The sequence below is a fragment of the Jaculus jaculus genome, chromosome Y, assembly GCF_020740685.1.
Source record: "Jaculus jaculus isolate mJacJac1 chromosome Y, mJacJac1.mat.Y.cur, whole genome shotgun sequence".
In the NCBI taxonomy this organism is placed as follows: domain Eukaryota; kingdom Metazoa; phylum Chordata; class Mammalia; order Rodentia; family Dipodidae; genus Jaculus; species Jaculus jaculus.
The window spans coordinates 1,258,937-1,331,025 of NC_059126.1; the positions used below are offsets into that span (position 1 = coordinate 1,258,937).

Consider the following 72,089-nt stretch of genomic DNA (forward strand, 5'->3'; position numbering starts at 1 on the left):
CATTTCAAGGCAGCTCTTAGGTCACAGTTTCAAATCCTTACACATTCCACTTGAAAATAAGCTCCAAAAGTCAAAAGGCACATAGTCAGGTGTCTAGCAGCAATCCCACTCCTTGGTAGCACTTCAGTGTTGCAGTCATATTCACAATGCTGATAGAAATGATACAACCCAGAACACGTCCTGAGGAAAAAGAGGTTTATTTTGTCTTTCAAGGTCTAGGGTCAGCTCCATGATGGCAGGGGAAATGACAGCATTAGCAGACCCTGCATTTCCACATATTGACCTGATAAAGTTGGAGGACATGATCAGGAGGTGTCTTTATTTTTATATGTTCTGTTAATGGATGACCTTGAGAAACTATTATGACTAGCAATAAAGTTGGTATTAATAAAAAGACAGAACAAATAACATTGCCACTTTAAAAAATTTTTAGCATACAAAATAATAAGTTTCCTTGTGGTATTTTATTTTTTTCGGGGTAGGGTCTTGCTCTAGCCCATGGTGACCTGGAAATCACTATGGAGTCTCAGGGTGGCCTCGAACTCACAGCGATCCTCCCACCTCTGCCTCCCAAGTGCTGGGATTAAAGGTGTGCACTACCACATCCTGCCCTTGTGGTATTCCTTACATAAAATTTTTAAGTGATCTTGTTCCCTTCCTACACTCATTGCATGTTTGTCCCCAGAACTTCTCTTTACATTTTCCAGTTACAAATGTTCCACTCCCCTTTCCATATCTTGCTTTAAAACTCTTTCTACCCTATTATCTTTGTAGCATCAAGACCTATACCCATATTCCCATACTCACATCCAGCCTAGCAGACATGAAGTCATATCAAGCCTACTTTTCAAGGTAGTGTTTAAAAATAGACATTAAGAGATTTGAAAAAAAGAATAAATATAATGACAGTATGTACAGGTGAAATAATAGCACTGAGTGACTCTCTGTTATTATTATAATCTAGAACTTTTGAGGCTTTATAAATTTTACATTCAGTTTCACGCCTTTCTCAAATTTGCAGACAGTATTCCTACTTATGCAATGTCTACATTTTCTGTCGTCGTTATTTCCGGCTTCTTTTTCTTGTAGGTTTTTTTTTTTGTTGTTTTTGTTTTTGTTTTTGTTGTTGCTTTTTCAAGGTAGGGTCTTCCTGTAGCCCATGCTGACCTGGAATTCACTATGTATTCTCAGTGTGGTCTTGAACTCACAGCAATCCTCAAACCACTTTCTCCCAAGTGCTGGGATTAAAGGAATGTACCTCCATGCCCAGTTCGGTTGTTTCAATTTTCTTTGCTGCTATTGATGAACTGAGTGTGTGTTTTAGGACCATGTTGGATGAACCTACTGCAAATTTATCTTTTTGCAACATTTCATACTCTTATGTTCTCAGTGGTCTGCATTCTCTGTGATGTTTTTCACATTCACATATTATCTTGGCTATTTTATAGTTTCATTATATCTTAATGCTGAGAAGAATTTAAATGTGCATATGTACCATATCCTCATTACTCACTCATCAGTAGATGGGCACATGGGCTTATTCCAGATCCAACTTAGTGTTGAAAGAGCAAGGACAAACACAGCTGAGCACGTATCTCAGTAGAACTGTATACAGGTTTTAGAGTGTCTGCATAGTAATAGTAAAAGTGGCTCTAATGGTGCCAATTTACTGAATTTTCTGCAATAAATTGACTTTCTCTGGTATATGCTGTTGGTCTCTTGGTCAAAGATTAGATGGCTCTAGTTACCACAACTTATATGTACTAGAACTTATATCTGGCACTTTTATGTAATTCTGTTTATCTGTGTGTCTTGATTTGTGCCTCTACAAGGGTGTTTTCTAGTATATCTTATGTTGGAGTCAGGTGTGATGAGCCTCCTCCCACCCCCAATATTCCTTTATAGTATGAGGACATTTGGGACTATCTAAGGCCCTTTGTTTTTCTCACTTAGCACCAAGACTGGCATATATCAGAGGTGGCAAATTTCAGTTATGTGATCACAAACAGGAATGCAACAGTGTAGGCACCCCTGCTCTGTTCCAAACATTTGTATTTTATCAAGTTGTATTTTATTTTATTTTTTACCCATGTAGTTACAAAATGGTCTTTATATTTGTTATGTATGCTTTCTGCTATGTTGAAAAATGATCTTATGTCCCCAATATGCCTGCTGTTTTAATCACAAAGGGGCATTTTGTCTTTTAAAGACATCTTTGCATCTATTGAGATGATTATGTTAATTCTTTCCCTTTATTTTGTGGTGTATTACTTTAGTCAATTTTCATAATTTGAACCATCCTTGTATTATTGGGATAAAAAGAATTTTATTCAGAATTTTTACTTATAAGTTCAATAGAGATAAAGTGTAATTTTCTTTTCTTGTTTTGTCTATTGTGTTAGTATTTGTAAAATGGTAGATCCAACAGAAAGTTTCACAAAGAAATTCATCAGTTTCAATATTCTTTGAAGTACCTTGGTAAGTAGTGGTTTAAAAATTTTTTTTTTGTTCATTTTATTTATTTATTTATTTGAGAGCAACAGACAGAGAGAGAAAGACAGATAGAGGGAGAGATGGAGAATGGGAGCGCCAGGGCCTCCAGCCACTGCAAACGAACTCCAGACGCATGCGCCCCCTTGTGCATCTGGCTAACGTGGGATCTGGGGAACCGAGCCTCGAACCGGGGTCCTTAGGCTTCACAGGCAAGCGCTTAACCGCTAAGCCATCTCTCCAGCCCAAGTAGTGGTTTTTGTTCTTCTATAAGAGTTTTGTGGAACTGGGCAGTGAATTCATTTGGACCTGGATTCTTTTGGGTTGGGACAATTAATTGTTGATTATTGCTAGATGTTGTAGGTAAATTCAGGTAATTTATCTGTTCTGGGTTAGTTTTGTTAGGTCACAGTAATCAGTAAAATTGTCCATTTTGCCCAGACTCTCCAATTCTGTGAAATGTAGATTTTTGAAGACTTGTATTGCTCTTTTATCTCTAACTTGTTGATCTCAGTGTTCCATCTTTTAACTTTCATCAGTTTTCCCAGAGATATATCACTTTAAGTAATTTTTTTTTCAAATAACAGCTCTTCATTTCATTTGCTTATTAATTGTTTTCATTTCCAACTCATTAATTTCTGTGCTGCACTTCAATTTCCCCTTTCTTCTGGCATTTTTTTTTTTTTTTTGGTTTTGATTGTTATTTTACAGATCCTTGAGATAGATCATTAGTTACTTTCTTGTTATGTCTTATTTTTGTAATGTAGACAGTTACAGATAAAAATATCCCTGTTAGGCTTGCCTTCATTGTGTGTCATAAGATTAGGTATATTGTGTTTTCATTGCCACTGAGTTCCAAGAAGTCTTAGATTTACTTGATTTTTTCAATAACCCATTTGTTGTACAATAGTATGCTGATTTATCCTTAGCAATTTTGTCTACTTTCCTTTTTTCTTTTCTTTTTCTATAGCAGAAAGCTTTATTACATTGTGGTCAGATTTTATACAGTTTGTCAGTTTTCCTCAAGTTGTATATAATTACTTTATGTCCTGGTATCGAATCTGTTTTGTAGAAGGTTCCTTGAGCTGCTTTAAAAAATGTAGCACGTGGATGGAATTGACTGTTAAAGTCTGTTAAATTCATTTGATTTGTTATGCTTAGTTTCTTTGTTTATTTTCTGTTTGGGTGGTCCATCTATTTGAAATTGTGGAATTTAAAAACTCACTATTATTTATTGTATTAAATGTAAGTTTATTTTATTTTATTAAATTTTGATATTTTTTATGAATCAACATGTTGTTATCTTTCTCTTCTCAATACCCCTTTTTGGAAGAGGCCTTGCTCATTGGAGATGAAGGTCAATCCCATGGAGATTGTGGGTCATGCATTATTGGTGTGGGAAGGCAATGTCTCTCTTCACAAGTCCCAACTTGTCCCTCTAGCAACCTGTCCACACCCTCTTCCTCAAAATTCCCTGAGCCATGCTCAGAGCATTTTAAGTCTACTTCAGTGGATGGGAAATTAGGAGCTTATGAATGTCTGATGTGGTAGGTGATGAGTTTCCTCAGTATCTATCCCCATCACCCTTGTGCTGATATCAGATTCATTGAAAAGTAGCATTCTTGCTCATTTCCCCAATACCTCAGTGGTTTCAGCTGGGGACAGTATAGAGTGCACTGGGTCATTTATCTGCTCAGATCCAGCTGCTATCAGAAAAAGAGGAGCAGATTCTCCAGTGGCAAATGAAATTAGCCCTGGTTAAAAGAGACAATCATTGTTAATGTTGAGAGAATTAAGAGGGTATAGATCCACTTGTAGTCTAAGGTTAGTGGGAGCTAGACAGTGAAAAACAGAATCATTATCTGTATAGGATTCTCACTTAGTTCCCAGTTCCAGATATGGTTTCCTTTCTACTGATGAGTCTATTAGCCAATCCAAAGAGCAGATGATTACCCACCATGGCTATGTTCCTAAGTAATTGCTCTTGTGTGAGCATGACATCAGGTTTATTGCTTCAGAGACATAGAGACTTTGAGATGCTTGGAGAGATGTTGGCCACTTTCCTCGAGTAGCTCATGTAGTGCCTTCAATCACTAGATGGGCTAATAGTCTGGGGACTGACTCTCCTCTGAATTCCAAGCAAGTTTCTCCATGGTACATGCTAACAGCAAATACTGTTCTCAGCAGTAGGGTCTTTTCATTAACCTCTAGTCGGTAATGCAGCCTGAGCGGGGGGGGGAGACCAAAAACTCCCAGCAAAGTACACATTTTTACTAAAAAGTGGGGTATATAGGAAATTGTAGCAGCAGTGGAGAAGTAGAAGAGATCCAGTGCATCCAGAGTCTGCACAGGCCGCAAAAAGCGGCCATGGCAGGTCCAGCAACTGTGGTGGTGGCGGCGCACCAGAAAGCTGCCAGACACGGCTCCAGCCACAGGAAAAGCCAGGTGTGGGAGCTTCCACTCACACCGGCACACTCTGCAGCTCAGGAAACGTGAAGGGAGAGCAGCAGTGAGCAACGGAGGAGCAGACCACGAGGTAGAAGAACACGTGGAACAGTGAGAGATGCAGAGCAGCTGAGGCTCCCTCCCCTCCCCCACTGCCTGAGCCCAGCTCCAGTGAACAGAGCAGCAGTCCCAGTACTGGCCACACCAACTTGGGCTGACAGCAGGACCCAGCAGTTCTGGCACCAGTAACAGAGGCCCCAGCAGCAGTAGACCCAGGAGCAGCAGCAGCGCAGATCCAGCAACAGCAGTTTCAGCAGCAGCAGTGGCTCCAGAAGTGGCATCTACAGCAGCAGCAGCAGCAGAGGGAGCAGCAGTGGTGAGCCCAGCAGCAGCAGTTTCAGCTGCTGACAGACCCAGCAGAGGCACCTTTAGCAGCAGCAGTTCCAGCAGCAGGGGTGCTGATCTGCAGGGCCACAGTTGCCAGGCTGTTTTCCCTGTAGGAAAGCCAGTGCCCAGCTCCAGAAATCAGAAGAGAAGCCTGAAGACCAGGCAGCAACTTGACTGAGACCAAAATCATCCAATGTAACTGGGATTGTACCAGGGAAGGGTCTCACTTGGTCTCAAGCTGACTTGGATCCCTCAACAGACCAGAAATCTTAACCTCTATGTTGTAATAATAACTACTCTGGCATACATACATGGGGCTGTTTTTGATTGAATGGGTACAGTGTTTAGTTAACTTTTAGAATCTACCTGTATTTTATTCCACTCAGCCTACTTGAATACTCCCATAGCAAGGAAACTCAACCCCTAGGAGCACTTTTGTAGATACACTGTGAGTCTTAAGTGCCACACCTAACACTTTAAGCTACTACCCTGAAAATATATAATGTCAAATCAACTGATACAGCTAAGAATACCCAGCTAGCTAGAAAATCCAAGCTTTAACTTAATCCAAGATGCAACAATATATGTACATTATAACACAAGAAACACTAAAAGGCAAGACAATATAAATTGACCTAAAAGTATTAATGCATCAGAAATGACCTCCAGTGAGAATGAGTTAGAGGAAATGCCTGAGAAAGATTTCAAAAGAATGATTGTAAATATGTTCAAAGAAGTCAGAGAACAAATCAAAGGAGTTAAAGAGGAACTTAAAAAGGAAATCAAACGAATCAAAGAAGATACAGGACACCAATTTAATGAAATAAAGAAGGCAATACAAGACATAAATAAGGAAATAGAAATAATAAAGAAAAACCAGTCAGAATTACTAGCAATGAAGAACACAGTTAATGAAATAAAAATACTCTGTAGAAAATCTCACCAGTAGAATGGATGAAGGAGAGGACAGAATATCTAAGCTAGAAGACCAGGTGGAAGATCTAATACCATCCAACAAAGAGAAAGACAAACTTATAGAGAGTATGAGTGGGAATTTCAAGATATTCTCGACACTATGAAAACATCAAATATAGGAATTCAGGGCACAGTAGAAGGAAAAGAATTCCACTCAAAAGGCATAGTAGGTGTCTTCAACAAAATCATAGAAGAAAATTTCCCCTAAATTGGGAAAGAGGTACCAATGCAGATACAGGAAGCCTTTACAACCCAAGCCAGACAAAACCTGGAAAGAACCTCTACTTGTCATATTATAATCAAACTACCAAACACAGAATCCAAGGAAAAAATACTGAAAGCTGTTAGAGAGAAAAATTAAGTTACCTACATAAGCAAGGCCATCAGGATTACAGCAGATTATTCAACACAAACTTTTAAAGCCAGAAGGGCTTGGAGTGATATATTCCAAGTTCTGAAAGATAACAACTGTCAACCAAGGTTACTTTATCCTGCATAGTTATCCATTCAAATAGACAGAGAAATAAGGACATTCCACAACAAAAGCAGGTGAAAGGAGTATTTGAAGACAAAACCAGCTCTGTAGAAAATACTTGATGGAATCCTCCATGCTGAAGAAAAGGAAAAGCACACATATTAGGTAACTAGAATAAACAAGCAACACTTAAATACTAGTTAACACAAGAGAGTACAGGTAGAACCGGAACCACACACACACAAAAAAAAATGGCAAGCATAAATACAAATACACACCTTTCAATAATATCTCTTAATATCAACAGCCTCAATGCCCCAACAAAAAGACATAGGTTTGCAGACTGGGTTATAAAGCAGGATCCTACAATTTGTTTCCAAGAAACTCACCTTTCTACAAAGGATAGACATTATCTTAGGGTGAAAGGTTGGAAGACGGTGTTTCAAGCAAATGGGCCTAGAAAACAAGCAGGGGTTGCTATCCTCATATCAGACAGGGTAGACTTTAGTCCGACGTTAGTCAAGAAAGATAAGGAAGGTCACTTTATATTGATTAAGGGCACACTTCAACAGGAGGACATTACAATCCTAAACATATATACACCTAACATGGGAGCTCCCAAATTCATCAAACAAACACTATTAGAACTAAGGTCACAGATAACACCAAAAACAGTGGTGGTGGGTGACTTTAACACCACACTCTCATAAATTGACAGGTGATCCCAGGAAAAAATAATCAGAGAGGCATGTGGACTAAATGAGGTCATAGAAGGAATTTACCTAACAGATATATACAGGACTTTTCATCCAAAGGCTGCAGAATATACATACTTTTCAGCAGCACATGGAACATTCTCTAAAATAGGCCTTATATTAGGAAAGCAAATCTTAACAAATTCAGGAAAATTGAAATAATTCCTTGCATTCTATCTGACCACAATGGAATTAAACTACAAATCAGTAGCAAGAAAGGCTATAGAGCATACACAAAATCATGGAAACTAAACAATACACTAATAAATGATGAATGGGTCAATGAAGAAATCAAGAAGGAAATCAAAATATTTATAGAGTCAAATAATAATGAGAATACAACATATCAAAATCTCTGGGACACAATGAAGACAGTTCTAAGAGGTAAATTTATAGCCTTAAGTGCCTATATTAAGAAATTAGAAAGGTCGCAAGTAAATGAACTAATGCTTCACCTTAAAGCCTTGGAAAAAGAAGAACAAGGCAAACCAAAAATCAGTAGGTGGGAAGAAATAATAAAGGTTAGGGCAAAAATTAATGAAATAAACAAACGAACAAACAAAAAAATCCAAAAAATTAATGAAACAAAGAGTTGATTCTTTGAAAGGATAAACAAGATTGATAAACCCTTAGCAAATCTGACCAAAAGAAAGAGAGAAGAGACACAAATTAATAAAATCAGAGATGAAAAAGGTAACATCACAACAGATTCCAGAGAAATTCAAAAAATCATAGGGACATAGTATAAAAGCATGTACTCCAGAAAGTATGAAAATTTGAAAGAAATGGATGCTTTCCTTGATTTATATGACCTACCTAAATTAAATCAAAATGAGATTAATCATTTAAATAGACCTATAACAAAGATGGAGATCTGAACAGTTTAATCAATAATCTCCCAACTAAAAAAAGCCCAGACCCAGTTGGATTCACTGCTGAATGTTACTAGACCTTTAAGGAAGTGCTAACACCATTGCTTCTTAAGCTCTTCCAAGAAATAGAAAAAGAAGGAATTCTAACATACTCCTTCTATGAGGCCAGCATCACCCTGATAACAAAACCAGGCAAAGATAGAATAAAAAAAGAAAATTACAGACCAATCTCCCTCATGAACATAGATACAAAAATTCTCAACAAAATATTGGCAAACAGAATACAAGAGTATATCAAAAATATCATTCACCCTGTCCAAGTAGGCTTTATTCCAGAGATTCAGGGATGGTTCAATATATGCAAATCTATAAAGGTAATACATTATGTAAACGGGTTGAAGGACGAAAATCACATGATCATCTCATTGGACACAGAGAAAGAATTTGACAAAAATCCTACATCCCTTCATGATAAAAGTCCTACAGAGACTGGGAATAGAAGGAACATATCTCATATAATAAAAGCTATTTATGACAAGCCTACAGGCCACATATTACTAAATGGGGGAAAACTGGAAGCTTTTCCACTAAAATCAGGAACAAGACAAGGGTGTCTACTGTCCCCACTTTTATTTAACATAGTTTTGGAAGTCTTAGCCATAGCAATAAGGCAAGAGACACACATAAAAGGGATACAAATTGGAAAGTAAGAAATCAAGTTATCATTATTTGCAGATGACATGATTCTATTCATAAAGGACCCTAAAAACTCTACTAGCAAACTGTTAGAGCTGATCAAAACCTACAGCCATGTAGCAGGATACAAAATAAATACACAGAAAACAGTAGCCTTCATATATGCTAACAACAAACACACAGAGGATGAAATCAGAGAAAAGCTCCCATTCACAATTTCATCAAAAAAACAATAAAGTACCATGGAATAAACCTTACCAAGTAAGTAAAGAATCTCTACAATGAGAACTTTAAAACACTCAAGCGAGAAATTGCAGAAGACACTAGAAAGTGGAGAAACATCCCTTGTTCCTGGATTGGAAGAATCATTATTGTTAAAATGGGAATCTTACCAAAAGCAATCTACACATATAATGCATCCCGATCAAAATTCCAAAAGCATTCTTCATGGAAATAGAAAATCAATTCAAAAATTCATTTGGATCACAAAAAAACCTTGAATATCTAAAATAATGCTGAGCAACAAAAATAAGGCTGGTGGTATCATCATACCTGATTTTACCCTATACTACAGATCCATAGTAACAAAAACAGCATGGTACTGGCACAAAAACAGACATGTAGATCAGTGGAACAGAATAGAGAACCCAGATGTAAGCCCAAGTAGCTATAGCCACCTGATATTTGATGAAAATGCCCAATGTACTCATTGGAGAAAAGACAGCCTCTTCAGCAAATGGTGTTTTGAAAACTGGATATATATCTGCAGAAGGATGAAAATAGATTCTTCTCTCTCGCCATGCACAAGAATTAAGTCCAAATGGGTTAAAGACCTTAACATCAGACCGGAAACTCTGAAACTGCTAGAGGAAAAAGTAGGGGAAACCCTTCAACATATTGGTCTTGACAAAGACTTTCTGATAACAACCCCAATTGCTCAGGCAATAAAAGCACAGATTAATCACTGGGACCTCATGAAATTACAAAGATTTTGCTCTGCAAAGGACACAGTGAAAAAAGCAGAGGCAACCTGCAGAATGGGAAAAAATCTTCGCCAGCTATATATCTGATAGAGGATTAATATCTAGGATATACAAAGAACTCAAAAAGTTAAATAATAAGGAATCAAACAAGCCAATCAAAAAACGGGCTATGGAGCTAAATAGAGCATTCTCAAAGGAAGAAATACGAATGGCATATAAGCATCTAAAAAAATGTTTTACGTCACTAGCCATCAGGGAAATGCAGATTAGGAAGGGAGGAGGGTACTTAATAGGTTGATATTGTGTATATGTAAGTACAATGATTGTGAGGGGGGGTAATATGATGGAGAATGGAATTTCAAATGGGAAAGTGTGTGTGGGGGGGAATTAACACGGGATTTTTTTATAATCATGGAAAATGCTAATAAAAATTTAAAAAGAAAAAAAAAATGATGCAGGTCTCTTGTTGCAAGAGGCCCTGATGTGCATGTACACTTCTGCATGTGTGCACACATGCAAATAAATAAGAATAGTTTTAAAATTTAAAAAAAAAAAAAAGAAAAAGAGAAGAAAGAGAAAGAGGAGAAATTCTCGGTTAGGTTCTGTCTCACTGTCTCAGGCCCTTTTGATTCAAGTTCTCTCCATAAGGTCCTTTTGAATGTTTCACCTTTGGTCTGACTTCGAAGTCATAGGGTTTGATGGTACAGGTTCAATTAAGTTCAGTTTTGTGTCCTTCTCTCCCACTCTTTCCTTACCCCAGGCCAAATATACCCTATAGTCCAAGCCTCAGATATTATTCAGTTAAGTAAACAACTTGTGCTGATCCAGATTAGGAACTGCAGATGAGTGATATCATACCATGGTTATCCCTTGTGATCTTCCTCTTATTGGCTTGTAAGATTGTTTGTTTGACAGCTCTGTGTGGAGTATTCACTCAAGTGTTTTCTGTAGGCTTGGCTTTATTTTCATATAATCATAAAACTGACAATTTTTCATGGAATGTTTTTGTTTCACCATCTATTATGAGGGAAATTTTTGCTGGTTAGTGTAGCTTGGGTTGTAAACCTTAGTTTCTTTTTAGACTTTGAAGTGTTCTATTCGAGGCCCTTCTGGCCTTGAACATTTTCCTTGAAAAATATGATCTGATGTAATTGTAATGGGATTGTCTTTGTATGTTGGGAGTTGTTTCTCTCTTGTTTCTTTTAACACTTTCTCTGTTTTTGTGGTTAAAAGTTTTAACTGTGGTATGTCCTGCAGAGTTTCTTCTTTGTTCCTGCCTGTTTCGTGTTCTACAGGCTTTTTGTATAAGGATGGGCTTCTCTTTTGAGAGATTTAGATAAGTTTCTTTTGTAATTTTGTGGAACATGTTCTCTAAGCCTATGGCCTGGATTTCGTGTCATTTTTTTCTGTTCCCAAGACCCAACCTTTGGTCATTTTAGCATGTCTGACATTTCCCTCACATTCTGTTCACTTGATTTTTTGAACTTAGCAAACTTTTTGTCCTCCTGGTCTAGTTGTTCTCTATTATCTTCTAGGTCAAAGGTTGTAGTGAATTGATTCAGGTGTCCCCCATAAATTTAGGTGTTCCGAATGCTAGTCTCCTCACCTTACAGCTATTGGAAATTAAAGCCTTCTGGAGTTAATGTATAGTTGGGGGGTGCAGTTATGGATGTTGTAGCCAGTATCCCTATGCCAGTGTTTGGCACACTCTCCTGTGCCTGCGTCTACTTTATGTGGTCCAGGGAGTGATGTCCACTCTCTGCTGAGGAAAATTGCTGACTCCAGTGATGTTTTCCAAGACTCTGCATAGCCCAGATTGAAGGGAGGAATTGGAACTTGAGAGAGTTGTTGCTGGTTAGAATGATCAAATTTGGAGATTTGTCACTGGCTAGAGTTGTTGGAGTTGGAGCTTGCCCTCTATAATCATGTATTCCTTGAGTATTTCTTTGCTATGTTTAATGCCATCTTTTGCAGTGTGAATGTTTATTCTCTGCCATTTTGGTTTTTTTGAGGTTCTTTTTTGGTATTATGACTCAGTTAAAAGACCGGATTATGGAGATGCATGAACACTGTTGGAATTGATGTAAACTATGAGGCCTTTTAATGTTGGGTGAATGTATTGAATTTTACATCACATAAGGTTATCAGCTTATGGGAGCCAGGGGCAGAATATATTGTTTTGATTCAGGTGTTCCCCTTTAACTTATGTGTTCTAGCTGCCTTCCCCACCTCAGCTGATGTCAATTGCAAATTAAAGCCTACTGAAGGCAGTGTATTGTTGGGGGCAGGCCTATGGCTGTTATATCCAGTGTCCTGTGGCTAGTGTTTGTCACAGTCTCTTGCTCCTGTGTCCAACTTATGTGACCAGGGGATGATGTCCACCCTCTCTGCTCATGCTATCATTTTTCCTTGCCAGAGGGGAGCTTCCCCATTAGACTACAAGTCAAAATAAACTTTTTTAATATATACCAGAAGCTGCTCTTGGTTGGGAGATTTCTACCAGCAATGCAAACCTCACTTCAACAGAAGTTCTGTCTTTCACATGAGAAACCCTGTTGGTGAGGGGTCCTAGAGAAGTTTTTATAGTTTCTATTTGGTTTTTGTTTTCTGCTGTGTTATTTTGCATTATGCCTTCCTTTTTGAGGTACAATTTCAATTTGAGTTCTGATTTCCTTGATGCTTCCTGAAATTCATTCTTGCATTTGATCAAGTTATTAAGCTTAATCAAACAGTTGTTTAAATCTTCTATTAACTTACCTTCAATGTCAATATCTTTTGGAATGTTTTAACAATTTCTTTAATCAAGTAAAGCCTATTATCAAAACCTGAAAGCTCTAGGAGATGATTCTCTTCAATTTCTTTGATATGATTTTTGATTTTTTGGTAGTTTGCTTTCAGTTCAGTGACTTTTCTGATCAGGGTCTCTTTGGTTGTTGGTTTTCATTTGGGGAGTGAATTTCTGTTGATTCCTCTGTGATTTTATTAGTGGAAATCTCTCAGTTTAACATGTTTTGTTGGCATTTTTGCATTGTTGTCCGTCCATTTTAGGAAGACTTTTTATTTTATTGAGGAGAAAGCTGGCTTTTGTCCTTTGGTTCATGCACCCTTTGACTCAGGTAAACAGGATGTTGGTATCCAGTGTTCTCTCAGGATACCATAGTAAAAGGCCAAATTCCACAGCTCACACAGGGACCAGGCCTCCACAAGCAAGATGGAATGGGACCTGCCAGGACCAGGGAAGTGGGAGGTACAGGAAAACAGGGATTTGGCCTGGTTCCTACCACAGGTCCCAGCACAGAGACCATCACAGGGAGCTCAGACTAGGAGGTAGGAGAAGCCCAGAAAGAGGGGTGTGGTCTAGTCACTCCAGACTGCTGTGCCAGCCCACATGCTGTGTGCACAAGGAACTTGACAAGGGAGGTGGAATTAGCCTGGAATCAGGGTCTGGTCTACTTATTCCAGACCATCTTGTCCACCTGCACACTGTCTGCCTTGTACTCCCAGCTTTTAAAATAATTTTAATTTACTTATAACATGTGATGACACACACACACACAGAGAGAGAGAGAGAGAGAGAGAGAGAGAGAGAGAGAGAGAGAGAGAATGTGTGTGTGAGACAGAATATGAATGGGAATGCTAGGATGTCTCGCCCATAAAAACAAATCCCATATGCAAGTACTAATCTGGACCATCTGGCTGTCCATGAGTCTTCTCAGTGTTTAGAAAGCATAGGCAGCATTGATGGCCACAGACTCAAAATCTACTTGGTGAGTTTCATGTTTACCTAGGGCTTCATAACAAAAAACTGTCTTAAAAGTTTGAGAGTGAGAGACAGACACACACACACACACACACACACACAAAGATCCCTTTTAATGTAAAACTATGTTTACTTTAAATTTTAATTCCAGTTCTTTATGATCAAACTATAAGCAATTAACAGGATGATACATATACATCTTCCAGTGACTTGTGTTTTATTTTAATTTTGTTGTTGTTTTGCTTTTCAAGGTAGGGTCTCACCCTTGCTTAGGCCAATCTGGAATTCACTATTTAGTATCAGGTTAAAGATGTATGCTAGCATGCCCAGGTGTGTATGTGTGTGTGTGTGTATGTATGTATGTGTGTGTGTGTGTCTGTGTGTGTGTGTGTGTGCGTGTGTGTGTGTGTGTATCTATTTATCTATCTATCTATCTGATCTATCAACTACTGTCTATAATTATTAAACCTGTCAATAAAAATATTAAAAGAATATATTTATATGCCCTGTTAATAAGTAGTCTGAGGGAAATTGTGCTCTTAATTTCTACATTTACACCATATGAAGAATGTTAGCAAATGGATTTATAAACTGGATCCCTTCTGGATTAGGTTTTTCTTCTTTTTTTAAACATATTCAGAAAATAGAAGATAATATCTGGTGTCTTACTCTGTGGCTCATCCAGGTATCTTCTTGAGATTTAATAGTATTTCCTTGAACATGGAAGCTGCTGCTTTGGTGAACTTGGGTAATTTTCATGTCTTTGCTCCCCATAAGAAAGAGGATATAGATGTGTGTGATGAAGCTCCATTTGTACATGGTGCTGATGCATCAAAATCAGTGTCACCAGGCCCTCATATTTTCATAGTAAGAATTCCTCCTACCCATTGAGCAATCTCTCCAGCCCTCCGTGAGGTATTATTTTAATTAAACTTCTCTATGGTTTTATCTATGGGGCTATACATGTATATGGTTATGTCCACTTTACTTTTTGTCTTCCTTGCTATTATTTGTAAACACATAGTGTGTATGCATGTCTAGGTACCCTTGTGACATACCACTCCCATGTTCTGTGGGGGAGGAGGAAGCTTGTCTGCAATGGCTGCAGTGGAGCATTAAGCATCCCTCTCCATCATCTGTCATCTGTTCTTACTTGAAGTGGAGTCTCTTGACTGATATTGCAGATTACTGTTTTTTTACTGTTACAAGATCAGGTATTTTTTGGTCTCATTGATCCCCTGGCATTACAGGTGCTCACAGCCAGGACCAGCTGTTTATGTGGTATCTGAGACTCAAACTCTGGTGGTTTCAGACCCCTTTAGGCTGCATGTGCATAAGCATATCTATGCACTGAGTCATCTTGCCATTCATAATTTATATTTTTTTTCTTAATTAGTTATTTCTGTACTCAGTGTGTAAACAGCCATGTTGGACCATTATTAACCTCTTCCCTGTCCTAACCCCTATGCAGGGACCCTGCTCATTGGGAAATGTGAACTCAGCACTGGACAAATGGAATATCCATAATGATTTTAGAGGAAATTTAATAGATGTAGATCCTCTTGTAGCTCAAGAAGGGTGGGGCGGCAAGGGACAGTAAGGGGATATACAAAACTGGACCTAATTGGCAATAGTACCACAATATCCTATGTGATGAAAGACAATCTAAAAGTTTGAATCTTCACCAGGTCGTTAGAGGAAAAAACTGAAATGAAAGGACCTGGAGAGGATATGATGAAGACTAACCTAAATCTATGGTTCTTCTCTCTGTCTGTCTCTGTCTCTGTTTATCTCTCTACCTTTGCTTTCTCTTTTTTAAATAAATTTATTTTTTTAAGAGCGAGAGCCCGAGAGAAAGAGAGTGGGTGGTGGGTTGTGTTGGGCAGGTATACCTCCAAGCATCACCTTGTGCATCTGGTTTGTGTGCATCCTGGGGAATCAAACAGAGGCCCTCTGTCTTTGCAGGCAAAGGCCTTAGTTGCTAAGTCATTTCTCTAGCCCGTTTCTCCCTTTTATATTATCTATCTTTTTCTTCTTTTCTTTCCCTTGGTGCTGGCCAGTCACTCCCAGTACCAGAATGCAGTTAACATCCACAGTGAGCTGTTGATCAGAGAGACCAACAAGTTTTCCAAAAGAAAACGGATTTCTTTCAGTGCACTTGGTTATCCAGCGAAGGTTAATGGTTACTGCCTAAGACACCATATGCTGTTGGCAAAGACCATGGAGAGATTTGGCTGGAATCTGGACAAGAGTCAGTCCCCAGACTACTACCATGTCTAGTGCTAAAAGGCAATACATGAAAATAACTGGGGAAAATGACCAACATCTGTCCAAGCAATTCATAGCCTAAGCTACCCATCAGCAAACAACCTGACATGATGCTCACTCAAGTACAATAGTGACACACAGACATGGTCAGCAACTGTGATGGCTTGATTCAGGTGTCCCTCATAAACTTAGGTGTTGTGAATGATTGGTTCCAAGCTGATGGAGATTTGATTTTGGTTGTGTGATTTCTACCAGCAATGCAAACCTAACTGCAACACTAAAGTGTTACCAAGGAGTGAGAATGCTGCTACATAACTGTGTAGCTTTGGCCTTTTAGAGCTGATTTTCATGAGAATGTGGAATGATTTGAAAGCTTGGCCTAAGAGACACCTTGAGGTGTTGTAAGTACAGCTTGATGGACTACTCTGGTTAGAGTTGAAAGACTTGAATGCAGGAAATACTATCAACTGTGAGGTTCGACTTATAAGGGTGAGCAAGAGCTTTGCTTAGGCTGGGTTTTTTTTATGTAAGAAGCTTGCTGTTATGCCTGCATCCTGAGAAGATGTGCAGGTTTGCACTGCAAAAAAAGGATTGTGAGAGAAGAGGGATATGGGAAAAAATTTGAAATTGTTGGGCCAAAATTGCTGCCTGTTCACCTGAAAATTGTTTGAGATACAACAAGTATTGAAATTGGGCCAGCTGACCTACAGTGGGACAACAGGAAGAATGTCGACTCTTTTAAAGGTGCCTGAGTGGTTAGAACTATTGGACTTGGAGATTTTTCACTATGTAGAGTTGCTGGCCTTCGAGTTTACAGAGTTTTATGTTTGTTCTGGTTGTTTTAAATCTTGGATTGGCTGAATGTTTATTTGTTTTACTCAGTGTGATCTTTTGTAGTGTGAATGTTTATTCTGTGCCATTTTGGGTTTTTTGAGTTTGTTTTTGGTATTATGCCTCAATTAAAAGACCATAGATTATGGGGTTTATGAACATCACTGCAATTAATGAAAATTGTGGGGACCTGTAAAGTTGGACTGAATGCATTGTGTTCCAAATCATGTATGGATATTAGTTTATTTGGGCCAGGGGTGGAATGTGGTAGATTGATTCAGGTGTACCCCATAAACATAGGTGTTCTGAATGCTGGGTTCTCAGCTGATGGAGATTTGGGAATTAATGCCTCCTGGAGTCTAACAGACTATCTTCTCAACCTATCCTGATGTTAGTCCCATTAAAATTTTCTGCTTTACTTTCTGTATATTTTATGTAATTTCTTCTTCCATTTTCTTGAGAGTTTTCATACAGAAAATGGCATTATTTGCTAATAAGAAAAGTTTTACCTTTTCCTCTTACTTATTTCTCTTTTATTCATTTATTTTTCTAGATTGCGACTCTAGCTAGACATTTCTAATGTAGCCAGAACACAGCACTCTGAATTACTTCAATATTGGGGTAAACATACTGGTGTCTTACTATTAAGAATAATGTTATTCACCACAGTGAATACCTGTTACCCTACTGAGGAAGGCCAACAGTAGAATGGGGTGGTGAGAATGAGATATAGCAGGATACTACTAGAAGCATGGGACCAACAAATGGTTTGCCCATTCTACAAAATATGGAAGGCACTATGTGTGTCAGCCAATAGTGAGGTATAGGTCTGTAATTGCAGAAGAGTGTTTATTTAAAGTAAGGCATTTTGAGGCTTTACTAAACTCCTGTGCTTTCCCATGGGCAGGTTTCTTCATGCTTTCCTTCTTTTAATCTAATAAAATCTGTCTAAATTAAAATAAAGAATAATGTTGTTTGTACTATTCACGAAGGTATATTTATTAAGACATTCTCTATTCCTATATTTTAAGATTTTTTTTCTGTTATTTGTTTGTTTGTTCGTTTGTTTAGATCATAACTTTGACAATCAGCACAGAGTTTTCTGTCTGCCCATCAATAGTTTCATCATTTGTGGTTTCTGGGAACTCCAGAGGCCCTTCACGTTGGACTGTATCATAAGAGAGACAACCAGCTTCCCCTCCTGCTGGAGCCTTCCAAACTCAAGTAAAGTGTAGCCACCAATGTGCCACTCCTTAAGAAAGAGCCTTGATGACTAAAGATGATAAATGACATTTTAAAATGTTTATGGTGTTCCTTACTTTGAGAATTCTCTGTTCGCTTGCCTGCTTCAGTTTTGGTGGTTTGTGCCCTGGCCAGCGGGGAGTTGAACAAAGAAGCGAGGGGAAAAATAACCTGAATGAAAGAAGGCAAACAGACACAAGAAGGAGACCATGCTAGATTTTTGTCAAGGCATCGAGAGTTTATTCTTACATGTAGGTTTATATAGGATTGTAGGGGAAGGGGATATGGCCAGGGCAAGGAGTTGTCAGGAAACCGAGAGGGGATGTAATTAGGTGTTCATCTAATCTTGCCTCACTGGCTTAACATCCTGACTGCACCAGGCTTCACATCCTGACTATAAACTGGCCTTTGGCAAAAGATAAGATTCTGTAAGCAGTCTGCTGACCAGTTCCAGAAGTACTATATGGCAGTTTTTGTTACTGTTAGTTGAGCAATAGGTGAGGAAATAGAAACTTAACTTGCTATATGGCAGTTTCTGTTAACATGGCCGAGGTTTGATTCATAGCTCCCAACATCTCCTTGGGGGAGGCCCACTTTGCAGCAGTGGGCATTAACCAGCTGGGGGAGTAGGGACCCGACTCCTCCCATGGGATGTCTTTGTCCGACAAACTTTGGCCCTTGATACATTTTGGGGAGGGAGCCAGGGCCTATGTGGCCAGAGAGCGATGCACGCCTTAGTGATCACAGTTATGGTACCAACCTTCATGCAAGCCAGGTATACCTCTCAGGGAATCCAGAAGCAGTAAGATAAGGACATTCCCCTGCAGTGCTTTGCCTTGCACCCACGTTTGTGCCAATATCACACTCACTTCATTGTGAGCTGACATGCATAGGTCTGAATCCTATGCAGCTCCTAAAGGAGGGGTAGTTATTTGGCTAAGACAGGTAGACCACAGCGATAGCAGAGGTGTAGAGGACAGCAGCATAGTAAATGAGCACAGAATGTAAGATCAAGGGAGAGAGACAGCTGCAGGTGGCAGGTCTTCAGTGGCAATGCCTTGATCCGCCAGCTCCAGTCTGTGATAATGGACCTGTAAAGGCTGCACCTTAGTGGCTTTAATCTGTTGACATATAAAAGACATGATTTTAATTATATATATATATATATATATATATAATCTTCAATGGCCTCATGACATAGGAGTACAGGCCAAAATATTGACACTTTTTACTCTAATGATTCCAGTTGGCTTTGGTTTATACATAGGTTATTAACATAATCAGAAAGGAAGTTACATCAGCTTGGATGTATGTACATATAGAGCACATTTGATTACTGAAATAGACTTACTTAAAGAATGGCACAAAGGCTTCTAAACTCATTTTGAACTATCGTTAAAATTTTTGTTGTACTGTGGCAGCATAAGCCATATATCTGAGGCATAGGAAGTAGGCTCATCTCACATTTTAAATATCTAACATTTATAAATATAGGCAGAACCAGTTACTAGTCTTGAAAACAGTACCAATTGACTTATAAACTTAACTAATTTAACCTAGAAATTATCAGAAAAGAACAAGCAAGAGAGTATAAGGTCTTAGCACCTATGAAAACATCTTTGATTGGTTCAGATATCTGTGTGGGTACAAATTACCCAGAAAACATTGGAAACAGAACCATGGAGCTTGAATTTTATATGTATGTATGTATGTATATATATATGTGTGTGTGTGTGTGTGTGTTTGTGTGTATATATGTTTTTGATGAGAAACATTGTTTGAGCATGAGGATGTACCCAAAAGTAGGGTATATGTCTTAAGGGTTAGTTTTGGAAAAAATCTGGGGGACTTCCAGCCAAGATGGCGACTGCCTAGCTGCATTCCAGAAACGAAGGGAAAAAAAAGGCAATTATTAGAGGGCAATTAGGAAATATTTTCAAGAGGAAGGGCACAGATTGGGGTAAAACAGGGAAGCACACCCCCCCGCGGCCCGCAACCCCCGTGACCCATGCACCCCCAGCGCCCCCCATGCCCTGCCACATCCCGGGGTGGCCCTGTGCCCGGGCGGCCCCGCACGCACCTAGACCCACGTACCCCAGTGGCCCCAGGTGCCCCATGACCCCGGCGCCCCCCCCCCCGTGCGCCCTGCAGCCCCACCGCGCTCCCCTGCACCCCCCTGTGCACCCCACACACACCGCGCCCCACGGTGTCCCGTGCCCTGGCGTGCCTCAGTATGTCCTGCGAACCCCACGCCCCATGAGCCCCCCCCACATGCCACACCCCCACGATGCCCCTGCACATCCTGAGCGCCCCGCAGCGTCCCACGCCCCAGTGTGCCCCATGCCTCCCACGTGCCCAGAACCCCCCCCACCAACCCGGCGCCCCCAACACACGCCCCGCCCCTGCGCACCCAGCACCCCTAGCCACGCACACACCATGGCGCCGCGCCTCCCACACTCTCCCCTGCATCCCCCCATTCCCCAGCACCCTCCTGTGTGCCCCACACCCCCTGCGCACCGTGCCCCTAGCCACGTGCACACCGCGGAACCCTGCACACACCAAGGCGCCCCACACCTCCTGCACACTCCCCTGTGCCCCCTGCATGCCCTGTGCCACCCCCGCATGCTCCGCACCTCCCCATGCGCCTCGTGTCTCCCGCACGCCCCAAGACCCATGCGCCCCATGGTGCCCCACACCCCCTGCAACTCTGCGTCCCCCCAGCACGACCCACACACACCCCCATGCCCACTGCACCACCCCGTGCCCACCCAACCGAACTAAGTGCTCCACACACCCCTGCCCCTCCTGAGCAACCCCCCTGCGTGCCCCTTGCTCCCCACCACCTCCTGCACACCCCACCCTGGGCGCCAGGTGCCCAGGCACGCCCCGTGCCCCCCTCGTGCCCTGCGCCCCCCTGCATGCCCCACTCGCCACGTACGCCCCATACCACCCAGGGCCCCCCGCCCACCCCCTGCACCTGTGCACACTCCACACACCCCACGCCCCATGAGGCTGTGCTCAGATCGGGCACCCACCAGGCCTGCCAGCCTGCTGCCTTGAAGCTGAGACCTCCTAACTCGCCCTTGTTCTCTGATCCTGCAAGTAGACCAGCCACATGGTGCTCGGTTTGCAGGCCCGTGGAGGGCCACCACCACTGTGAATAGGCGGCTGCCAGATCCCCTGCTTCTGTGCTCACATCACTTGCCGCCTGATAGCCTCTGCTGTATCCTGATCCCGTACCCACATCAGCTGCCTCTGCACTACAATTGCATGTGCAGCGGGCCCAGTCCCACAGTAAGAGCCACAAAAGTCGACACTGAGTCACTAGTGCCAGTGCAGGTGCCATCCCCTACCTGTACATTGCCACCCATCCCCCAATCCCCTGAGGCAGGAGAGCACAGACTGTTTTCAGGCCCCAGTATACCCAGCCAGAGTATGGGCAGCCTCAGGGCTTGCTACCTCAGTCCCCTTTCAGGCTCAAAGGCAGGCAGCTTAGGTGCATTACTGGGTGAGAATTCAGGCAACTTTGGTGCCCCTGACAGGCACTACATAAGCAGCTTTGGCAGGAGTGAGCAAAAACCCAGGCTGCTTGCAATTGCCCCAGGCTGCCTTGGATTCTCAGGAAGCTAGATCCCAGGCTCCTCCACCAACCTACCTGCCCATACACTGACATGGCTAGACCAGAGCTCAAAAGAAATAACATGAAAAATAAAATGTAAGAAAATCCAGGCAGATCACCTAGTCCAACAAGGATTATATCTAACCAAAACATAGTAGAGTGTTTAGGATCAGAACATCAAGTGGAAGCAATGAACAATGAAACCCTGACCAACCTACTGCTAGAACAGGTAGGAAAGCTACAAAGGATAGACAATCGTGTGGATGCTACCATCACTAAGCTAGATGATAAGACACTCTAAGGAATTCAAGGAGAGCTAAGAGAGTTGAGGGAGAGTGAAAAAAGGGAGGACCTTATAAAACAGCTGGCCACACTAAATGAAAACATAAAGAAATGCAAGGATGATTTCCAAGGATCATCAAGAAAATCAGAAAATGAGATAAAAAGGGAGCTGGACAAAGTGATGGAAGTGATACATAGGAAAATAGTAGAAAATGCAAACTTAATTGAACAAGTCCAAAACTCGCTAGAGGCTCTCAAGAATAGAGTCAGCAAAGTGGAAGATAGAAATTCTCATCTGGAAGACAGGATAGAAATTCTCATCTGGAAGACAGGATGGAGAAACAGTTCGAGAGTCCAAAAATTTCAGTAAGTTCAAAAGTTCCTGTGAACAGAACATGAGAGAATTGTGGGATACACTTAAACACCCTAATATCAGTTTCATTGGAATACCAGAAGGAGAAGAATTTCAGACCAAAGGCATGGAGAACTTATTTAACACAATAATTGAAGAAAACTTCCCCCATCTCTTAAAAGAAAGGCCAATCAAGATACAAGAAGCAAGCAGAACTCCTAACAGGCTAGACCCAAGGAGAAACTCACCAAGACATATTATCATTAAGACTCTAAACATTGACACCAAGGAAAAAGTCCTAAAAGCAGCTAGGGAAAAACAGCACACCACTTTCAAAGGAAACCCCATTAGGATTACGTCAGACTTCTCAATGGAAACCCTGAAAGCCAGAAGGACCTGGAATGAAACTCTCAAACTCTATAGCTTCCAACCCAAACTACTCTACTCGGCAAAAGTCTCCCTTATACTACATGGTGAAAGGAAAACTTTCCATGACAAAACTCAGCTTTACAATTATATGAACACAAAACCAAACCTACAGAAAGTATTCCAGGAAATTTTCCACAGAGAAGAAACAAATAACCAAACACAAACACCTACAAGAAGCAGATCAAAGCAACCAAACCCAGAATAGATAGGAAATAAATAAATAAATAAATAAATAAATAAATAAATAAACAAACTCCATGGAAATGCCAACACACCTCTACCAGCACAACTTGGCAGGGATCAAATCAAATCTCACATTTACCACCCTAAACATTAATGGCCTTAATTTACCCATCAAGAGACACAAGCTAACAGGGTGGATCAAAAAAATAGACCCCTCAATCTGCTGCCTTCAAAGAAACCCACCTTACCACTAAACACAGAAACCTCCTCAGGGTGAAAGGGTGGAGAACAATATTCCAAGCAAATGGGAATAAGAAACAAGCAGGTGTAGCTATATTAATATCAGATAAAGTTGGCTTCAAGCCAAAAACAATCAAAAAAGACAAAGAAGGCTACTTCCTACTCATAAAGGGAACAATCCATCAAGAGGATATTACAATCATAAATCTGTATGCACCAAACACAGGGGCACCACAGTTCATAAAACAAAACCTACTTGACAATAAAACAGAAATAACCACCAACACCATCATAGCTGGAGACTTTAACACACCATTATCAGTAATAGACAGATCATCCAAACAGAACCTCAACAGGGAAGTAAGAGAGCTCAACAAAACCATAGAGCAATTGGACCTAACAGATATCTACAGAACTATCCATCCCAAATCCACAGACTGCACATTCTTCTCAGCAGCCCATGGAACATTCCCTAAAATAGACCATATACTGGGTCACAAAGACAGCCTCCACATATTTAGGAAAATCGACATAATTCCCTGCATGATATCAGATCATAATGCTATATTCCTAGAAACCAACAAAAAAAAAAAAAAAAAAAACAAGAACCCCAACAGCAACTGGAAACTGAATAGCACACTCTTAAACAATAAATGGATAGTGGATGAAATAAAAAATGAAATTGCAAAATTCCTGCAATTGAATGACAATGAGAACACATCATACCAAAACTTATGGGACACAATGAAGGCAGTCCTCAGGGGAAAATTCATAGCACTCAATGCCTTCATAAAAAAGACAGAAAGATCCTAAATCAATAGCCTAACCATCCACCTAAAGGCATTGGAAAAACAAGAAAAATCCAACCCAAAGAGCTCCAGAAGGAAAGAAATAATTAAAATCAAAGCATAAATTAATGAACTGGAAACCAAGGAAACAATTAAGGCAATTGACAAAACAAAGAGCTGGTTCTTTGAAAAAATAAACAGGATTGACAAACCTCTGGCCAATTTGATCAAGCAAAAAAAGGAGAGACTCCAAATTAACAAAATTCAAAATGAAAAAAGAGAGATCACAACAGACAGTGAAATCAGCAGAATCATTAGGACTTATTTCAAAAACTTCTACTCCACAAAACTGGAAAATGTGGAGGAAATGGATAAATTTCTGGATGCATATCATCTACCAAAGCTAAACTCAGAGCAGATCAATCACCTCAATGAACCCATCACACTCATGGAGATTGAAAAAGTAATAAAAAAAACCTCCAAAAAAGAAGAGTCCAGGACCAGATGTATTCCCAGCCGAATTCTATCAAACCTTCATGGAAGAACTCAAAACAATCTTCCTAAAACTGTGCCACACAATTGAAGAACAGGGAAAGCTACCCAACTCCTTCTATGAAGCTAGTATCACCCTAATCCCAAAACCAGGAAGAGATGCCACAAGAAAAGAAAACTACCGACCTATTTCCATAATGAATATAGATGCAAAGATGCTCAACAAAATACTCGCAAACCATTTTTCCTCAAATTTCTTTATGTCGTTTTTTCTTACTGCTGTATAGAATTCCATTTTGTAGATATACCACATCTTTGTTATCCATTCTTCTAATGATGGACATCTGGGTTGATTCCAGCTTTTAGCTATTACGAATTGAGCTGCTACAAACGTGGTTGAGCAAATCTCTCTGGCTTTTGGTTTGAAGGTTTTAGGGTAAATGCCCAGTAATGGTATAACTGGGTCTGTTGGTATTTCTGGAGTCAGCTTTTTCAGGAGTCTCCATATTGCTTTCCAAAGTGGTTGTACCATCCTGCATTCCCACCAACAGTAAATGAGTGTCCCTGCTTCTCCGCATCCTCACCAGCATTTATTTTCATTTGACCTTTTGATGTTGGCCATCCTTATTGGGGTAAGGTAGAATCTCATAGTTGTTTTAATTTGCATTTCTCTGGTGATTAGGGATGATGAACATTTTCATAGGTGTGTGTTTGCCATTTGTATCTCTTCCTCTGTGAATTGCCTGTTTAACTCTGTGCCCCATTTTGTGAGTGGGGTATTTTTCTTATTGTTTAGACTTTTGAGAAGGCGCTACATAGGCGACTGTGGGAAATGACTAAGATCTGTCCAAGCAACACATTGTTTAACCTAATTAGCAACAAATAACCGGATGTGATGCCCACACAAGTGCAATAGTTGTACACAGCCATGGTGAGGAATCAATTGCTATTGATTTGGCTAACTGATCCACTCAGCGGTACTACACCCTTAGCTGGAGCTGGGAAACAATCAGAACCATACCCAAACACAAGCCCACTCAAAAGGGGCCCAACTGAAACTAAGGACAACTGGCAAAATAAGCAAGGGTGATGTTTTCCTGTGAACTGGATACCAGCACAAAGGGGAAGGAGATCAACGCAGAGAAAAATCAACTCCTACCTAATCAGAGAGCCAAAGCCTCAGAGACCCCCAACACCTCAGCACTGAAGCAGACCAAAAATGAACCCAACATGGCTCAGGGAAATCTTGTGGAAGAGGGGGCGGAAAGAATGTCAGTTACATGTTGGGTCATGATTTGCAGAGACATTTATCATACTAATAACTGGGGGCTAACTCCACAATGCACGACCCATTTTCATTAACAAGGAGGGTCTAATGGGAGGGGGTAGATCACAGATGAGCCTAAATAATGGTACCAAACTGCCTGTATTCACTGAAATGAAAACTAATAAATTAAATTTAAAATAAAAATAAAATAAAATAAAAAATTAAGAAAAGGAAGAACATGTATCAGAAAAAAAAAAAAAAAAAAAACTCGCAAACCGAATCCACCAACACATCAAAAGCATTATCCACCTTGACAAAGTGGGATTTATGCCAGGAACACAAGGGTGGCTCAACATATGAAAATCTGTCAGTGTAATACACCACATAAACAAGCTTAAATATAAAAACCACATGATCATTTCGAAAGAAGCAGAAAAGGCCTTTGACAAGATACAACATCACTTCATGATCAAAACATTGGAGAGAATCGGCATGGCTGGTTCACATCTTAACATAATGAAGGCAATATACAAAGCTCCAAAGGCCCAAATAATAAATACTTAATGGAGAGAGACTGGAGGAATTCCCATTGCGATCAGGAACAAGACAGGGTTGTCCTCTCTCACCTCTGATTTTCAATATAGTTCTGGAAGTCCTAGCCCAAGAAATAAGGCAGGAGAAGGAAATAAAATGGGTACAATTTGGAAAGGAAGAGGTTAAGTTAGCTCTATTCGCTGATTACATGATTGTATATGTAAGAGACCTGAGTGACTACATCCCAAAACCCCTGAAGGTGATTAACTCCTATAGCAAAGAAGCAGTATAAAAAATCAATGCACAAAAATCGGTAGCATTTCTGTATGCAAATGACAAAGACACAGAAAAAGAAATAAAGGACATAGTCCCATTTTCAATAGCAACAAAAAAAATGAAATACCTTGGAATAACATTAACCAAGGAAGTAAAAGATCTATACAATGAAAATATAAAAACTCTCAAAAAAGAAATTGAGGAGGACTTGCTAAGATGGAAAGACCTGCCATGCTCCTGGATAGGCAGAATTAACATTGTGAAGATGACAATCCTACCAAAGGCAATATATAGATTTAACACAATTCCAATTAAATTCCCTACAGTGTTCTTCACAGAGATGGAAAAAATGATCGCAAATTTCATATGGAAAGGCAGAATGCCTCGCATATCCAAACATATCCTCAGCAAAAGAGATACCTCTGGTGGCATCACCATACCTGATATAAAGCTATATCACAAAGCTATAGTAATAAAAACAGCATGGTACTGGCATAAAAACAGGAGTATAGACCAATGGAATAGACTTGAGGACCCGGATTTCGGGTCAAGCAACTAGGGCTACTTGATATTCAACAAAGGCCCAAACAATATAGACTAGAAAAAAGACAGCATCTTCAACAAATGGTGCTGGACAAACTGGATAACCACATGCTGGAAATTAAAACTTGATACACACATTTCACCATGCACTACACTCAAATCCAAATGGATCAAAGACCTCAACATAAGACCAGAAACTCGAAAACTGCTGGAAGAAAATTTAGGAAGTACTTTCAATGACATAGGAATGGAAAAAGACTTTCTGAAAAAAACCCCAGTGGCTCAAGTTCTTAAACAGTCACTCAACCAATGTGATCATATGAAGCTGAAGAGTTTCTTTACAGAGAAGCATATATTAAGCAAAGCCAATAGAATACCCACAGAATGGGAGAAAATATTTGCAGGTTATCCAACTGATAGAGGCCTTATCTCTAGAATTTACAAAGAACTCAAAAGTCTAAACAATAAGAAGACAAATACCCCACTCACAAAATGGGGCACAGAGTTAAACAGGCAATTCACAGAGGAAGAGATACAAATGGCAAACACACACTTAAGAAAATGTTCATCATCCCTAATCATCAGAGAAATGCAAACTAAAACAACTATGAGATTCCACCTTACCCCAATAAGGATAGCCAACATCAAAAGGTCAAATGAAAATAAATGCTGGTGAGGATGTGGGGAAGCAGGGACACTCATTCACTGTTGGTGGGAATGCAGGATGGTGGAACCACTTTGGAAAGCAATATGGAGACTCCTGAAAAACCTGACTATAGAAATACCAACAGACCCAGATGTACCATTACTGGGCATCTACCCTAAAACCTTCAACCAAAAGCCAGAGAGATTTGCTCAACCATGTTTGTAGCAGCCCAATTTGTAATAGCTAAGGGCTGGAATCAACCCAGATGTCCATCATTAGAAGAATGGAGAACAAAGATGTGGTACATCTACGCAATTGAATTCTATACAGCAGTAAGAAAAAACAACATAAAGAAATTTGAGGAAAAATGGTTGAACCTGGAACAGATCATTCTCAGTGAACTTACCCAATCACAGAAAAAAAATCGACACATAGCCTCACTCATCTACAGCACCTAACCTGAATCTACCCAAGATACCTTACATACCCAGCAAGCACCTCATGGACTAGATAATAAGATGGATGGGAGGGCGGGGAAGGCATCAAAGGGTGGAAAACAGTAATCCGGACCCAAACGGCAATGGTACCATAAAATTCTACTTTCTAAATGTCAGACCAAATGGCTGAACCTTCACTAGACCCTTACAGGAAACACCTGAACCACAAGACACTGGAGAGGGTAGGATCAAGACTGACTTAAATCTCCTTCATCTTCCCTCCCTCCCTCTCCCCCTCTCCCCTGTATCTCTCTCCCTCTAACTCTTTTATATTAGTTACGTTTTTCCTCAATTTCTTAGTGAACACTGACCTGTAACCCACACTTCCAGCTTGGGCCTACCATCCACAATGAGCTTTTGATCTGAGAAACCTACAAGGTTTCCCAATTCAATGACAGACTGCTGTCAGAGTACTTGATGACCCACCAAAGGCCAGTGGTAAGACCCTATTCCTGAAGACTCCATATGCAGCTGATGCGTAAAATGGAATGACATGGCTGGAAGCCAGGAGAGAGTCAGTCCCCAGTCAGTATGTCTAGTGCTAGAAGGTGCTACATAGGCGACTGGGGGAAATGACCAAGATCTGTCCAAGCAATGCATTGGTTAACCTAATTAGCAACAAATAACCTGAGGTGATGCCCACACAATTGCAATAGTGGTACACAGCCATGGTGAGGAAACAATTGCTCTTGATTTGGCTAACTGATCCACTCAGGGGTACTAGACCCAAAGCTGGAGCTGGGAAGCAAGTCAGAACCATACCCAAATACAAGCCCTCTCTACAATATCAAGCTACCATCAATCACGGGGTATAAGAGGGCCTACACCTATCATACTGTCTATCAAAAAAGTTAGCGTTATCTCAATTCTCCAGGTTCTAACTTACTCTCCGTTGGAGAATCTGCTTCTCTTTTCCAGATAGATGCAGATCCTAAGAAGAGAGCTGCCCCAACATACCTCAGAAGGGGCCCAACTGAAACTAAGGACAACTGGCGAAACAAGCAAGGATGATGTTTTCCTGTGAACTGGATACCAGCACAAAGGGGAAGGAGATCAACACAGAGAAAATTCAACTCCTACCAAATCAGAGAGCCAGAGCCTCAGAGGCCCCCAACACCTCAGCACTGCAGCAGACCAAAAATGAACCCAACATGGCTCAGGGAAATTTTGCGGAAGAGGGGGCGGAAAGAATGTCAGAGTCACATTTTGGGTCATGATTTGCAGAGACATTTATCATACCAATAACTGGGGGTAAGTCTCCAATGCAAGACCCATTTTCATCAACAAGGAGGGTCCAATGGTAGGGGGTAGATCACAGATGAGCCTAAATAATGGTACCAAACTGACTGTATTTTGAAAAGAAAACTAATAAATTAAATTTAAAAAAACGCATGTCTATAAATGAGAAGCTGAAAGGGGGAAATAACAAAGCAGAGGCAATTTTAAAAAATGATAAGAAATTACTTGATTTAACTTTGAGTGGGTAAATGTAAAAATCTCAATGACATGGAGTTATTTTTTCCTAGGAGAATGCAGTTTATTTCTAATAACTTTAGAAGAGGTGAATTCCCTAATAAAATGATTTCCACGTAAGAATTGGGGAGAGTAAACAAATAACTGGCTTCCAAAAAGCACAACCTGAAGATGCATTGAGTATATAGTAAGAATTTTAAAAAGCAGACAGCAGCAGGTTGGGATAGAACAAAACTTAGAGCTGAGGGTTCAGGGAATGGCTCAGTGCTTAAAGCACTTGCTTGCAAAGTCTGTGGGCCTGGGTTTGATTCCCCACATAAAATAAGATACACAAAGTGACATATGCACTTAGAGATCATTTGCAGTGGCTGGAGGAGGCCCTGGTGTGCCCATAAGCAATGTCTCTCTTTCTCTCTCAAATATAAAAAATATTAAAAAAAAAAGATTTATGGATGTTGGGCTAGAGCTAAACAGGAACTGAAACTTATGTGACTACATGTATGATTCTGCAGGGCATGTTACATTTCAAGGATAGCCATTTTGAGGGTGTTTTTTTTTTTTAATATTTATGTACATAGTGTGTATACAGTCATGTTGGCACCATCATTAGCCTCTTCACCATCCTCCCCCTTTTGCCGGGACCCTCATCATTGGGGAATATGGGTCATGCATCATGGGGTTAGCCATAAGTTATGGGTAAGAAGCATTGTCTCTTTGCATAATGACCCAAGTGTGGCTCTAACATTCTTTAGGCACCTCTTATGCAAATTCCCCTGATTCATGTTGGGTCATTTCAGGTGTGCTTCAGTAATAACATCCTGGGAACCTCAATTCAGGTTTTGTTTTTCCCCAGTAACTTCTTATTTCAGCACAGGATGACTTGGAACTCTGTGTCTGAACTCAGGCTGTCCTTGAGGTCAAATGATTCTCCTACCACTGCCTCCAGAGTGCCAGAATTAAAGGCATGCCCAAGGACTGCACTTATGTTCATTTATAATTGATTAGTCACCCTTTATTTCAATCTTAAATTTTATTTAGATTTATTTTTGTTACATATTGTATTGAAAAATCCAAGATGCCTGTAAAGGGTCCTTTTGCCTAATTTATTTTGACTGTTTCATTGAATTTTAAAGTATAGTTTCATCAAATTCAGTGAGCCATTATCCTTCTTGTACCTGCCCCACTTCCACTCAACCTTTTTCTCTTCCCAAACAATCACACTTCTGCTTTCAGGAGTGTGTGTGTGTGTGTGTGTGTGTGTGTGTGTGTGTGTTTGTGTGTGTGTTGTGTTTGTGTCAATGAATGTAATTTGTGTTGCTTTCATGAACATGAGTATGGGCAACATATAGGTGGCTAAGCCCATGTATTTGGGCATTTTAGATTGTGATATATTTGCAAAAATATCTGGTTGTTATAGAAAATCATTGGTTTTAGTTTAATACATGATTTTGTTTTAATACAATAATCTTCCTGCAACTTACTCTCTGTCATTTGAAATTTCTCTTCAACTGAGATACATAATGTAAATATCAAATTGATGAAAGTCTCCAGTCATTACTTAAAAATGTGTCCCTTCATTAATCTGAAAAAATCAATCATCTGTGTCTTCTGCAGACAGGAACTTTAATCAGTTACTTTCCCATACCTTGTTCTACAATAGCAGGAACACAGCAGCCATGCAGATGGGGAGCCTTCTGGTGCTACCCTTCATCCTGAATATTAGTTTTTAGAGATATCCACACAGCTCTGCCGTTACAGGTTGAAACTCCTGTGTGACCCTTGTGATACCAAGAAATAAACAAGAGATAATACACTTCAAATTGATTGTTTACCTCTATATAATCATAGAAATTAGGTGTCTGACAGTCATCAAAAAGAGGATTACATTTTGATGATTTTGAATTAATGTGTCTATTCTCTTTGTATCAATAAACAGTGCCATTTGAATTTTCTATAAACGATATGCTCACATATAGCTGAGCTGCACATTTTTGGGGCAACTTGAGAGAAGTCATTTAAAGACAAAGGCTGATACACTCTCCTTGGCATTAATAAATCCAAATAATTAAGATTTCCCTTCATTTTGACTCCACAGAATCATACTGATGTTGCAAAAAAAATGGCTATATGTACATTCAATGCTTGTCACCTGGATCCGAGGACTAAACTCAGTCATCGTATCTGAAGATATAATTACGGTGGTTGTATAGAGCAGTATGTGGATAAGCCTAAGTAGTCCAAAAGTCCCAAGAGTACAACTGACTCATTCAAATGTGCATCGGGCTCACAGAATCCTGCCTTTCACCTTTTCAAGCTATAGCATATTGTCTCCCTCCAAGAGTTTATAACGTTAGGTAATCAGAGTATTTTCTCTGCCAAACACGCTGACTTGAATTTGTGGGGCAGGATATGAGATCAGTTTGTAAACCGCAAAGCTAATATGCAGAAAGTTCTTATGTGATCCCAGCACTAAATAAATCTGATGTGCACACATCTTCCTCTAATCCCAGCACTAGGTTGGAGGCAGGAGGACCATGAAACTCCAGGTGATACTTGACTACATAGAGAATTTGACAATAGCCAGGACTACATGATTTCATCTCAACATACATACACCTATTTCAATATCTAGATATGTCTATCTTTGTCAATGTACATATTTTTCTTTTACTGTCATATGTGTGATGTTTGTATTTGTTTCTGTTTCCTTCAATTACTTTGCCAACATTTGTTTTCACCATGTTTTTTAACAAAACAGCCTTTTAAGGCTATAATGTCTTTGTCACAGTAACTTGACAGTCTCTCCTTTATATGTAAATTTCTTGCATTGAAGTCGGCTCTGTCAGGAACCCTGGTCAAGACACTCTGTCCAAAAGCACATAGCAGTACCCTCCTTGTGATGAAGACTTTGACAAAGGTAAATACCTTTACTTCTTTTAATTCAACATATGTAAATCTCAAGTCAAATCCTTAAGGCACAGTGAAATGTTTCTTTTGTATTAGCACACCATGTTGTTTAAAAAGCCTTATTATTTTTCATGGGCTCCCAAGTGAGCACATTTGTATCACCACCAAAAGCCTATGGCTCTTGATTGTAAAAAGCACTTCTTGGCATCTACTTCCTCCTTTAAATTTGATTGTGATATATGTGTTTGTTTGTTAGGAGGCAGGATTAATATTATGTATTGCTCTGTGTTTACATCCTATAATCACATTCCTGCTTCTATGTCACATGGGGGATACATGATTGATTTTTCTTGCATTACAATCCTAGAGATAGTATTGGTCATCTTACAGTGAACTACAATTGTGTCTTATATTTGGTTATCACAAACAATGTTTTGCATCCTTTGGCACATCTAAGTTATGTGGTAATCAATGGTAAATGCATTGGTCTTACTCTCTCCCCTACTTCCCAAAATATATGTGCTCCATTAAAAAAATACCATAAAGAACAAAAAAGAGAAAGGAAAGCAAAAAGATAGAAAGAAGTAAGGAAAGGGAAAGGATGGAAAGGCAAGATGAAATGAAAGTCAAGAAGCAAGGCAAAGCAATAGGTGAGAGTCAAGGAAAAAACAAGAGACGAGGGAAAAGGTAAAGCAAACAGCAACTGAAGCAAGAGGCAAGGAGAAGGAAGGCAAGGGTAGTGTTCAGGCACAGCAAGAAAAGGCAAAAGGCAAGGGAAGGTGAGGCAAGTGGCAAGGTGAGGGAAGAGGTAAGGTAATACAAGAGGGCAGGAAAGAGTCAAGGCAGGGCCATGGACAAGTTGAGGTAGGGCAAGAGCTCATTTTAGGCAAGTGGCCAGAAAAAGAAAGAGGCAAAGAAAGATGTAAGGTGAGGCAAGGACAGCAGTGAGGCAAACCAAAGGAAGAGGTAAAGCAAAACAAGGCAGGGAAGGTAAGAGGCAACAGCAAGGCAAGATAACAGACCAAGCACGAGCCAGGCCAGGCAAGGCTGGTTAAGGCAGGAGGACAAGCAAATCAAGGGAAGAGGCCACATGAGGCAACGGAAGGAGCCACATAAGGCAAGAGAATTAGTGGAAGATGCAAGGCAAGGAAAGGTAAGAGGAAGTCTTGGAATGAGGCATGGCAAGGAAAGAGGTCATGAAAGAAGCATGATGCAACTGCAATGAGCCAGGTAATGCTAAAGGTGAAGCAAGACAAAACTAAATGCAATGCATGAGGCAAGGGGCATAGCTCGGGAAGAATCTAGGAAAGGCAAGAGAGGCCAGAAAAGACCAAGGTCAGGCAAGACAAGTGGCCAGAATAGAAAGCAGCCAGGCAGGTGACAAGAGGACATAAAAGAGGCAAGAGGCTTGGCAAGTCTAGAGGCTAGGCATGCCAAGAAACAAGGCCATACAGAAGGCAAAGCCTGGCCAGGCAATTCAAGTCAAGGCAGGGCAAAGCAAGAATACATAAGGCAAGGCAAGGTGCCAGGCAAGAGGCAAGGCAAGAGGTCAGGCAAGGGAATAGGCCAAGCAATTTAAAGGTCAAGCAAGAAGCAATATTTTGAAAGAGTTAAGAAAGAAAAGAGGAGTTTAAGGAAAGTTGGTAATGCAGGAAAGGCACAAGAGTATAGCCAAGAGGTCATGCGAGGAAAGGGGCAAGGAAAGGCAAAGCAAGAGCCAGGCCAGACAAAAGGGAAGGCAAGACAAGAGGTAATGCGAGGCAAGAGGCAAATAAGGCACCAGGGAAGACAAGACACAGGAAGGGCAAGAGGCCAACCAAGAGGCAAGATGAAAAGGCAGGCATGGCAAGAGAGAAGGCAAGGGAAGGCAATGCAGTCAAGAGATAAGACAAATGGAAAAGCAAGGGCATCGGAAATGTAGCACTCCAGGGAAAGCAATGGGTGAAGCAAGGCAAGGTAGGGCAAGGCAAGGCAAGCCAAGGACACCACAAGGCTAGTGAAGAGGCAAAGCAATGCAACATGCAAGGCAGGGGAAGGGTAGAGGCAAAGCAATTCAACAGCATGGTAAGGCAAGAGACAAGGCAAAGAAAAATGCCAGGCAAGGAAAGAGGCAATGCCAACCAAGTGACAAGCCAGGGCATGTCAAAAGCAAGGCAAGATACAAGTCAAGGTACAAGGTTAGGGGAGAGGTAAGGCAAGACAAGTCAAGGCATTTAGGGCATGATTACAAAAAAGGCAAGTCAAGGCAAGGCAAGAGGCAAGGTAGTAGGCAACATCTTAGCAAGAGCAAGGGGCAATGTAATGGAAGAGGAAAGACAAGAAAGAGGCAAAACAACAAAGTGTTAATGCAACTCCAGAGGCAAAGTCCACCATCTTTAGTTGATGATGTTGCTTGATTGGTTACCTACTGCAGATAATTATGGGGTGGTATTTTCCCTATGTATTCCTTGATACATGGCCTTGGAACTGGTCAGGGAAAGCACAAAACGTTTACTTTATGGTCTTACAGAGGATGGGCACTGTCAGGCATTCTTGGTTATTTTCTTTTGTAAGTTCTTTCAATTGTTTAATTAATGGCAAATTATGTAAGTGAGAATGGGAGCAGCAGGACTTCTTACCACTGCAAACAATCTCCACATACATGTGCTACTTTGTACATCTGGATTTATCTTCACTGGTACTGAGGAATTGAATTGGGGCAGCAGACTAAGCAACCAAATGCTTTTAACTTGGAGCCTGGAGCCTGTCTCCATACCTGTAGCAGGAATTCTTGTGACTTGCTTGACTGTGCCTTTTTTTTTTTTGGCCAGGGCCTCCATCTACTGGCAACAAACTCCAGATGCCTAAACCACCTGTACATGTGGCTTATGCGGAATCAAACCAGAGTCCTTAGGCTTTGCTGGCCAGCACTTTAAACAGTAGAGAAAAACTTTAGCACCCAGATATTTTTCTTTCAATATCAAATGGATTCTTGTAAAGGCCTCTTGGGCAGGTTGAGAGGATTTTGACAGGAATCTATATACCCACTAAAATAAACATAGCTCCCAACAATCAATTTTTGATTTCTCCTTTTAACAACCATCATAAAAGCCAAAGATTTCTCATGCTCAAGTCCCCTCCATTTTTTATGAGTTATGTACACAGTGTATACACAGTCATGTTGGTACCATCATTACCCTCTTCCCTGTCCTTTTCTATCCATGTGGACCCTCCTTGTTGGGCAATATAGGTCATGCTTTATGGGGTTAGCCATCAGTTATGGGTGAGAGGCAATGTCTCTATGCATAATGACCCAAGTTGATTATCAAACAATTTTTCTGCCTCCTCCTCCACAAGTTTTCCTGACTTGTGTTGGGTTCATTTTGAGCTGTGGGTCCTCTATATCTCTGGATATCTGGTTTGTAGGAGTTGAGGGTTTGGTGTCTGTCTCCTTTACCCTTGTTGTGGCATCAGGTTCACCAAGACAGCAGAGCTCTTCCTCATTTCCCCAGTTCCCCAGTTGTTTTCACCTTGAGCCCTGTTGAGGAATGATGGGCTGATTCCCTTGTCAGGATCTGTGTCCATCTGAAAACGAGAAGAATATTGTCCAGTGGAAAGTGAAGTCAGCCCTCTTGTAGCCCACAGTTGGTGGGAGCTTGCTAGTGGAGGGAAAGCTCATTTTTTGGATATGGTTCTGACTTGTTTCCCACTCAGTGGATCACTTAGCCAAAAAAGAGCATGCCTCTTTGCCATTATTGCATCTGGGTGATCATCACATTAGGTTGTTTGCTGCTGGTAGCCTAGACATTGAGTTGATTGTACGTACGTTGGTCAATTTCCCTATTCACTCATGTAATACTTTCTGGCACTAGATTAACCAACACTCTGGGGACTTAATCCCTTCCAAATTGTAACCAGGTCACTTTATGTTCCATGCCAATACCTATGGTGTCTTCAGACTAAGAGTCTTATGAGTAACTTTTGGTGGGTCATCAAGTACTTGGACAGAAATCTTCCTACTTTTGGGAAACCCTGTAGTTTTCTCTGTTTAACAGCTCATTGTGAATGTTAGCCACAGGCTGGTACAGGGAGTTACAGGCCAGAACCTTGGAAAATAATGAAGGAAAGATAGGTAATATAAAGGAGGTAAACAGAAGAGGCAGAAGGAAAAAGGGTATTAATTTAATTGAGATGTTCCTCTCTAAGGAGCTGACTAAGATTCAACCATTTACTCTGTCTTTCAGGGTGTACCATTAACATTGAGGTCAGTTTTATCTCCTCTAATCCAGTACTTGCCCCCCACCCATTTCTGGCCCTTGAGAGTGTCATGAGGTATATGAACATTGGGCTGATTGAAGTTGGGACTTACAGGTGAGGGGGACCATGTGACATTTATCTTTCTGCAATTGGATGTGTTCACTAAGAATTATATATTTATGGTCAACCATTTTTCTTCAAATTTCATTATGTCTCTTTTTGTTTCTTACTGTTGTGTAGAATTCAATTGTGTACATATACCATCTTGGTTATCTATTCATCCTCTCCATTTTAAAGAAACATGTTATTTCTTCATTGGAGAGAAAGAGACAGAGAGAGAGAAGGAAAATGGGTAAACAAGGACATGTTGCCACTGTAAAAAGAAAAAAAGAAAAAAAAAAAAAAACCTCCTGATATTTGAGCCACTATGTGCATATGGCTTTACATGGGCAGTAAGTAATGAATCCTATGTTGGTAGGCCTTACATAGAAGCACTTTTTTGTGACTGATACATCTCCCCAGCACAAGTACCACTATTTGTAATTGCTAAGAAGTGGGAGGGGATAATGATGATGGTATATTGTCTATATTTATGGCAGTTGTCAATAAAAAGTTATTAATATTTATGAGAGAAAGAGAGAGAGAGAGGAGACAGAAACAAACCAGAAGATAGAGGAAATTGGTGTGCCAGGCCCTCTAGGCATAGCAAATGAACTCCAGATGTATGTACTACCTTATTTATCATGTTTACATGGGTACTGGTGAATTGAACTTTGAACCAGGGTCTTTAGGCTTCATAGACAAAACTTAACTGTTCAGTGATCTCTCCAACCCCCCCAAAAGGGGTATATTTTCAGTTTTTTTATTGACAACTTCCATAATTATAGACAAAAAAACATAGTATGTCCCTCCCTGGTACGTCCACGGCGACCTTGCCTGTGTAGCAAGCAGAGATGCTTCTGTACTGGAAGAGAGCTGAGGACAGAGGGCCAGCACTCCTCGGAGGGATGCCCCCGGTGACCCCTTGGCAGTCAGTTACTGTAAAGGTTCCTGCTGCCCATGAAGTCACGACGACCTAATTGCCGGTGCCAATGAGCTGTGTTCTGCGCTCTGTTTCTTTCCTGCTCCCTTCTAGTTGTTTGTCAAAGAACAGCTAGTTTCTACGCTACACTTACTATTAATCTTGCATGCAATCAGAGTACAAAAAACAATTTGAGTATTGAATGTGCCCCTCCTATGATTAGGGCAATGGAGGATATGTATAACTCTACTAGGAATAAAAGATTAACTCTAGAACAGTTTTTAGATGGTGTAGAGTAGAAACAGCTTATGATGTTTTAGAACAATACTGATCCTGAGAAAGTGAAAGTAGAAATGTTAATCGGTAATGTTCATTAGAAGTATGACAGTTCTACAGATAGGGAGTTGTAAAACTTAGGTTTTCCCACCAGGAAACTTCCTGGGGGGTATGTTCAGTACTTGATCAAGGGCTGATAGTAGACTCCCAGAGCTGGGAACTACCTAGATCCACTCCCCTATGAGGGAGGATATGATGAATTCGGTAACAGATGAATGAATTATGAAGGAATAAGGAGGCTATGGCATTCTCTTCCATTTATGAAATGCTTAGCAAGGACACGTAAGCCTTGGTACTTATACTCTAGACAAGAAAGAAAAGAATTCCTGGAAAACATTAAACCAGCCTTAAAATATTGGTGGTCTTTTGGATAGAAACACTTTTATAATGAATATGAGGATTATATAAATAATCTTATAAGTGGAAAGAGATGGCTCTCTGCTCGTTTTATAAAAAATAAATAACCTATTGTTCACCTTACATCCCTTACCCCAAGCTTCTATTCATGTAAAGCTGTGGTCAATGATGCAAGGCGTCCTTCTTAAAAAATGGGTACAGTTCCTGCCTGATCAACATTGCATGTATGCTTACAATAGAACAATACTTAAGATTGTTTAGATTAATGATTTCTGAGATCACTTGTTGGCTTGCTAAGTTTCCCTGTTCAATCTGTATAAAATCTTCATGAAACCTTCAGTAAATTGCAACAGCATATTCTACCTAGAGTGTGTCTGTCATTTCCTCGCCGAATCCCGAGTTCTCCTTGAGCCTTTGCCCTTGTTCTCCCTCGGTCCTGATCTCCCCGAGAGTCAGTCCGCAGCACCTCCCCCTTCACAAATCCACTCTAAATTATATCTCATCCCTCTCCCAATCAATTACTCTTTTATTTTGATGTAGTCAGCCTTTCCTCCAATTATTATGGCTTTGTTTAAGTAGTGCCTGGCACTGTGAGGTAATGGATATTGAGGCCATGTTTTCTCTTGAATAGTGCATTGAAGGCATCCTAGCCCTCCTTTGACTCTGACATTCTTTCTGTCATCTCTTCTGCAATGGATCATGATCGTTGGAAGTTAGGATGGAGTTGTTTCAGTGGTGACCACTCCTGTGTCATTTCTTCTTATTATTATGTTGCCTTTTGCCTCCCCTCAGATGTCATTATTATCTGAAGAGGGAAGCTTCTATAACCAGAAATGAGAGTAGCATGGAGATATGGGTAAGAATGTTGCAAGAAATGCTTACACGGCGCTTTGATAAGGATAATATATACATTTATCAAGGCACTCCACCCCTAGGACTTATGGCTTGTCCCATGACAAGTTTTCAGTATCAGCCATTTCTTCCCTCCTGTGGAGGGGGCTTCCAGTTCAATTAGAGAGATGATGATTTCCTCCATAACAGACATGGCACTATTGCAACCATTGGCTCATTTACCCTGGCTGGCCAAACTTAAGCCTTGTTGGGTGTTTTGTTTACCTCTACTAATGACAACTTTCTCTCTGTCTGATGGAGCTGTATAAAGTGTAGCATTTTTTCTGTTAGCTGGTCTACACAGATGAGGTTTAGAGCACAGCTCCGGTCCAATTTCTCAGTGACCCTGCCACCTAAGTATGTGCAATCATCAGCAATAGGGTCTTACCTTCTATTCCTAGTGCAAAACCAAGAGCCTGGAAATGGCCTGCAATTTTTTTTTGGGGGGGGACATAGAATTAGAGACCTCTCTGGACAACAAATCACTTGAAGGTATCCCATGCCTGGTACTAAAATTTATATTTAACAACTTATGTCTTCTCGGTGTGCCATTGTCTAAAAAAGTATATAAATCATATAGAAACCTACTGTTTTGGCAAATGCTCCATCATGATGCTGTGGATTTTTATTCTTCTTCTTGGAGTATTATTAATAGACACAGTGTTAGATACTGAACATTGAAGACATCACTTTCTCATTATCCTTATAAAGGAAAGATGTAGAAAATCATTCTCACTCACAAGACACATGTAATAATTCCAGTAAAGACTTGAGGATATTTGAAATGTATATATCAACTATATATATATATATATATCAACGACAATATGAGCTATTTTAAAATAGCATTAACAAGAGTCTGAACACAGAGACTATGCAAAGTTAATTCCACTCTTGGAACCCACAGGTTATTAATTAAATATCAAACAGCTAGAGATGAGATACTTCCCTAAGAATTACAGGTCACTGTAGACTTTACCTTCTTACATCTATGACAAAACACATAACCAGAACCAGGGTATTGGAGGAAATGGTCTATTCAGGTGTATGAAGACAAGGGAAATTTCACCATTGCAGGAAAAGCATGGAAAAAGAGACAGTTATAAACTGTAAGGACACAGCAAGAATGAGCCAGCCTTCAACACCCAGTGAGTTGGACAATGCTTGCTTCCTCCCAAGCCTGGAAACATACTTTCCACAGCAAGGCACCACAATTTACCCAAATCACCACAAACTGGCACCCATTATTGAAACCACATTAGCCATTGGAATACATTTCATTTAACTCACACCACCACACTCTGCAGATCTAAAGCAATACCAGTGATGACCACACCACTTAGTTTCCTGTGTGACTGGATGACAAGGCCTTGCTGTGATTGTGGTTTGACAGTAAAATATTCCTCACAGGCTCAGGTTTTTAAATTATTTTTTAAAAAATAATTTCCTCTCTCTCTCTCTCCACACCTATCATCTATCTGCAAACGATCTTTTATTTATTTAATAGAGAGAGGCAGATAGAGAAATAGGCAGAGGAGAGAAACAAAGAAAATCAGGAGCCCAGGGCCTCCAAGCACAGAAAATGAATTCCAGATGTTTTCACCACCTTATGAATCTAGCTTTATATGAGTCCTGCAGAAGCAAACCTGGGTCCTTTGGCTTTGCAGGTAAATGCCTTATCTGCTAAGCCATCATGACAGCCCAGGTTTTTGAATTCTGGATGCACACCTGAGAGTGCTACTTAGAGATATTGTGGAATGATTAGAAGATATAAACCTTGCTGTAGGAAGTGGTCTGCTGAAGAAGGGTATGGCTTGAATTTTATACTCTGACCCCACTTGCTGGTTTTTCTTTGCTACCTGAAAATCCTATAATGTTGTAACCACTGAGGTATTTCCCAGTTCTATGAAAACCCTATTATGTGACAAGAAATTCCCTCTGCTCAGCCTCCTACATCTACACTTCTATGAGGAAACATCCCTCAAAAATGTAAGCTCCATTAAGCCCTTTTCCATTCACATGCTACTTTTGGGCCTACTTTTTTTTTTCCCCACAAAGTCAGAAGGCAACTGATGGGCCACAAAATTCAGTTACTGGATGTAGATAAATCAAGCTGGAACTGAGATGTGTGCATTGCCACTATCTCAATGCAAGCTTGTGCCATGTGGAGTCATGTAAATGATATAATAATGCAACCCATGAGGTATGTCAACAGAGGACAATACTCTACAACTTCTTACAAAAAAATAAATAAATAAAATAAAATAAGACATCCTCTTGCCTTCATAGAGCAATGAAAGAGATCAACATTTTTATGAAGCATTATTTCTTTTTGTCTTTCTCATATGCTGTGGTAAAATGTGACATGATTTATTTCTAGTCTAGTAATTCAGTGAAAATAAATTTCAGTACAGCATGCTCATTCACATTTTGTTATCCATGGGACAAAAGAGAATTACAGATGAGTTAAACAAACATACATATAGGACAAGACAAACCCAAAAATATGGAGTAATTACTTCAGAAATGGGTGTTTTGGATAAACTTTTTATCCATTTCTTTACTTTTTTGTCTATCCCAATACTTGAAATTCCAGACCAAAAGATATTTAAAAGAGAAATAATTTTTTTAGCAGGAAGAAATTATTACAGTGCCTTGTCCAGTACATAAAGTTAATGAGACTGGGAAAATTTACTGCTATCAAACTTATGCTGTTCTTTACACAGTGACTTAAATATTAAATTGAACTAATGGTAAATATTTATTTAATTGTCCAGAACATTTATATACTTTTCCTCATCTCAAAGTTTACCAGATTTGTTTTGTAGAGAGAAGTAAATAAAAACAGAAACATAAAATGTCTGTAAGGTTGATATTTTGTTTCCAAATTTTTAAGTGAAAACATTACTGATATGTCCTCCCTGTGAGAGATGTCTTCCCGTTTGGACTCTTTCTTTCTTTCCATATATGAGACATCTAGGATGGTCAATTTTTCTTGAAAGTGGTGGTTCTTCAGCCACCATCATGTCAAATAAATTTTTTTTGGCATGTCTTACTTCAAAGTATTTCTCATCCTGAGAGTAGAAAATATAAGGATTCACTTAACAACCTGTTAAACTCACTGGAATATATTTTACTGTCTTCAGATTATCGCACCAATGTTCTTTATCTAGATCTGAGATTTTATATCTTACATCCAAAATTTTCCTGTACTATGGACAGTTTTCATAATGCCCATTACATATTTCTTAATTAGCATATGTGTTTACAGAGCTTTTGATATAAAAGTATATAAACTATTACAATTCATACAAATGTCTGTTTTTATGTAAAAATATATCAGGAATTTGGAGGTAGAGCAGACGATTATCATATCTATCTTATGTCATGTTTCCCACACTCTGTACTTGCAACATGTGACCACTTAGTAATTTGAAAATATTGCATCCTATAATAATGATTTCTCCTATGTTCAATTAAAAGGACCAAGGGGCTTTTTCCAATAATTTTATCAGTTGTGTATTCTATTTCCAAATTTGTTTTGAAATTATCCTTTCATTTAGTGTCTTCTGTCTCACAAATTTATTTGGCAACTGAACCCCTCCCCAGTGTTAAACTCCTTGCACATTCACTGCTTGTCCTTATTTGCCTTAGAATACAGGGCCTTCCAAACCACACTTCAATGCTGGTCAACCCACATTAACTGCAATTCATTACTTATCAGCGACTACAGGGCCTTCCTGTGACATTCAGTACCACTCACTTCTAAGCACAAGTTACAGCACCCTCCTCCTATGTTAATAAACATTACCCCACCATAGACAATAAATGCCCTCTTCCTAAATTCCCTGCCAAAATTCCACTCCAAAATCAAAGCATTTCCCTTCAGCATTAAGCACCACCAGGCAACTACACAATCTGCAATACCCTCCTCTTACATTTAACTCTAGAACCTTCATCTTTCTATATTCAATGTCCTTCTCTAACATTCTCTCCCTACTAGTTACAGAACCACCCTAGAATCCACTACTGGTCAACACACCCAACTCTCTACAGAGCTATTACACCCCATATTGTAGCTTGCATTTCTTTTCATATGATCACTTCTCAGTCTGAATCTAAGAAGTAGAACACTACACAAGCTCTGTTCCTGCCTCACTCATCATTTTCATGAAACAGCTATGCGGAATTTTTACACATCAACATCCACAGAAGATTATCATCTTTTTATTAGTGTTTCATTCTTCTTTGTTAGGATGTCATATGGTTTATGGAACCATGTGTAATTTAAAAGGTTTTCTGATCCTAACTTTTATTTGAATGATCTCATGTAACAGGGGTGGAAGAACTGCATTTCTCTTTAGAATTTCAGGGACCAAATAAATCTAGAAATATGACATTTTTCTGATTGAACTGTAGTTATCCTGAACTTTGAAATGATGGACTTCTGCTTACTGGGAAGCAACTCCCAGCCATGTAAGAGTAAGGATCCCAGGAGTACTAAAGATGGCATTGTTGCATTTTGGAGGAGTCAAAAGCTTTAGACAGAGTCTGAACTCATGTGGTAAGCACAAAGCAACTTCAGTAGCCATTAGAAAGAGTTGAACACTGCAAGATAGAACCTATTGCTTCCACAAATTGCTAGTTCAACTCAACTGGAGCTATTTCCCTTGCCCCATGAAAATGTCACCAGAAGCTTCAGACACATGCAGAATGATGAGATTCCTTAGTGCGAATTCTTAATCCAAGCCAGTGAGTGCATGATGACTCAGATACCAGAGCCAGGAGAGAAAGTAGTCTGTGAATAATGGGGGTGAATCCTCTGGATTACCCTTCTGCCCCCTCAGTGCGCTTCTGGAAGTTCATGTAATCCATGTTATCATTAGCTAAAGTAGAATCTTGCAGAAATCTCAACACCTCCTTTACTCTCCACCACTGAACTCAACATGATGGTGTTCAGTGTGACTCTCCAGGAACTCTCTACTGAGGAGAGCAGAAATTCAAAGTCACAGTTGCAGAAAGATATATATCCTAAATGTACTTACAAACTGTATGCCTATCTAAAGCTATATTACAGAATAATACAAGAATGTGGGGCTGAGGGGCTGTCTCAGCACATAAAGACTCTTGATTGCAAGCCTGCCAACCAGAGTTTACTCCTCATCAGAGACCATTGAAAGCCACACATACATGTCTCTGTAATGACTCAGTGCCCACTGCATGTGCTTCAGACCCTGGAGAAGCCAGAAGTTTGTAAGCAGTACGTTTGAATTTCATACCTAAACAGCTTTCCCTGAGAAAGCCATGTAGGCACCACCTCAGTCTCAGCTGTCTGCTTCCCATGTGTGGCTTGGTCCGGCTGAATGTATTTGGTACATGAGCCATATTTACATCATCCTAAGATGTTTGATTAATGATGGTTTTAGAACTAGCTGCTGCCAAAAGAATTCCTGACAACTCAAAAGATTTTGACAGTAAAAATAAGCACAAGTGAAGTTGGAACTCCAAATTGCACCAAGAGCTGTAGATTTGAACTGGTTTTAAGGTAAGCTTGATGTAGGGAGTGCAACCATGACAGCACTATCTCACCACCTATTTAGGGGGAAGACACCTGCTTAGCAGTTTCCATTTATTGCAGCTTTAGTGCATAGAATTTATTCACGCACCCCCAGGCCATTATCTAAATATTTGAGTTGAAACAAGGAAAACATTGTTTTTAGTCAGATGGATCAAATGACAATGCATGTGTTTTCTCCCAAGTGTACACATGATGAACATAGGTTTGCATAGGTTAAAAGAACGTATTCAACAAACACAACACATCCCAGGTAAATCCTTTAGATGGGGATGTGTCATTTCTGCATCAATAGACATATTATGTATTTAATGTGATATACTTCAAGCTTTCTAAAAAAAACAAATCTTAAAAAGAAACAAATCTAGAAAGCCATGCTAAAAGCAAGGTATGAATGGTAATATAAAAATATTCAGGACACTATGAAAAGATGTAGCATTAGAAATCAGCATATGGTAGAAGCAATACAATTACAATCCAGAAGCTTAATAGGTGTTTTCACCAAAATCATATAAGAATAATTTCCCCAAATTGAGAAAGAAATGCCAACGCAGATACAGGAAGCATTTCGAATACCAGACAAGCCCAGAAAGAATATGTCCTTATCATGTTGTAATTAAATGACTAATCATGCAAACCAATATATATATTGAAAACAGTTACAAAGAATAAAGCAAGTCACATATGAAGGCAAAAACTTTAGGATGACAGCAGATTACTGAACACAAATCAAGACCTTTGCTTTCCTAGGAGTAAAAGATGGTAAGTCCCTGTTTCTGAAGTCTCCACAGAAAGATCATTCAAAACTCAAGCTGGTATGGAGTAGACTACCTCCTCCCTAGAGACCAGCCTACTGAATGCTGCAAAATGCTGCAGTCATGATGTCCTATGTGAGACAGACGTCATCAATGGTAAAAAGAATGGACACTGGAAACCTCATGTTTGGCAAGACAGGTAAAATGACTGATAGAGCCTATTCTTGTGAAGTTAAATACATATGTTATTCTCAAAAAACTGCCCTGAAAGCAATATGCATGATGTTCATATCTATGTATTAATGCTACTCTCAATTTTTGAGAGAAGCTTCTCTTTTCAGATGGCAGTGACCACTGGGATCACCAAAAAGCCAAAAGAGTGCTGATAATATGTTAACAAGGAGTGTTTTCAGCACTGAAACATCTCTATTTCACCCCTCTAGATACAGGATTCATTGTGAAACAGGTGGTGGAAAGAATGTAAAAGCCAAAGGAAGTAAATCTTACAATGCAAATGCTCAGACAGAAATTTGCTATGATACTCATGATCTTTCAGTGCATAATATAACCTACACAAGACCCTCATAATAGAAAAAAACATGATGACATCAAAATAAAAGAGGGCCTAATGGGGAGAGGGAGTGGATATAATTGGGAGAAGAGTTGTGAAGGGGAAAATGGGAGAGGGGAAGGGAATGTTATGGTTTAATGTCTGTAATTATATGTCAATAAAAATAATAAAACCACTGGAAATATCTGTACATTGCACAATATAGTTATAGGAAAATGCTTCCTAGGTAGAAACCCATAACACAGTTAACTAGACAAACATTTAACTATTAGAACCTGTTTTACAGACACAGAAAATATCCCAAGACTCAGTAGACAACCCAAAGAGTTGGAGAAAATCTTGACCAACTATACAAGCACTACACAAGATCTCAAAAGAAAATCTGAATAACAAAAACAAAATAACCCAATAAAATTAAGGAACAGAACTGAACACAAAATAATCTAAGGTAGAAGTTCAAATGGCCAATATACATAAAGTGAATTCCAGGTCAGGGAGGGCTAGTAAAAAACTTTAACAACAACAAAAAATTAAAATTAGAAGTTAAATAACATTCAGCGCATCCTTGCCAGCATTTATTTTCATTTGATTTTTTGAAGTTTTCTATCCTTACTGGGGTAATGTGGAATCTTATAGTTGTTTTAACTTGCATTTCCCTGGTGATTTGGGATGATGAACATTTTCTTACCTGTGTGTTTGTCATTTGTATTTCTTCCTCTGTGAACTGCCTGTACAGCTCTTTGCCCATTTTGTGAGTAGGTTTTTGGACTTTTTATTGTTTAGATTTTTGAGTTCTTTGTAGATTCTAGAGTATAGGCCTTTGTCAGTTATCAGCAAATATTTTCTCCCATTCTGTGGGTAATCTATTGGCTTTGCTTATTTATATGCTTGTCTGTAAAGAAACTCTTCAGCTTCATGTGATACCATTGGTTGTAAGATCATGAGCTACTAAGGTTTTGTTCAGGAAGCCTTCTTCCATTCCTGTATCTTGGAAAGTTCTTCCTATATTTTTTCCTGTACTAGTAGAGTTTCTGGTCTTATATTGAGGTCTTTGATCCTTTTGGACTTGAGTGTAGTGCATGGCGAAATATGTGCATCAAGTTTCAGTTTCCTGCATATTGTTATCCAGTTTTTACAGCACCATTTGCTGAAGATGCTGTCTTTTTCCAGTCTGTATTGTTAGGGCTTTGTCAAATATCACACAGCTTTAGTTGCTTGACCCAAAGTCCAGGTCCTCCATTCTATTCCATTGGTCTATACTCCTGTTCTATGCCAGTACCATGCTGCTTTTATTACTACGGCTTTGTAATATAGCTTTAGATCATGTATGGTGATGCCTCCAGAGGTATTACTTTTGCTGAGGATATGCTTGGATATTGGAAGCCTTCTGCCTTTCCATATGAAACTTGAGATCACTTTTTCATTTTCACAATGATAATTCTACCTATCCAGGAGGATGGGAGGTTTTCCCATTTTCTCAAGTCCTCTTCAATTTCTTTTTTGAGTGTTTTTTCAAACTTTTATTAACAATTTCCATGATTATCAAAAATACCCCATGGTAATACCCTCCCTTCCCCCAATTTCCCCTTTGAAACTCCATTCTCTATCATATCCCCTCCCCATCTCAATCAGTCTCTCTTTTATGTTTTTTGAATTTTATTTTATTTATTTATTTATTTTTATTTTTCGAGGTAGAGTCTCGCTCTGGCCCAGGCTGACCTGGAATTCACTATGTAGTCTGACAGTGGCCTAAACTCATGGTGAAATCCTTCCTCTGCCTCACAAGTGCTGGGACTAAAGGCATGCACCACCATGCCCAGATTCTTTGAATTTTGATGTCATGATCTTTCTCTCCTGTTATAATGATATTGTGTAGATAGTGTCAGGAACTTTGAGGTCATGGATATCCAGGCCATTTTGTGTCTGGAGGGAGTAAGGTGTCCCACCTTTCCTTTGGCTCTTAAATTCTTGCTGCCACCTCTTCTGCATTAGACCCTGAGCCTGGGAAGGTGTGATAGAGATATTGCAGTGCTGAGCACTGTGCTCACGTCTTTCCAGCACCATGATACCCCCAGGGTGGTCCCCAGGTCACAGCCATTTGAAAACAGAGGATTCTTTGCCAAAAGTGAGAGTAGCATTAATATAAGGGTATGAACATTAATAGAAGTGCTAACTGGGAAGTTTGATAAGCATAATATATACATTTAGCTAGACAACAGCAGAAATTACACCCCTAGGGCTTGTGACAACCCCTGTTGTAGGTTTTCAGTATCAGGGATGTATTCCCTCCCTTGGAGTGGGCCTCCAGCCCAATTGGAGGACAGTTGGCTTCTACCATGACAGAAGTGCCGCTATATTACCTGTTGGCTCATTTGGCCTGGCTGGCCAAATATAAGGCTTGCAGTGTCCACTGCTGAGTATCTTCAATGGTTGTATCACTTTCTCCCATTGTACTGCTTGCAGAATGGCTTCTTACAGCTTTCTGTCAGCTGGTCTACATGGAGGAGGATATCAGCTCAGTTCCAGCAGGATTTCTCAGTGGCCATGCAGCCCAAGTATGTGCAATCCTCAGCAATAGGGTCTTAACATATATTCCTGGTGAGAAACCAAGGCCCTCATCAGTGGCCTATAATGTTTTGGGGGCACCAGGGACCTCCCTGGCCAACAATTCACTGGAAGGTATCCCATCCCTGGCACTGAAAATTTTCTAGCAACAATCTTTGGCTCCTGAGTGTTCCATTGTCCAAAAAAAAGTAGGATTCCATATGATTTATTTGCATCCTACCTAGACTTGCATCTGAATCCTCTATTCCTTTCCATTTTTTAGAAACATGTCTGTTTTTGTGCCAGTAACATGCTGTTTTTGTTAATATGGCTCTAGTATAGGTTAAAATAAGGTATGTTCACACCACCAGCCTTATTTTTGTTGCTCAGTATTATTTTAGATATTCGAGGGTTTTTGTGATCCCATATGAATTTTTGGATCATTTTTCTATTTACCTGAAGAATGCCATTGGAATTTTGCTGGGGATTACAATAAATCTGTAGATTTCTTTTGGTAAGATTGCCATTTTCACAATATTCATTGTTCCAATCCAGGAACAATGGATGTTTTTCCATTTCCTAATGTCTTCTGTAATTTCTTGCTTGAGTGTTTTAAAACAGGTGTGTATTTATGTTTGCAACTTATTGTAGTTATTCAAGTTCTACTTGTGCTCTTTTGTGTTAACGAGTATTTGGATATTGCCCCCCCCCCCATCTCCCACCTCCCGGTTCCTTATATTTGTGCTTTGATTTTTCTTCCGCATGGAGGACTCTTTCAAGTGTTTTCTGTAGAGCTGATTTTGACTTCAAATACTCCTTTAGCCTGCTTTTGTCATGGAATGTCCTTATTTCTCCATCTATTTGATTGTATAGCTTTGCAAAGCCTGTGCCATGTGGGTTCAAGTAGGCTGGATGAGTTACTGGACTGCTGCTGTGTTCACCAGAGCAAAGCACTGACAGTGGGGGAAAGAGGAGGTTGTTGGTGTATATGGGTCATGCTTTGTGGAGTTTGCCCACAGTTATTGATACAATAAATGTCTCTGCATATCATGACCCAAAATGTGGATCTGACATTCTTTCTGCCCCCTCTTCCACAAAATTTCCCTGAGCCATGTTGGGTTCATTTTGGTCTGCTTCAGTGATGAGGTGTTGGGGCCTCTGAGGCTCTGTCTCTCTGATTTGGTAGGAGTTGATTTTTCTCTGTGTTGGTCTCCTTCCCCCTTGTGCTGGTATCTGCTTCATCAGGAAAACAGCACTCTTGCTTGTATTGCCAATTTTCCTTAGTTTCCTTTTTGAGGTATGATGGGGTGGCTCTCTCCTTAGGATCTGCATCTATCTGAAAAGGAGAAGCAGAATCTCCAATGGAGAGTAAGTTAACCCCAGGACAAATGAAATAACCCTTACTTTTTTAATACAGAGTTTAATAGGTATAGGCCCTCTTGTATCCCAGATTCATAGTAGCTTGATATTGGAGAGTGGGCTTATGTTTGGATACAGTTCTGACATGCTTCCAAGCTCCAGCTATGAGTCCCACTCCCCTGAGGGGATCAGTTATCCAAATCAAGAACAGTTGGTTCCCCCCATGGGTGTGTGCCACTATTGCACTTGTGTGGGTATCACACCAGGTTATTTGTTGCTAAGTAGGTTAGACCATGAGTTTCTTGGACAGATATTGGTCATTTACCCCAGTCGCCCATTAGCACCTTCTGGCACTAGAAACGCTGACTGTCTGGGGACTGACTCTCTCCTGGCTTCCAGCCATGCTGTTCCATTTTATGTGTCAGTTGCATATGGAGTCCTCAGCAATAGGTTCTTACCACTTATCTTTGGTGGATCATCAAGTACTCTGACAGAAATTTGTCATTCTTTTAGGAAACCTTGTAGGATTCTCTGATCAAAAGCTCATTGTGGATGATAGCACCATGCAGGTACTGGGAGTTATATGTCAGTGCCCACTAAGAAAATGAGGAAAAATATAACTAATATACAGGAGTTAAGGAGGAGATAGAGAGAGGGGTAGGGAGAGGGAGGGAAGGAAGATGTAGAAGATTTAGGTTAGACTTGATCCTACCTTCTCCAGTGTCTTGTGGTTTAGGTGTTTCCTGTAAGGGCCTGGTGAAGGTTCAGACATTAAGTCTGCCTTTTAGGAAATAGAATTTTATGGTACCATTGCCTTTTGGGTCTACATTAGTGTTTCCCACCCCTTTGATGCCTTCCCCTCCCTCCTCCTCCATCCTAGTGTCTAGTCCATGAGATGCTTGCTAGATATGTAAGGTATCTTGGGTAGATTAAGGTTAGGTGCTGTAGATGAGTGAGACTATGTGGCAAGTTTTTTTTCTGTGATTGGGTAAGTTCACTGAGAATGATCTGTTCCAGGCTCAACCAATTTTCCTCAAATTTCTTTGTGTCATTTTTTCTTACTGCTTGATAAAATTCCACTGTGTAAATATACCATATCTTAGTTATCCATTATTCTAGTGATGGACATCTGGACTGATTCCAGCTCTTAGCTATTATAAATTTATCCACTACAAACATGGTTGAGCAAATCTCTCTGGCTTTTGGTTTGAAGGTTTTAGGGTAGATGCCCAGTAAGGGAATAACTGTGTCTGTTGGTATCTCTATAGTCAGCTTTTACAGGAGTCTCCATACTGCTTTCCAAAGTGGTTATACCATCCTACATTCCCACCAACAGTGAATGAGTGTTCCTACTTCTCCACATCCTAGCCAGCATTTATTTTTGTTTTGTTTGATTTTTTGAAGTTTTCTCTCCTTATTGGGGTAAGGTGGAATCTCATAGTTTTTTTACTTCGCATTTCTCTCATGATTAGGGGTGATGAACATTTTCTTAAGTGTGTGTTGGCCATTTGTGTTTCTTCCTCTATGAACTGCCTGTTCACCTCTTTTCCCCATTTTGTGAGTGAGGTGTTTGACTTCTTACTGCTGAGATTTTTGAGTTCTTTGTAGATTCTAGAGATTAGGCCTCTATCAGTTGGATAATGCACAAATAAATTCTCCCATTCTGTGGGTAATGTTTTGGCTTTGCTTATTGTATACATGTCTGTAAAGAAACTCTTCAGCTTCATGTGATCCCATTGGTTGAGTGATTGTTTAAGATTGTGAGCTACTGGGGTTTTGTTCAGGAAGTCTTTTCCATTCCTATATCATGGAAAGTACTTCCTAAATTTTCTTCCAGTACTATTCGAGTTTCTGGTCTTATATTGAGGTCTTTCATCCATTTGGATTTGAGTGTAGTGTATGGGGAAATGTGTGGATCAAGTTTCAGTTTTATGCATGTGGTTATCCAGTTTGTCCAGCAGCATTTGTTCAAGATACTGTCTTTTTTCCAGCCCGTATTTTTCAGGCCTTTCTCAAATATCAAGTAGCTATAGTTGCTTGACCCAAAGTCCGGGTCCTCAAGTCTATCCCATTGGTCTATACTCCTGTTTTTATGTCAGTATCATGCAGTTTTTATTTCTATGGCTTTGTAATATAGCTTCATATCAGGTATGGTGATGCCACCAGTTGTACTTCTTTTGGTGAGGATCTGTTTGGATATGCATGGCATTCTGCCTTTCCATATAAAATTTGAGATCACTTTTTGTATCTGTGTGAAGAACACTGTAGTAATTTTAATTGAAATTGCATTAAATCTATATATTGCCTTTGGTAGGATTGTCATCTTCACAATGTTAATTCTGCCTATCCAGGAGCATGGGAGGTCTTTCCATTTTCTCAAGTCCTCATCAATTCCTTTTTTGAGTGTTTTTGTTTTCGTTGTATAGTTCTTTACTTCCTTGGTTAACGTTATTCTAAGTTTTTTTTTGTTGTTGTTGTTGCTATTGAAAATGGGACTATGTGTCTTATTTCTTTCTCTGTATCTATGGCATTTGCATCTAAAATGGCTACTGATTTTTGTGCTTTGATTTTGTATCCTGCTACTTTGCTATAGGAGTCAATCACCTTCAGGAGTTTTGGGATGGAGTCTCTCGGGTCTCTTTCATATACAATTATGTCATCAGTGAATAGAGCTAACTTAACTCCGTCCTTTCCAAATTGTACCCATTTATTTCTTTCTCCTGTCTTACTGCTTGAGGTAGGACTTCCAGTACTATATTGAAAAGCAGAGGTGAGAGATGACATCCCTGTCTTGTTCCTCATCTTAACGGGAATTCCTCCAGTCTCTCTCCACTAAGTATTATTTGGGCCTTTGGAGCTTTGTATATTGCCTTTGGTATGTTAACATATGTACCAACTATGCCAATTCTCTCCAATGTTTTGATCATGAAGTGATGTTGTATCTTCTCAATGACCTTTTCTTGCATCTATTGAAATGGCCATGTGGTTTTTATGTTTAACCTTGTTTATGTGGTATATTACATTGACAGATTTCCTATGTTGAACCACTCTTGTGTTCCTGGGATGAATCCCACTTGGTCAAAGTGGATAATGCTTTTGATGTGCTGTTGGATTCGGTTTGCGAGGATTTTGTTCAGGATCTTTGCATCTACGTGCTTAGTGAAATAGGCCGGTAGTTTTGTTTTCTTGTGGCATCTCTGACTGGTTTTGTGATTAGTGTGATATTAGTTTCATAAAACGACTTGGAAAGCTTTTCCTGCTCTTCAATAGTGTGGCACACTTTTTTAGGAAGATTGATTTGAGTTCCTCCATGAAGGTTTGATAGAAATCAGCTGAGAAGCCATCTGGTCCTGGACTTTTCCTTTTGGGGAGGTTTTTATTATTATTATTACTATTATCACTTTTTCAATCTCCGGGAGTGTGATGGGTCCATTGAGGTGATTTATCTGCTCTGAGTTTAGCTTTGATAGATGGTATGCATCCAGGAATTTATCCATCTCTGCCACATTATCCAATGTTGTGGAGTAGAGGATTTTGAAATAAGTCTGATGATTCTCCTAATTTCATTTATGTGTTTTGTGATCTCTCTGTTTTCATTTTTAACTTTGTTAATTTTAAGCGTCTCCTTTTTTTTGCTTGGTCAAATTCGCCATGCGTTTGTCAATCTTATTTATTTTTTCAAAGATCCAGCTCTTTGTTTTGTCAATTTTCTTAATTGTTTTCTTAGTTTCATTAATTTCTACTCTGATCTTCATTATTTCTTTACTTCTGGAGGTTTTTCAGTTGGATTTCTTGCTTTTCCAGCGCTTTTAGATGGATGGTTATGTTATTGATTTGGTATCTCTCTGTCTTTGTTATGAAGGCACTTAATGCTATGAATTTTCCCATAAGGACTGCCTTCATTGTGTCCCATAAGTTTTGTATGATGTGTTCTCATCGTCATTCATTGCTAGAAGTTTTGCAATTTCCTTTTTTATTTCATCCACTATCCATTTATTGTTTAAAAGTATGCTGTTCTGTTTCCAGGTGTCATTGAAATTCTTGGTGGGACTTTTGTTGTTGATTTCTAGCAATATAGCACTGTGATGTTATATTATGCATGGAATTATGTCAATCTTCCTAAATATTTGGAGGCTGGCTTTGTGACCCAGTATATGATCTATTTTGCAGAATGTTCCATGGGCTGCTGAGGAGAATGTGTAGTCTGTGGATTTGGGATGGAATGTTCTATAGATGTCCATTAGGTCTATGTGATCTATGGTTTTGTTGAGCTGTCTTACATCCATGTTGAGTTTCTGTTTAGATAATCTATTACTGATAATGGTGTATTGAAGTCCCCAACTATAATGCTGTTGCTGGTTATTTCTGTTTTATTGGCAAGTAGGTTTTGTTTTATGAACTGTGGTGTCCCTATGGTTGATGCATGTAAATTTATGATTGTAATATCCTCTTGATAGATCATTCCATTGATGAGTAGGGAGGGACCTTCTTTGTCTATTTGATTGTTTTTGTTTTGTATTTTATTTGAAATTAATATAGCTACACCTGTTTGTTTCTTATTCCCATTTGTTTGGAATATTGTTTTCCATGTATTCACCCTGAGTAGGTGTCTGTGTATACTGGTGAGATGGGTTTCTTAATGACAACAGATTGAGGGGTATAATTTTATGATCTATCCTGTTAGCTTGTGTCTCATGATGGGTTAATTAAGGCCATCAATAGTTAGGGTAATAACTGTGAGGTTTAATTTGATCCCTGCCATATTGTGTTGGTTTATGTGAATTGGTATTTTTTGAACTTTGAAGATTTTATGCCTTCTTGGGGTTTGGTTATTGTGATCTGCTTCTTGTAGATATTTGAGTTTGATTATTTGATTCTTCTGTGTGGAGAATTTCCTGAAATACCCTCTGTAGGTTTAATTTTGTATTCACATATTCATGTAAAGCTGAGTTTGCTCATGGAAAGTTTTTCTTTCACCCTGTATTATGAGAGATACTTTTGCTGAGTAGAGTAGTTTGGGTTAGAAGTTTGGGTTCTTATACTTTGCAGTGTGTCATTCCAGGCCCGTTTCCATTGAGAAGTCTGGAGTAATTATAATGGGGGTTACCTTTAAAAGTGATGTGCTGTTTTTCCCTACCTGTATTTAGGATTTTCTCTTTGGTGTCAATATTTAGAGTCTTAATGACAATATGTCTTGGAGAGTTTCTCCTGTAGTTCTATCCATTTGGAGTTCTGTTAGCTTATTGTATCTTTTAGGGCCTTTTTTTGAGAGATTGGGGAAGTTTTCTTTGATTGTTTTTCACACTTGGGTGGGGGGTAACAGGGTGATTGTCCCTGTGCAGTCAGACAAATTGAACTATGCTGGCCTGGGTCCCCTTTCCTACACTAAGTGTGGGCACATCCTGGAACTGGGAATGTGGGTACAGTGGCTGCTTTGGGGGTCTGGGGAACTTGTGGGCCACCTGTGAGTAAGGTAATTAGTGATTCCCTTTTATTTTCCCCTCTGTACCCTCCCACTGGCAATCTATTAGAGATTGCTCATTCCTAAATGACCCCACTAACCCTTAATTCCTTGCCTTTCTTTCCTGGGATGTGTGTCATACTTAGGCAGTTGCCATGTTGGCTGGAAGTCTCTTTTTATTATTATTATTTTTTTAAGGAGTAACTTTGGTTGAACACATAACTAATTGTTGCCATCATTTCCTTCCTTCTGCTCTCATGCTACTGCAGGTTCTTCTCAGTGGGGTTTGTAGTATTTCCTCTTTGACTTGTGGGTTGTGAGAGTAGCAGCCAATCATTGTAAGGGGGCAATATTGCTGGATACTTTCTCCCACCCTGTGGCTCTTACATTCTTTCTACCCCCTCTGCAAAATTCCCTGAGCTTTCATGGGTGTGCTTTTGTGTTGAGATCTCAGCATCTTATGTATTTCTGCTTTGGTGCATTTTCAGTTTTCTTTCTGTATGTCTCCATAACCTTGTGCAGGTTATCAGACTCTCTATGGAAGCAGTCTTGCTCATCTCCCCAGTTATTCTGTGTGGTGTGGTTCACATCTTGATAGAAATCATCTGTCATGTCTTGTCTTCTAGATAGATCTCCCTTTTCTTTGGTCTTTATGGCCTTCTTAAAAAAATAGCATTCTCCGGCTGAGAGACAGATTAGCATAGCTTAAAATGGATAGGCATGGTTAGTTTAGAGGAATGAGGGAAATAGTCTCTCCAATGATGCAAACATGCAAGCACTGTAAAAAAAAAAAAAAAAAAAAAAAAAAGACTTGGAAATTGTCTTTAAAGATTTGACTTTAGGACTGGGGAGAAGTGTCAGTGGGTAAAATACTTGCTGCATAAGTATAAGGGTTTAGATTTTTGATTCCAAACACACCATTCACGGGTAGAATAGGTGATGTGCTCCTGCATTCCCAGAAGTAGAGGCAGGAGGATCACTGGGACGTGCTTCCTGGATAGCCTAGCCTAATTGATATAGGTTCATTGACTATCTCAAAAAATATGGTAGAGAGTGAATGAGAAAGACACCCGATGTTCACCTCTACTCTCCAATTGTATACACATCTGCACATACTCTTACTCACCTACATATTAATACAGATATATGCATGCACATCTCATATATATGCACATGTAAAAAAATTCTTTTAAAATTTCTCACCAATAAGTAATTCAGTATGATATATTGAAATTATGGAGCCTGGGAAAATGCATTCATTTCTTATCTTTCAAGGTTACAAAAATAATGTAAAAGTCAGACAAAGTTGTTTTATTCATTTATTTATTTATTTATTTATTTATTGGTATTTGGAGGTAGAGTCTCACTGTAGCTCAGGCTCACCTGGAATTAGTCTCATGGTGGCCTTAAACTAATGGTAATCCTCCTACCTCTGCCTCCCAAGTGCTGGGATTAAAGGTGTGTGCCACCACACGTGCTTTAACTATTTATTTTTTAAGGCCAAATGTGGTAGTGGGACAGATCCAAGGTGATTTGCAAAACTTCTTTGTTGTGAAAAGCATAATATATCCTCACCTTATGTTCTCATTCTCTGTAAATTCAAACAGAATTTTTTTTAAAGCACAAAATCCTTTGTTTCCTGGCCGATTTTTGCATGGAGAGAATTCAAGTTGCAGAATCATTTTCTGAGAATTTTTTATTTAAAACTGAAATGCAAATGTAAATATTTACTGAAAGTAGCATGCTAGCAAAAGAAAAGAGTTCCTAAAGAACTTGTTGTAAACTTCCTTTCAAATAAATGCTTCTTTTAATCCATTAAATTGAATAGTTGCTCCTTAGTGTAGTTCTCCGTGCTAATTTGTTACCATCTTGACTACATGCAACTGGTTGTTTTTCTGGGAACTTGAAGAGGAAACTAAGTGATTTTCTTCTATCTTTGTTGTGTCTAAACTGAAAAGAAACTTTGACATTGCAATCCCCATTTCCACTGTGATGATCACTTTCTGTTACGCACCTTCTATATATATATATATATAGATAGATAGATAGATAGATAGATAGATAGAGATATAGATATAGATATAGATATAAATAGATATAGATATAAATATATATGTATATATGTGCGTGTATGTGTGTGTGTGTGTGTATATATATAATTTATATATATATATATATATATATATATATATAAATTATATATATATATATATAATTTTATATATATATATAAATTTTCTAGGGGCTAGTGGTGAAATTTCCCATAGTCTACACAGACAGTGTCTTCTATTTAACCTCACAATTCCCAGAAAGCCTCACCTGCTGAAATCTGGGTAGCTTAGCTAGGTTTGACATAAATCATCCCAAAGAAAATTTAATAAAAATATGTGTAGTCTTCACAATATCTTTATGTGTGCTTCCCGCTTACATTCCTTTTAAAATAGAGTTAAATAAAAAATAATCAATTTTCATATGTGTGTTTTTCAAATTATCATATCAATATAAATATTCAAAAGTGCTTACTTTATTTTTATATAAAATCCATTTTCCTAGAAATATTTTGACCCAAGTTCTTTCAAAGATAGTTTTATTTCCACCAACATCATTCTAATTAGATGAGCTGCATTCTACTCGGTTATCTGGGAAATACATCCATTCTAAAGGCATTGGGTCAACTCCTTTCTGTGTTAGTCAGCGTTCCATGGGGGAACAGAAACGAGACAATGAATATGTGCAGAAAAAGAATCCATTGGATTTGTTTAGGAGATGCTGACTGAGAAGTCTGATCATTTTGGTCTGCATGATATAGAGTCAGAGCTTCCAGTAACTGCGTAGTCTGTGATGTTGGATGCCTCAGGAGTTCTAGTCAGGCATTGAAGTTCTGGAGGATTCTTAGAGAACTGCAGGTCTTCAGTGTATTTTGGAAGACTGAAGATAAATTGGTTTCTAAAGTTCCTGAAGGGCTGCAGGACCAGAGAAGATATACCAATAGCAAGTACCAAGAGCAGCCAGAAAAGGGACAGTTGTTATTTTTCTCTGGAACCTCTTTATATGCAGAGTAACACAGGAAGGGTGCTCACTCTGAAGCATGGAACTTTTCCCTGCTAATCCTTCCCAGAAATGCCCTGATGAATCTTCCCAAGAAGCACATTGTTTATTTGACTCCTGACTTGATCAAGTTAGCAACAGATTTTTTTTTCAAGTTTATGATAATTTTTGACAGAGGATATGGTCTTATAACTCCTTTCTCCCATTTCCACTTCCACTTTCCCTGAAGGTTCTCCTCATTAGAGTTATTGGTGTTCACTGGTGACTCAATAAGATCACAGTCAGTCTTTGGTGGAGGTGTGGTGGCCACAACTTTGCCTTGGGATATTTCTACCCACCCTGTTGCTTTTAAACTCTTTCCTTCCCATCTTCTATGATGGCCCATAATCTCTGGTAAGTCTGTTACCTGTCTGTGTCAATATTCATTTCTCTGTTGCCACTGGGTTTCTAATTCAAAGTTTTGATCACCCAGGGTTTCCTGCCTTGCCATCTAAGTGGTTGTCAGGCTCATGTTACTTCTTCCTCTGAAATGCCTCTTAAATTACTGCAGATGTAGTAAAGGTGGCTCATCTTACGGCAGGCAGTTGACTATCTTTTCTTGCTGTACTGATGGATCTTGCATTCAAAGTTTTCTTTGCCATTTGTAACAATAAACAGATTCTCATAATGAGTGACAACTGCTTGGATTAAAGGTGTGTCCACAGTTATTTTATCATTTTTGGTATGAAAACTCACTCCTGATGTTCAGAGAGTCATGGTGTCTTCACTGATAGAGTCTATAAGTTTCCTACCCATGGGTTTCTGATCCTACATATTGACATCATTTCCAAACAAAGAACAGTTGGTTACTTGCAAAAGTTGTGTGCCACTATTACAGAAATGTGTATTTTTAAAATAATTTTATTTTTAAATTTTTTAAAATTTTTATATTTTTATTAGCATTTTTCATGATTATATAAAAAATCCCATGTTAATTCCCTCACTCCCCCACACTTTCTCCTTTGATATTCCATTCTCCATCTTATTACCTCCCCATCGCAATCATTGTACTTAATATATAGAATATAAACTTATTAAGTAACCTCATCCCTTCCTTTCTCCTCCCTTTATGGCTCTTTTAACTTACTGGCCTCTGCTACTAAGAATTTCCATTCTCACGCAGAAGCCCAATCATCTGTAGCTAGTATCCACATATGAGAGAGAACATGTGGTGCTTGGCTTTCTGGGCCTAGGTTACCTTACTTAGTATAATCCTTTCCAGGTCCATCCATTTTTCTGCAAATTTCATAACTTCATTTTTCTTTACTGCTGAGTAGAACTCCCTTGTATAAAGGTGCCACATATTCATTATCCACTCATCAGTTGAGGGACATTTAGGCTGGTTCCATTTCCCAGCTATTATAAATTGAGCAGCAATAAACATGGTTGAGCACATACTTCTAAGGAAATGAGATGAGTCCTTTGGATATATGCCTAGGAGTGCTATAGCTGGGTCATATGGTAGATCAATCTCTAGCTGTTTTAGGAACCTCCACACTGATTTCCACAATGGCTCGACCAGATTGCATTCCCACCAGCAGTGTAGAAGGGTTCCTCTTTTTCCACATCCCCACCAACATTTATGATCATTTGTTTTCATGATGGTGGCCAATCTGACAGGAGTGAGATGGTATCTCAAGGTAGTTTTAATCTGCATTTCCCTGATGGCTGGTGACGTGGAACATTTTTTTAGATGCTTATATGCCATTCGTATTTCTTCCTTTGAGAACTCTCTATTTAGCTCCATAGCCCATTTTTTGATTGGCTTGTCTGATTCCTTATTATTTAACTTTTTGAGTTCTTTGTATATCCTAGATATTAATCCTCTATCAGATATATAGCTGGCGAGGATTTTTTCCCATTCTGTAGGTTACCTCTTTGCTTTTTTCACTGTGTCCTTTGCAGAGCAAAATCTTTGTAATTTCATGAGGTCCCAGTGATTAATCTGTGGTTTTATTGCCTGAGCAATTGGGGTTGTATTCAGAAAGTCTTTGCAAGACCAACATGTTGAAGGGTTTCCCCTACTTTTTCCTCTAGCAGTTTCAGAGTTTCCAGTCTGATGTTAAGGTCTTTAATCCATTTGGACTTAATTCTTGTGCATGGAGAGAGAGAAGAATCAATTTTCATCCTCTACACATATATATCCAGTTTTCCCAACACCATTTGCTGAAGAGGCTGTCTCTTCTCCAATGAGTATTTTTGGCATTTTTATTGAATATCAGGTGGCTATAGCTACTTGGGCTTACATCTGGGTCCTCTATTCTGTTCCACTGATCTACATGTCTGTTTTTGTGCCAGTACCATGCTTTTTTGTTATTATGGCTCTGTAGTATAGGTTAAAATCAGGTATGGTGATACTGCCAGCCTTATTTTTGTTGCTCAGTATTATTTTTGATATACGAGGTTTTTTTGTGAATCCAAATGAATTTTTGGATTGTTTCTTCTATTTCCATGAAGAATGCTTTTGGAATTTTGATAGGGATTGCATTAAATGTGTATATTCCTTTTGTAAGATTTCCATTTTCACAATATTGATTCTTCCAATACAGGAACAAGGGATGTTCCTCCACTTCCTAGTGTCTTCTGCAATTTCTCGCTTGAGTGTTTTAAAGTTCTCATTGTAGAGATTCTTTACTTCTTTGGCTAGGTTTATTCCAAGGTACTTTAATTTTTGATGCAATTGTGAATGGGAGTGATTCTCTGATTTCATCCTCTGTGTGTTTGTTGTTAGCATATATGAAGGCTACAGATTTCTGTATATTTATTTTGTATCCTGCTACATGCTTGTAGGTTTTGATCTGCTCTAACAGTGTGCTAGTAGAGTTTTTAGGGTACTTTATGTATAGAATCATGTCATCTGCAAATAATGATAACTTGTTCTCTTCCTTTCCAGTTTGTATCCCTTTTATGTGTGTCTCTTGCCTTATTGATATGGATAAGACTTCCAGAACTATATTAAATAAAAATGGGGACAGTGAACACCCTTGTCTTGTTCCTGATTTTAGTGGAAAAGCTTCCAGTTTATCCCCATTTAGTAATATGTTGGCTGTAGGCTTGTCATAAATAGTTTTTATTATATTGAGATGTGTTCCTTCTATTCCCAGTCTCTGTAGGACTTTTATCATGAAGGGATGTTGGATTTTGTCAAATACTTTCTCTGCATTCAATGAGATGATCATGTGATTTTTGTCCTTCAACCCGTTTATGTAATGTATTACATTTATAGATTTCCGTATATTGAACCATCCCTGCACCTCTGGGATACAGCCTACTTGTTCAGGGTGAATGATCTTTATCTTGTATTCTGTTTGCCAATATTTTGTTGAGAATTTTTGCATCTACGTTCATGAGGGAGATTGGTCTGTAATTTTCTTTTTTTGTTCTATCTTTGCCTGGTTTTGGTATCAGGGTGATGCTGGCCTCATAGAAGGAGTTTGGTAGAATTCCTTCTTTTTCTACTTTCTGGAAAAGCTTAAGAAGCAATGGTGTTAGATATTCCTTGAAAGTTTGGTAAAATACAGCAGACAATCCATCTGGGCCTGGGATTTTTTCTGTTGGGAGATTATTGATAACTGTTCGGATCTCCATGTTTGTTATAGGTCTATTTAAGTGATTGATCTCATTTTGATTTAATTTAGGTAGGTCATATAGATCAAGGAAATAATCCATTTCTTTCAGATTTTCATACTTTGTGGAGTATATGCTTTTATAGTATGTCCCTATGATTTTTTGAATATATCTGTAATCTATTGTGATGTTACCTTGTTCATCTCTGATTTTATTAATTTGTGTCTCTTCTCTCTTTCTTTTGGTCAGATTTGCTAAGGGTTTATCAATCTTGTTTATCCTTTCAAAAACCAACTCTTTGTTTCATTAATTCTTTGGATTGTTATTTTTTGTTTGTTTGTTTGTTTCTATTTCATTTATTTCTGCCCTAATCTCTATTATTTCTTCCCACCTACTGATTTTTGTTTGCCTTGTTCTTCTTTTTCCAAGGCTTTAAAGTGAAGCATTAGGTCATTTACTTGTGACCTTCCTAATTTCTTAATATAGGCACTTAAGGCTATAAATTTACCTCTTAGAACTGCCTTCATTGTGTCCCAGAGATTTTGATATGTTGTGTTCTCATTATCATTTGACTCTATGTATTTTTGGATTTCCTTCTTGATTTCTTCATTGACCCACTCATCATTTAGTAGTGTATTGCTTAAGTTTCCATGATTTTGTGTATGCTCTATAGCCTTTCTTGCTACTGATTTGTAGTTTAATTCCATTGTTGTCAGATAGAATGCAAGGAATTATTTCAATTTTCCTGAATTTGTTAAGATTTGCTTTGTGTCCTAATATATGGTCTATTTTAGAGAATGTTCCATGTGCTGCTGAAAAGAATGTATATTATGCAGCCTTTGGATGAAATGTCCTGTATATATCTGTTAAGTCCATTCCTTCTATGACCTCATTTAGTCCAGATGCCTCTGTTTATTCTTTCCAGGGATGACCTGTCAATTGATGAAAGTGGGGTGTTAAAGTCACCCACCACCACTGTGTTTGGTGTTATCTGTGACCTTAGTTCTAATAGTGTTTGTTTGATGAATTTGGGAGCCCCCATGTTAGGTGCATATATGTTTAGGATTGTAATGTCCTCCTGTTGGAGGGTGCCCTTAATCAATATAAAGTGACCTTCCTTATCTTTCTTGACTAACGTTGGACCAAAATCTACCATGTCAGACATTAGGATAGCAACCCCTGCTTGTTTTCTAGGCCCATTTGCTTGAAACACCATCTTCCAACCTTTCACCCTAAGATAATGTCTATCCTTTGTTGAGTTTCTTGGAGACAACAAATTGTAGGATCCTGTTTTTTAACCCAGTCTGCAAACCTATGTCTTTTGGTTGGGGCATTGAGGCCTTTGATATTAAGAGATATTATTGAAAGGTGTGTATTTATGTTTGCCTTTTTCTTTTTCTTTCTTTCTTTCTTTTTTTTTTTTTGTGGTTCCGGTTCTACCTGTGCTTTCTTGTGTTAACTAGTACTTGAGTATTGCTTGTTTTTTTCCAGGTTCCTTTTATGTGTGCTTTTCCTTTTCTTCAGCATGGAGGATTCTATCACGTATTTTCTGTAGAACTGGTTTTGTCTTCAAATACTCCTTTAACCTGCTTTTGTCATGGAATGTCCTTATTTCTCCATCTATTTGACTGGATAACTTTGCAGGATAAAGTAACCTTGGTTGACAGTTGTTATCTTTCAGAACTTGGAATATATCACTCCAAGCCCTTCAGGCTATAAAAGTTTCTTTTGAATAATCTGCTGTAATCATGATGGGCTTACTTTTGTAGGTAACTTGATTTTTCTCTCTAACTGCTCTCAACATTTTTTCTTTGGTGTGTGTGTTTGGAAGTTTGATTATAATATGGCTAGGAGAGGTTCTTTCCAGGTTTTGTCTGGCTCAGGCTCTAAAGGCTTCCTGTATCTGTATTGGCACCTCTTTCCCAATTTGGGGGAAGTTTTCTTCTATGATTTTGTTGAAGACACCTACTATGCCTTTTGAGTGAAATTATTCTACTTCTACTATTCCCTGCATTCTAACATTTGATCTTTTCATAGTGTCCCGAATATCTTGTAATTCCCATTCATACTTTTCTATAAGTTTGTCTTTCTCTTTGTTGGCCTGTAATAGATCTGCCACCTGGTCTTCTAGCTTAGATATTCTGTCCTCTCCTTCATCCATTCTACTGGTGAGATTTCTACAGAGTTTTTATTTCATTAACTGTGTTCTTCATTGCTAGTAATTCTGACTGGTTTTTCTTTATTATTTCTATTTCATTATTTATGTCTTGTATTGCCTTCTTTATTTCATGAAATTAGTGTCCTGCATCTTCTTTGATTACTTTATTTCCTCTTTCAGTTTCTCTTTGACTCCTTTGATTTGTTCTCTGACTTCTTTGAACATATTTACAATCATTTTTTTGAAATATTTTTCAGGCATTTCCTCTAACTTGTTCTCACTGGAGGTAATTTCTGATGCGTTAATACTTTTAGGTGGATTTATATCATTTTGCTTTTTAGTGTTTCTTTTGTTATAATGTATATATTTTTGCATCTTGGATTAAGTTAATGCTTGGATTTTCTAGCTACCTGGGTATTCTTAGCTGTATCAATTGATTTGATGTTATATATTTTCAGGGTAGGAGCTTAAGGTGTTAGATGTGGCTCTTAAGACTCTGAGAGTATCTACAAAGGTGCTTCTAGTGGTTGAGTTTCCCTGCTATGGGAGTATTTACGTAGGCTGAGTGGAATAAAACACAGGTAGATTCTAAAAGTTAACTAAACACTATACCCATTCAGTAAAAAATAGCCCCAAGTATGTATGCCAGAGTAGTTATTATAACAACCAGATCCTCTATCAACACAGAGGTTAAGATTTCTGGTCTGTTGAGGGATCCAAGTGAGCTTGTGACAAGTGAGACTCTTCCCTGGTGCAATCCCATATACCTTGGATGAGTTTGGTCTCAGCGAAGTTGCTGCCTGGGTCGTCGGGGTGCTGTTGTGATTTCTGGAGTTGGGCAGTGGCTTTTCCTGCAGGGCAAACCAAGCCTGGCAACTGTGGCCCTGCAGATCAGTACCCCCACTGCTGGAACTGCTGCTGCGAAAGCTGCCTCTGCTGAGTCTGTCAGCAGCTCAAGCTGCTGCTGGGCCCACTGCTGCTGTTGCCTCTGCTGCTACTACTGCTGTAGCTGCCACTTCTGGAGCTACTGCTGTTGCCTCTGCTGCTGCTGCTGGGTCTGCTGTTGTTGCTGCTCCTGGGTCTGCTGCTGCTGGGTCTGCTGGTACCTGTTCTGGAGCTGCTGATGTTGCTGCCGAACTCTGCTCCTGCTTGGGTCCCACTGTCGGCTCAAGTTGGCATGGCTAGGTCCCAGACCGCTGCTCTGTTCGCTGGAGCTGGGCTCAGACAGTGGGGGAGGTGAGGGAGCCGCAGCTGCTCTGGTTCTCTTGCTGCTCCACGTGTTCTTCTACCTTGTGGTCTCTGCTCCTCCGTTGCTCACTGCCGCTCTCCCTTCACATTTCCTGAGCTGCAGACAGCACCGGTGTGAGGGGAAGTTCCCGCACCTGGCTTTTCCTGTGGCTGGAACCGAGCCTGGCGGCTTTCTGGTGTGCCACCGTGGCCATGGCTGGCAGAGCTGCCTGGGCCGCTTTCAAAGCCTGTGTGGGCTCTGGATGCTCTGGATCTCTTCTACTTCTCTGTTGCTGCTTCATTTTCGTATACACCTCACTTTTTATTAAAAGTGTGTATTTTGCTGAGATTTGTTTTGGTCTTTTTCCCCCCAGGCTGCTTTGGCATGGTGCCTACGCTGCCATCTTAACTGGAAGTCTGAAGTGTGTATTTTTTGTTTGCTGGTTGAATTTGTAGCTTTCAGGGTCTCCTGCTTATTTAGTTTAATAGCGACCATTGTTACCCATCAGGCCCCATAGTGTTTTCCAATATTATAAGTGATAGTTGGGAGACAACTGGTTTCTATGTCAGTTACAGATTGGTGCTTTGATGACCGGAAGACGAACAGCATCTTCAGCTATAGGGTATTTCTTAACTTTTAGCTTAACCACGTAACCAAGTATTATGGAGAAGGCCTGCATTGTCCAGGGAACATTATGGGTCTCCCTGGCCAACATCTCACTACGTGGTTAACTTACTGTCTGAACAATCTCTGCCCCAATCTCCTTTATTTCTGGCTTGATTTTATTGAGCACTATTCAGAAGGAGGACTTCCGTGGAACTGATTCATGTCATGTTTAGTTTTTTTGTAATTCCTAACCCACCCATTTTCACCACTAAATTTCCATTAATCTTACTACTGTCTATTAAGTTCCTTCAGTTAGCTAATATAGAATTATCTCCTATAATTCTTCCTTCCCTATTTGTCCTTTTTCCTTGCCTTACTCTAGATAATTACTTCATATTTTAATTTTATTTTTGAAATTTTTTTGGTTTTTCTTAGATTTTTCTACTAGCCAATCCTGACCTGGAATTCACTATATATGTATTGGTCATTTGAAATTCTTCCTTTGATTATTCTCTGTTCAGTTCTCTGCCTCAATTTTATTTGTTTATTTTGTTTTTCTTGTTTGGACTTTTTTTTTGAGTTCTTTGCAGCTTCTAGATATTAGACCTCTGTCAGAGATATAGTTGGTCAAGATTTTCTCCCATTCTTTGCATTGTCTAGTGAGTCTCTTCATATTTTATGTGTCTGTATAATCACTATTAAGCTTTGTAAGGTCCCAGAATGTTTGTCTAGTTTCCTTTGCTATTGTGGTTTTCCTTATGAAGGCTTTCCGTATATTGTGTGTTATGCTGAGTTTTCCATAGGTTTTATTGTTTTTGATTTACCTCTTTTTTTTGTTTGGTTTTTCAAGGTAGGATCTTACTGTAGCCCAAGCTGACCTGGAATTCATTTAAATAATCTCAAGGTGGCCTTGAACTCACAGCAATCCACCTACCTCTGCCTCCCATGTGCTGGGATTAAAAGCATGCACCATCACGCCTGGTTTTACTTCTATTATTATAGACAATAAACCATAATGCTTCCCTCCCCTCTCCCATTTCCCCCTTAACAACTGTGCTCTCCATTGTATCCCCTTCTGCTCTCCTTTAGCCTCTCTTTTATTTTGATGTCATTATGTTTTTGTCCTATTATGAGTGTCTTACATAGGTATTGCTAGTCACTGGAAGGTCATGAATGTCAAGGCCAATTTCTGTCTGAGCATTTGCATTGTAAGGTGTGGTCCCCTTTCTTTGGCTTTTACATTCTTTCCACCATCTATTTCACAGTGGATCTTGGGTGGTGAAATAGAGATGCTTCAGTGATGAACACTCCTCCTTCCCATCTTTTCAGCACTGTTTTGTTGTTTGGGTGATCCTAGCAGTCACTGCTATCTGAAAAGTGAAGCTTCTCAACAATAATGAGAGTAGCACTAATAAATGAACATTAATTGTACTGCTTTTGTGAGAAAAATACATGTATTAGCAGACAAAAGTAGGATTTAATACTCCTAAGGCAGCTGTCCTCTGCTGCTATGGTTTTCTGATTGGGTTTTCAATACTAGGCTTTCAATTACCTCCCATAGAGTTGGCCTTCAGTTCATTCAGGCTTTCCCCAGAGCCAACATGCCACTATTCCATTAAATCAGTCATTCGGCCTGTCTGGAAAAACATGAGGTTCAAGTGTCCACTATTTTCACTGCTGATGACTCCTGTCTCACATAGGATGGCATGCATTCACTCATGTAGCACCTACTGGCATTAGATGAGATAACTCTCTGGGGACTGATTCTCTTCCAGATTCCAGCTGGGTCACTCCATGTTATGTTCCAAGAGTATATGGTATTTTCAGCAGGAGGATCTTACCATTAACCTTTGTTTGGTCATCAAGCACCCTGAGAGAAATCTGTTTTCTTTTGGGAAAACTTTTAAGTCTCTCTAATAAACAGCTCTTTGTGGATGTTAGCCACATTCTGGTATGGAGAATTACAGTTTCAGTGCCCAAGAAGAGAAGGAAGAAAACTATAAGTAATATAAAATAGAGAGAAGAGGTAGAGAGAGAGGTAGACAGAAAAAGAGAAAGAGAGAGATAGAGAGAAAGAGAGAGAAAGGGAGAGAGAGAGAGAGAAGGGAAAAAGAGAGAGAGAAACAAGAGAACATTAAGGTCAGTCTTCTTCATAGTCTCTTTAGGACCTTGTGATTCAGGTGTTTCCTCTAAGGGTTGGATTGCATTGTTCTATCGAGTATAGTTTAACTACATAGTCAAGTAGAGAATACACAATGTTCTGTCCTGCAGCCACTACCCAATGTCACCAGAGAAGATGGTACTGGTCATCACTGCTATCCTAGGCAAAGTACCAAAGACAAAATCCAAATGGCCATTTAGGCTACATGTGGATTGATTTTTTCCACCCGTTTAAAGGCCAAATTCATTTATGGAACCATTCAGAGTATGGGTCCTACTGAACTACATTAATGTTAAAATAAGTAAGATTGCTGGAGATGTCCATTCACAGAGAAAAGGTACATACAGAGAGATTTCATATAAGTGGTTACAAAAAGCTCCTATTATATAGAGCATCAGTTTTTAATAATATATTTTGGGCCTAGGGTAATATCTCAATGATTAAGGACTTTCCTAGAGAACAAAAGGGACCCAGGTTAGATTCCCCATTACCTCCATGGGCCAGATTCACAAAGTAGCACCTGAATCTGGAGTTCCTTTGCAGTGACTGGAGGCTCCAAGGTTCCTATTCTCTCTGTCTCTGCTTTCTCTATCTCTGTTTGCAAAAATATATAATAAAATAACATTTTTTAAAATTAAAAATATGTACTTTTCTATTAACTTACAAGGAAAGAAGTAGGGAGAGAAAAGGAATAAATGGACAGGCAAAGTCACTTGTCACTGCAAATGAACCCAAGTTGCATGCAATGTTTTTAGTATCTAGCTTTATATGGGTACTGGGGAATTGAACCAAGGTTACTTAATGGCAGCAGGCTTTGAAACCTAGTTCCTTTAAGCACAGAGCCATCCCCCCAGCCCATATATATGATTTTTATTCAGGTCTAAAATATATAATTGTTTTAACCTTAAAGAGAGTTATGAAAGGAATTGATATCATGATATATTGTCTGTATTTATAGAAAACCAAAGCAAGCTGAGAGAAAAAAGAAAAGTTTTAAACATGTATGCAACTAGAAATATTGCTGCAAACAACTGTTAGAAGTATCGAGTGATTTTGAGTAATGGAGATCACCAGTCTCAGTTACTCAGAAATTATTGCGTACAGGAAAGCAAAAATGAGAAGAATGAATATTTGGGGGCAAGCAGGGGCTAAATGAACAACTAACACACTGATGTATTGGTCATAAAATATAGTCTCCATCCCAGTGATTTGGTCAAAAGCAGGAATGGGAGGGAGAGCTGCAGTAGACTGGTTCAATAAGAAGCAATTAAGACAACATCCTGTTCCAGTGAATGTTGACAACCCCCCAATATAGGGATTTACTCTATCACACAATGATATATAATTCACTATACAATTTCATATTGGCCTCCATCTCATAACCATTATCCTATGTCTGCCGCCTGAGAGCTGGGATTATAGGTGTGCACCACCACACCATGCTGAGTTAGTTTTCGTAAAGAGAGTTGGAAGCACAAAGCCCAAATGTCAGCATGGGTCTACAGATGTAAAGGGAGAAACAGGCTTTGGAAATTCAACAAAACAAAGGACCATGATCACTTTAATAAATTTCTTTAGAAAAAGTGGTGTCTTGGTACAGTTTATGTGAGAGAAGTAAGAGAGGCATTGAAGGACAGAGATAAAGAAAGTATCTATAGAGGAGGTATAGGTTGCCTCCTTGCTGTTAGGACCCAAGGTCATCAAACAGAGAGATGACTATTGCTTTCCTGATTGGGACTGGTCCCTGCTTTGCAGGGCTGTCTTCTTGGACCATATTTATTTTTCTAACAATGATGTAAATAGATCTGGAGTTGTTAATATTTTTCACAATCAAAACATTTTTAAATATGTTCTTTCCTTTTATATATTATTTATATATTAATGGGAGAGAAAGAGGGAGAAAGAGAGAGAACGTGTGAAGAGTGATCTCCAGTCACTGAAAATGAACTACAGATGCAAGCATCGCCATGTGCATCTAGTTTATATGGGTAGACTGCAGACCAAGATTAGTAAATAAAGATAAGCAGGTCACTATATATTGATTAATGGAACACACCAACAAGAAGACATAGCAATCCTAAACAAATATTTATGTATATTCATTACAGGAGGGCTCTCAATTTCATCAAACAAATGCTTCTAGGACTAAGGTCACAGACAACACAAAGCACAGTTGTAGAGTGTGACTTCACACCCCACTGTCATCAATTGACAGGTTATCTCAGCAAAAATAAACAGTTATGCATCTGAATTAAATGAGTTCATAGAACAAATGGACCTAACATATACATGATATTTCATCCAAATGCTGCATAATGAACATGGGACATTCTGTAAAATAGACTACATGTTGGGACACAAAGAAAATATTAACAAGCACAGGAAAATTGAAACAATTTTCTGATCACAATGAAATCAAACTACTAATGAATGTGAAGGAAAGTTATAAAGCATACATATGGTCATGAAAATGTAACAATTCACTAATGAATAGTGAATGGGTCAATGGAGAAATCAAGAAGGAAATCAATACATTCAAAGAATTAAATCACAATGATAATACAACATAACTTTGGGAAACAGTGATGTAGCTGTGAATGGGAATGATTCTGTAATTTCATCCTGTGTGTGTTTGTTGTTAGCACACAGGAAGACTACTAATTTGTGTGCATTTATTTTGTATCCAGATACATGGCTATAGGTGTTTATCAGCTTTAACAGTTGGCTGGTAGAGTCTTTAGTGTCCTTTATTTACACAATAATGTCATCTGCAGATAAAGATAACTTGATCTCTTTCTTTCCAGTTTGTATCCCTTTTGTGTGTGTCTCTTGCCTTAATGCTATGGTGAAGACTTCCAGTACTATATTAAGTAAAAATGAGTACAGTGGCACCCTTTTTGTGTTCCTTATTTTAGTGGAAAAACTTCAAGTTTTTCTCCATGTTGTATTATGTTGACTGTAGGTTTGTCATAAATAGCATTTATTATGTTGAGATATGTTCCTTGTATTCCCAGTGTCTGTAGGACTTTTATCATTAAGGAATATTTGACTTTTCAAATGCTTTTTGTGCATCAAATGAGATGATCCTGTGATTTCTGTTCTCCAGTCCATTTATACAATGTATTAGTTTACTAATTTGCATATGTTGAATCATCCCTACATATCTAGAATAAAGCCTGCTTGGACAGGGTGAATGATGTTTCTTATATATTCTTGTGTTTTGTTTGCCAATATTTTGTTGATAATTTTTGCATCATAGTTCATGATGAAGATTCATCTGCAGTGGCTTGAGGCCCTGGCATGCCAATTCTCTCTCTGTGTCTCTTCCTCGTTCTCTCTCTTTCTGTTGCTCTCAAATAAATAAATAAACATAAGCCAAAATAAATTTTAAAAATATTCCTACCTTTATATTAATGCTAATCTCACTTTGGGTAGAGAATCTTCTCTTTTCAGATGGCAGTGACCTTGG

The 72,089-nt window shown here is 39.2% G+C and overlaps 1 non-coding gene across 1 annotated transcript; it reads right to left on the minus strand.

Annotated features, from left to right (window-relative positions):
• Window positions 1–18,005: 18,005 nt before the first annotated feature.
• Window positions 18,006–18,071, minus strand: LOC123457133. The gene has a single exon (XR_006634907.1). It is a non-coding gene; the product is annotated as a small nucleolar RNA SNORD43 (small nucleolar RNA).
• Window positions 18,072–72,089: the final 54,018 nt, after the last annotated feature.